General features: G+C 36.3%; 1 protein-coding gene across 4 annotated transcripts; it reads left to right on the forward strand.

The window, feature by feature from the left end:
* Nucleotides 1–25,888: 25,888 nt before the first annotated feature.
* jcada (junctional cadherin 5 associated a) lies at nucleotides 25,889–58,733 on the forward strand. Of its 4 annotated transcripts, XM_087276231.1 has the most exons (6): nucleotides 28,076–28,252; nucleotides 28,402–28,470; nucleotides 28,646–28,795; nucleotides 46,940–47,416; nucleotides 49,106–53,115; nucleotides 56,716–58,733. In XM_087276231.1, exons 4-6 carry the CDS (start codon nucleotides 47,064–47,066, stop codon nucleotides 56,748–56,750), a joined length of 4,398 nt encoding a protein of 1,465 aa, XP_087132357.1. In that variant the 5' UTR covers nucleotides 28,076–28,252; nucleotides 28,402–28,470; nucleotides 28,646–28,795; nucleotides 46,940–47,063; the 3' UTR covers nucleotides 56,751–58,733. The 4 variants fall into 4 exon arrangements, with proteins under 4 accessions (XP_087132356.1, XP_087132355.1, XP_087132357.1 ...); XM_087276230.1 differs by lacking the exons at nucleotides 28,076–28,252; nucleotides 28,402–28,470 and adding an exon at nucleotides 25,889–26,047; XM_087276229.1 differs by lacking the exons at nucleotides 28,076–28,252; nucleotides 28,402–28,470; nucleotides 28,646–28,795 and adding an exon at nucleotides 25,889–26,047.
* The last annotated feature ends 13,356 nt before the right edge of the window (nucleotides 58,734–72,089 follow it).

A 72,089-nucleotide genomic window follows, 5' to 3' on the forward strand; every position in this document is an offset into this window, starting at 1 on the left:
CTTATTTTTTTTCTTCGCCAGAATATGGTAGGATGTAGTGTGTTTGTGTATAAAAATAAAATGTAGATTTCTGTTCAAATATGCAGGTTATTAATGTACTTAAAATTATACATGTGATAAATAAATTATGTTTTAAATTTTGTTTGTTTACAAATAGCCAAATATAATTGCAAATTCTTTGGAATTTTCAATAATTTCTTTCGATCTTTGAATGAGGAAAAATGCTCTTTTATATGATCTTATGCCTTTAGGTCGACAGTATATGTAAAATACACACACACACACACACACACTACAGATGCCTCACATGTGGTGAGTGTGATGCAGGGAGTGTTTGGGTGTGGACTTGGAGAATTACGGTCATGTTATTTGGTAAGATCACTTCCAGGAAAAGAAAACAGTGGCTGCAGAAAGACCATTCCTGAAAAATTAAGCAAATGGCCAAATGAAGCCTCACTCAAAAAAAAAAAAAATGTGCAAACGTGTCATGCATCTTTAAACTGTCAGACCTCTGATGTCTGAATGTTTGATGTTCACTTGAGGATCTGCTTCTCTTTCTAGACCGAATTTTAACACCGTTTTCTCTGAAAGTTGAAGGGCTGTTTCTTGCTCCTCTTGTCTCTCTTCATTCGTTTAATGATGACAGAAGGAATGATGGCGATGTCTTGAGGTTCAAGGTTCAGTCCACCAGAGGAAAACCCATTTGTCACGGGTAACATACGCTTCAGTGCAAGAAAGCCACGGGGTTATTAGCGAGTCAAACTAGCATGTGTCATCAACCCTCCTGATGCTCTGCAATATTATCTCCAATATTCAACCCACAGCTGAGCTCTAGTCCTCCAGTTCATGCTTTTAACTTTTAAACGTAACATTCCCATTTTTTCACCGACATGGAATGCAGTGCTTTTTTTTCTGCACTTGTTTTGTTTAAATGAACATTGTTAGGGTCCAGATGGCTGTTATCTAAATGTCTGTTGGCTTCACAATACACTCCCTTTTTCGCCCTGTGTTGACTATCTGTCCTTTCTAACCTCCCTTTCTTTTCTCTATCCTGCTTTCTTTAAACCTGTGTGTAGGGAGAGATGGAACTGTGAGACATCACTAATGTTCAGCCTTGGTCAGTTTGACTGTACAGTAAACATTTACACTAGTACATTTATGCGCTTAACAGATACGGTCTTGACAAAAATGAAAGTCACAAAGTATGGCAGGCTGTTTTAACATTTTATCCATTAAATATATTAGTATATTTTTAGAGACATTTCTAGATACTGGTACTCTTTCCGTAGATACCACCTACATAGCAAAATATCTCTGGCCCAGGTCTGGCCCACACAATCAGCTTTTGCTTGGCCCACATGCTGCAGTGAATTACGTTACATGATTATACTAAGTATTGCTTTCATACAAGGGCCAAACATGGACCATATCTAGGCCAAGTCTCAGCCAAGTTAACGATCCATAACTATGCCTGAACTGGGCCAGATATTTTGGTGTGTCACGACTGCAATGAATTCGATAAAGCCATGAAGCATTTCCCTTTATGGCCATGCTTTTTCTCAAAGAGCCGATTGATAAAATTTTTTTTCTTTACTCAAAAATATTTTAAATGTATTTTAAAAGTGAGTCAAGATAGGCCAAACTTACGTGGCCCACATATTAATATCTGAGCCTAATACTACATTTGACATTTCCCTCTTCTGTGAAACCCGGGCCATGTTTGGCCCACATGCTGTATGCCAGTGCCGGATAAATGCCTGCTGTGCCAGCTTTATCAAATCTGGGCCAGAATTCATTGCTACTTGGGAACTTGATGCTGATTCATACATTGCTGTACTTAAACTATGATGCTGTTGAATGCTTGATTCTGATTTGCTGATACCTTGTTCCCACTGAGCAGCAGTGGCATAGCCAGACATTATGAACACCCAGGGCTTAGCCCAAATGTTGGTCACTACTGCCCCGTTTTACCCTTAAAGTATGGCATCATGCCATAAATGAACAGGCATGATGCCATAAATAAATAGATTTTTTGCATTTTTTTGCATAATGAATTAATAAAAAAAATTAAGTAGCATATATTAAACGTGCAGACATAAAGCTGAATGAATGAATCAATCAAAACAATTAGAACAGCCTGTGCGCATAGTATATCATTAAATCAAACAGAACTGTCAATAAAAATCTAAGATCTATCTTAAATGGAACAAAACAAGATCGCTTGACTTTTGTTGTGTGTTTTGTGTACAACAGCAACCCCAACGTTTTTCTCAGAATGTTCAACAAGCTTACATTAATAAGAATTTGAAGTCTGTAACAAACAAAAGCGAAGTACAATTATAGTGGGACAATGAGGCGAAAGCCACATTGAGTGATTGACATTGATGGATAGAGATAAAAAGATAGAGAAAGCCCAACTGATATTATTTTATCGATCCCGCTGGAAAGTAGTATTGAACCGTAATGTAAATATTTCTGCTCAATGTGCTGAAAAACTATTCTTTGACAACTTAACAAACTCAAAAGATTTGGGGCTTTTGCAAAACATTTGGGAAAGCAACCCCCCACTCCAACCCTGCAGAGCAGTATGGTACAGTACAGTATACAATTTGGTCATCCTACATTGGTTTACACAAGGTTTTCTGCATTTTGCGATTCACAAGTGTCATCAGTTTATTTCATTTATGGTTTTAAATTGCATTATGGGACCTTTATCTCTGCTCTGTCGACTTTCAATGTCGAAAATTTAACTCTACAGTATAACAAAGTGACTTTTATTGACATTTTAGTAGTTTAAAACAATATAATATACTGTATAAGAAAGAACATCTAGACAAATAAGTCATTTAAAATGACAGAAAATGCATTGGCAGTTTATTACATGGTTTTTTATTCTGTAATATACAACTCCAACCCAGACAATGTATCACTTTAAACAATTACAAATGTCAATGAAAGTCACTTTGTTTTTCAACTTTTAAAGGTTAAAAAGTGTTGGACGAAAGATTGAAGTCCCATAATGCAATTGAAAAGCAAAAATAATTGAGCAGAAAATAAAAAAATTAAAACATGAATCCCAAAATATGTAAAACTGCTAATTTATGTATTACGTATGCTAATTTACAGATTTTTTTTAAACAGTGTAGGCAAGATACTATCATTATTAGTTGTGGAACTCCAGTAAGGCTATTTTAGTTTCTTCAGCATATATGGAAAGATGATTTTCACTATACCAATGTATTTTTCAATAAATCTGCTACAGTATGTCAGCAATAAATAGCAATAGCATAGTGAAAACAACAGCATAAACCCTACTGGGTTTCTCTGCTCTTGTCTGTTTCTTAGTTTGAAACGTAGACTGTGGTCTGAATTGTTTAGCGCCCACTTCCCATTCCAAAAACTTGTTGGTTTTTGTGCCCCGCTTCAGTGCATAGTTGTCAAGTCCCAAGAGTTACTTAAGCACATTAGGTACGCTGGTATTTTCAGGTAGACAGACAGCTAAAATCCCATGCAGGTCTTGACCACATTACGGTTGTAAATCAATATGCCAATTGATTTCTGTCATTTCAGTCTATGACCAAAAGAAAAAAACAAAAACAAAACTAAAGGCTTTGAATGACATGGACAAAAAATTACCACACTCAAGAGCTGTTTGAGGAAAAAAACTGGTCTGATCTGATCAATGTATTTAAATGTGGTAACCACTGTGCATCATGGCCACATTACCACCTTCGCTATGCCTTTTTTTAAATAATTCAACAGCCCAGCCTCAGTTATTTCTTATCTATTTGTTAGATACTGATACTCATTTATTATATTCGAGGTCTATTTCGAATTCATGAAATGCTGGTACATATTAGATATTGATACTATTAATTAGATATAAAAAATATATTAGTAATTTTTTAGATGCTAGAACTTTTTAGGTGCCTTATATATTGAATAGAAGGACTTATTACATGCTCGTATATAAGATATGCATTAATTAGGCACAAAATATATTTGTTTTGAGTCTCTTTTTTGATACTTTGATACTTCTTAGATGATGTTACTCATCCATTGTTAGTTCTTTTTTCATTATGTAGTATAGTTATTGTTGTGGTTATCTTGAGAAGTACTGAGGCTGTCTTTTGACAGTTTTAATATAATTTGTAATTTAATAGATTAAAAAAAATCATAACTAATGCACACACTTTTTTTCTAATAATTGTGTTTTTCATTCTAACATTGTTATTTTAATTTCAAATAAAATAAAACTCATACACAAGTAATGTATTCACAATTAGAGGCCATAACACAAAAATGATAATATTTTAGGGTAATGACTTCATTAAATGTTATGATAAGCATTTATTCATTCCTTTATTAATCTGGGCTCGCAACAGCACAGTGAACCAACAACTTATCCAGAATATGTTTTATGCAGCAGGTGCCCTTCCAGCTGCAACCCGTCACTGGGAAACACCCATACATTTTCATTCACACTCATACACTACGAACAATTTAGCCTACCCAATTCATCTGTCCCGCATGTCTTTTGACTTGTGGGGGAAACTGGAGCGCCTGGAGGAAACCCACACATATGCGAGGAGAACATGCAAACTCCACACAGAAACGCTAACTAACCCAGCTGAGGCTCGAACCAGCGCCCTCTTGCTGTAAGGCAAGAGCGCTACCTACTGCGCCACCGCGTCACCCTGTTATGATAAACATCCAAAGCTGATTCTAACAACTCAATAAAAGCTTCAAATGTAAATATGGCATGATAAAACTGTAATTCAGTACAGTTGAAAATAATGAATGGTCAGACTGACCACCATGGGCATTAGTTATAGAATCCTGATAGTTCAAGTGTTAAAGATTAAATATTAAAATTGCTTTGCAAAAGTCTTGAGTTAGATTTTGTGTCTGATATAGCATTCTCTGCTGACAAGAGTCAAAGACACACACACACACACACACAAAAACACACACACAAATGTAGGGTTTTACGTTTGTATTTCACAGTCTGCTAACAGTCTCCAGATTTACTGTGTGAAAGTGTGTGTATGTGTTCACTTGTTAATAGGTTTTTGAGTTGAAAGAGGAGGTGAGTGTGTTTTAACAGTGCGGTGGTACTGAAGCTCAGACTGCCTTGTAAACATCATGCTTTTTTTCACCAATATGTCAAAGCACACAAACAAAGGCCATGAACCAGACAAACAAACACACACACACACACACACTGCACACTTGTTAAAATCTCATAAAATGGATGTGGCATGCATGTAAATGAAATTAAACCATGAAATGAAGCTGTTTTTCCATGACAATATATTTAGGGCATGTTCTGAGTTTTAACACAAAATCTCCTAAACCGTCATCAAATGGAATTGCAATCTGTTTACTTGAGCAAATCAACTGGACCACAACATGAGAAATGTAACATACTGTATGTATAGGATATAAAGGTTAAAATTTGAAGGTTTCCTTTTGTCCATTAAAAAATTAAATGTACAAAAATTATGTCTAAAGAAAGGATAATGAAGGGTGTGTTTCCCAAAAACATAGTTAGCCAACTATGGCAAATTCTTTTGTTACAAACATAGTTAGTTGATTTTGCGTTTTACAAATCCATCACTCCAACATAGCATGCACTAGGGGGGTTTGCTGCACAGTGTGATGCAGCTGGGATGAAAATCAGCACCTCCAAGTCTGAGGCCATGGTACTCCACCGGTAAAAGGTGGTTTGCCATTTCAATGTTGGAGGAAAATCCCTACCCCTGGTGTAGAAGTTCAAGTAGCTTGGGCTTTTGTTCTTGAGTGAGGGAAGGATGGGCCATGAGATTGACTAGTCCGTTGTGGTAAAGAAGGAGCCAAAAGCCAAAGCTCTTGATTTACAGTCTACGTTCCTACTCTGACCTATTGTCATGAGCTTTGGGCCATGACCGAAAGGACAAAATCAACTGGCCGAAATGAGTTTCCTTTGCAGGGTGGCAGGACGTACCCTTATAGACAGGTTGAGGAACTCTGTCACCCGGGAGGAGCTCGGAGTAGAGCCGCTGCTCTTCCACATTGAGAGAAGTCAGCTGAGGTGGCTTGCGCATCTGTTTTGGATGGGACGCCTACCTAGGGAGGTGTTCCAGGCATGTCCCTCTGGGAGGAGGCCTCGAGGAAGACCACTTTGAAAACAGTTATGCCATTTTGACCTCAGCTGTGGCTCATGATGAAAGCTATAGGTGACCTAATTTTTAAAACCGGAATTTACATTACATCTCCAAAGCTTGTGAAAACAAAAATATTTACCATCCGTTAATGCTTTTTATTTATAGTAGGTTATTTATTAAGAAATATATCGTAGCCTACTGTATATGACATGGACCTGCTGGTTAGAACATTTCTGCAGTGGTTTGAATGTCAAATTGTAAAAGTAGACTTTTCAAATAAATAAATAAATATACTATATCCTACTTAATTATTCTAATAAAATAATAAAAATTATTATTAATAATAATAATATTATTATCATTATTATTGTTATTATTATTATTATTATTATTACTTAATAAATAGTTTACTGTAAATTACAACCATTAACAATTTTTATGATTATTATGTATGAGATTAGTGTTAGCAAAGTGGCTTTTATGTTTTGGCAATATGGAATATTCTCAGTTTTATTTGGCCCTATATGTGCCATTTACATAGGCCTATATTTCAGTTAATATAGAAAAGGAGTGCATGTTTTTACCAAAACTAATATTGGATTTTTTAAAAGTGCGTGTGTGTGTAAACAATATAATTAGGTACAAAAAAAATTTGTTTGTTTTTTTCTCAAAAAAAAAAAAAAAAAAGTTGTTACCACCCTGTTTAGAGCATCATTATGGACGTTATAACTTACATGGATCTGCGACAGAGAAACTACGGTTTTGGGGAAACACTCATCACTTCATCATTCATTTCCCAAACAATGCATCGTCCTATGATAGTTCAGCCATGAGTGAAGTCGTTGTTTGGGAAACACACCTCAGATTGTCAAATAAAAATTTTCAAATAACCTTTGAGAAAATCTCAAAATTCAGTGTGACAACATCTGACCTGTACTTTTTTTTTAATAATTATGTAATACGTGATATAAAAATATGCAAAAGAATGGATGATCATACCTATTTTGTTTTTTCATTTCCCTATTAGTTACCATTAATTCGTATTTTGAGGCTGCACTTCTCAACATTAAATAATATTTTAATATTATCAACCAGTTCTCATGTAAATGAGTATACTAGTTTAATTTAATATATTTTATAAAAATTTTATTTTAGGTTTCTCATGAATTTTTTTTTTACTTGAAGTAAAAATAGCTTTGGGGAAATAATTATATTAATTATTTCTCCTTCCTCAGACTTAAAATGAAATCATCTGTGTTTTCCTAAACTTTTGATATCCGTGCATCCCTATAAAGAAGTCATTATTTTACCAGTTGTGTTGCAATGCAGAAAAGGCATGTTTTCACTTTGACTTTGTAAGCCTGTGTCTTATTATTACAAATTTGTCTGCAGTTATATTTCTGATATTTTTTTCTCTTGCACACATCCCGATACTCTAGTTTATGCTGCTTATTGAAGCCCAACAATAATTTAAGAAAACATTGCAAGTATTTTAGAATCCAAGGAGAAAACTCATAACATATATTCACTGGATTTTGTTTCTTTCTATCATAATTGTATTAGGGAACCTCCCTGTTTTATGGCTTTTACTGTAATATTATATAGTCTATTGGCAGGTGGAGTCTGTGTAAGTTATATTAACTGATCTGTGCTATCTGGTGGTCAGCCTGATAGCCATCTGTGCTTGCATCAGGCCTAACTGCTGTCAGATGATCAGCAATTCTTGCCTATAAAAACAGGAAGGATTTTGAAATCAGCCACTGACACGTGGCCAATGATCCAGTTCCAGACTTCCCGTTCACCATTGGGATGATTGTGTTTACGTTTTTTATACTAGGTTAGATTTAAGTTGCCAGCCTTTAAGGACAATGTTATTTTGACGTCCAATAACAACAACAAAAAAGTGACAAAAATCTTACATCAAGTCAACATCTTAAACCAATGTCATATTGATGTAAAATACTGACATTTATTCATCAGGTATGGCTACCAAAATCCAATGTCTGATAGATGTCATATTGGTAACGTCCAGCTGTATCATCATTAGACATTGATATTTGGTTGGTTTTAGGTTGCGTTGGAAAGTAACCAAAATGCAACATCTGTCCGACATTAGACATTGACGTCAGCCTGATGTTGGGTTCTGACGTCAACCCAATTTTTATTTCCAAACAGAATACACAATTAAGGCACAACATCAATCTGACGTCATGTTGACATCCTGTGCCTGCTGGGTACTGTTTAAAGACCTTTTTAAAAAATCATTAACCTTTTTTAAAAATGTTTCTGTATTAGAAGTTGTAACAAGTTATTTGTGACTCGAAACAGTATCACTATTATAGGACCAAAGGAGGACATTGACAGAAGAACTCTGCCTTGAGACAATTATAAAGCTCAGTTAAGTTTACATTAAAGACACCAATTGACAACAAGCGAGACACAACAGGCTGGAGGTCATTAGTTTCAAAAGGAGATTAGTACAGGAGCTTTGTGTATCCTGAGGAAAAAGTGAATATATGATCACTTTTTTTTCCAAATAAAGTCTCCCAAAATCATTTCATGTGTAATTTGAATTTAACATATGTTTGCACATGTGAAACTTATGAGATTCTTTTAATTTTTATTTATTTATTTATAGGTTTGTTTGTTTCTTTGTTTGTTTGTTTGTTCATTTTTTAATTTTTTAATTTATTTATTTTTTGTTAAGGAAGCTGTAGTCGTATGATTTTGCAGAAATTTTAAATCCAATTTGAGTTTCAGATATGTTGGAGTATTTGAACATTACTATCCAGCACAGATTGTCAAAAACTGAACATTTGACAGAATAATTATGCAGTGTTTTGATTTCAGTGAGTCTGTTTTACATATAAACATATAGCACATTTTCATACACATGATTTTGATGCTCAGTGCTCGTCTATGAAGGCCAGCGGTTGGGTTTTCATATTCCACGGTGAAATGGCAGTTATGTAATACCGTACACCGGCACAGAATTTCACGGTGGCAGATGACGGATCCCCGAGGACTTCGATCACTCTCTTAGCTCTCAGTTCAATGTGTCTGTGCTCTTAACAAGACATGACAAAGTGTGCTGAGGATCTAGGTCAGCTTTTTGACATTTTATACTGTTTTGCTCTCTCTGTGTGCATTAGACAGCCGAATCGAGGCTTAATTGGGGAAATAGATTCCACTGCTTTTTAATCTTGTAGAGATGGAAAATAATTATATAACTCTGATTACATCTAATTATTTGTAATTGATTATTGCAGTATTTTTGCACATAAAGTTGACACCTGACAACAATATAGGGATGTGTTTGTTATAGTGTGTCTGTGAATTTTTTTTTTTGGTAGGTACACATTTATATCTAAAGGGTCCAAAATGACTTGATAACTCTTTAGCTGCCCCACCAAGACATTTTTTTTGAGGTTGCATTTCGTAACTCCTATTGTTGCTAGTTACACTGAATGCATTTTTTTCAACACTTCCCATCATTTCTAAAATCTCAGCCTCTACCAAATGGTTGATATGTCAAATTATGATATAAGTACGAGTATATACTATGAAAATATATTGTAAATAAGTGTAAAACTGATTTATTTCAAAACATAACCAAATAAAACATTTTTGAATACTAAATCGCCTTTTTTTTTTAGATGACTTTAACAGTCATTATTTAATAATTTATATGGATAACCGTTTGGTAGAGCGTGCAGTTTAGGTACATACCTAAACATTACAATAATTTACCTTTTTTTAAATTATTAGGTGGAGATGCAGTGGCGCAGTAGGTAGTGCTGTCGCCTCACAGCAAGAAGGTTGCTGGTTCGAGCCTTGGCCGGGTCAGTTGGCGTTTCTATGTGGAGTTTGCATGTTCTCCCTGCGTTTGCGTGGGTTCCCTCCAGGTGCTCCAGTTTCCCCCACAGTCCAAAGACATGCGTAACAGGTGAATTGCGTAGGGTAAATTGTCCGTGGTGTGTGAGTGTGTATGGATGTTTCCCAGAGATGGGTTGCGGCTGGAAGGGCATCCGCTGCATAAAAAAACATATGCTGGATAAGTTGGCGGTTCATTCCACTGTGGCGACCCCAGATTATTAAAAAGACTAAGCCAAAAAGATAATGAATGAATGAATGAAAATTATTAGGCTCCGATGAGTAGCTTTAGGATACAAATGTGTACCGTCCAGTGACAGCATTTGTACTATAAGAGTCTATCTGTCACCTACCAATGCATATATAAAAGATTAATTAAAAAGTCTGCGTAGAGATGATTAGGATATGTATTCATTCGTTATAAACAGTTTATGAGTATTTGAAAATTTAATATGAAGGATAAATTTTAAGATTCTTTTTTTAGTTTATAAGGCACCACATAACCTGACACCTTCTTACATTTCTGACTGTTAATCAAGATAAAATCCAAGCCGTTTGCTATGCTCTTCTAGCACTGGACTTTAAAATTTCACTCTATAAATCTGATGCAATCTGGTGGCAGCTCTTTTAGTCACTATGCTCTAAAAATTTTGAATTGCCTCACAAACGAAGTGAAAGAATCCCCCAGCATTCATGTTTTTAAAAGCTTTTTAAAATTGCATGAATATAATGTGTGTGAATATAGTATGTAAAGTGTATGCATTTTATGTATACATGTATATTGTGTAGGTGTATGTACAGGGATTGCATGATCAGTTTGTGCATGTATATGCATATGTAAGGGCTATGTGTGTGTGATTGTGTAGATATATGCATACAACCCTGCTGTTTATTTTTTTCCCAATTTCTGTTTTACGGAGAGAAGATTTTTTCAACACATTTCTACACATAATAGTTTTAATAACTCATTTCTAATAACTGATGTATTTTATATTTGCCATGATGACAGTAAATAATATTTCACTAGATATGTTCCAAGACACTTCTGTACAGCTTAAAGTCACATTTAAAGGCCTTACTAGGTTAATTAGGCTATCTAGGTGGTTAGGGTAATTAGGCAAATTATTGTATAACGATGGTTTGTTCTGTAGACTATCAAAAAAAAGTATAGCTTAAAGGGGCTAATACTTTTGTCCTTAAAATGTTGATTAAAAAATTAAAAACTTTTATTTTAGCCGAAATACAACAAATAAGACTTTCTCCAGAAGAAAAAAATATTATCAGACATACTGTGGCATACAAATTTCCTTGCTCTGTTAAACTTCATTTGGGAAATGTTTAAAAAAAAATAAAAAATTCAAAGAGGGGCTAAAAATTCAGACTTCAACTGTATATGCGTGTAGATGTATGCTTTTATTTGAGTATTGTAAATATTTGTTTATTTTGCTTTATTTGTCCATACATTTGTTTATTTGGTTTATTTTACAATGCTTGTTTGTTTGTTGTTTGCGAAGTGCTTTAAGTTGCATGTGTTTACTGTAGAAAAAGTGTTATACAAATAAAATATATTATTATTATTATTATTATTATTATTATTATTATTATTATTATTATTATTATTATTATCTAATTACAAAATGCAGATTACAAGTAATCTATTACTTCTCAGTACTGCATGCATGTAAAATATATTTAAATATATATTTGAATATATTGAATATATATTTGGTTTTTATTTGTTATTTCTGATTACATCACACAGAATACATTACTCCCCAGCATGACATGTGTGTCAAAAATGTAAAAATTTGCAAGAATAATAAAGAGATGAATGTATTAATCAAAATCTGATTGTGAGTATATTCAATGCAGTATAATATGCAAGCACTTACTTTTTTTAGAATCTAATTAAATTACGCATATTACCTGTACTCAGTTAACACTGCATATGTCAAAAACATTGAACTGTGACAGAATAATTAGGAGATGAATTCATTAATTATAATCTGATTGAGTTTTTTAATTGCTTGATAATCTAATTACAAGTTCTCGGTTTTTAGAATCTGATTACATCACACAGATTACTGTACATGTCATTCATTTATATACAGCACTGCATATACGGCAAAAATGTATATATTGGCAGAATAATTTTGAGAGAAATATTCAGTCATTCATTTATATTATTTTTGGCTTAGTCCCTTTATTAGTCAGGGGTCAACTCATCCAGCATGTGTTTTACGCAGTGCATGCCCTTCCAGCTGCAACCCATCACTGGGAAACCCCTATACACTACCATTCAGACACATACTCTACGGACAATTCATCTTATTCAATTTACCTGTACCACTTGTCTTTGGACTTGTGGGGGAAACCGGAGCACCTGGAGAAAACCCACACGAACATGGGGAGAACATGCAAACTGCAACAGAAATGCCAACTGGCTGAGCCGAGGCTCGAACCAGCGATCTTCTAGCTGGAAGGTGACTGTTCTACCCACTGCACCACCATGACACGCAAAATATTCATTCATTAAAATCTTGTTGTGAGCATTTTAAATGTAGCATAATCTCACACTGAGTACGTGATTTTTGAAATCCTATTACATCATGCAGATTTTGTATAATCTGTTGCTACCAGCACTGAAAATACGGTGTGTGATATGCATCAAGTCACTGATGTGTTTCATTATGAACAGAAGTTCTCAGTATGAGATTGTGGGCTTGTGCTACATCAAAGTAGATCAGCATGAGTCCTAATATCAACAGCTGGCAGCTGTTCGCACGGGCAGTTCAGAGGTGAACGGCTTATACATGATCCTCATATGTTTAATGCAAGCCCTCTGCCACGCCAGTGGTCCGTCTTACCACATGATGTCCAGATGCCCCAGCTGAGGTGGAAATATAAACTATAGACCCAGCCTCTGGCCTCTGATCTAAAGCCCAGGCTCGCCCCCACTGCTTTTTTTGTGGCTGCAGTGATACTTCTATTCGTCTCTTCAGGCATATACTTATTGCTCTTTGTCAGCACAGGTGGGAGCAAAGGCATCAGTCATTTTCTAGATGGAGAATGATGAGGCGTTGCATGGGAGAAGGGTTAATTATGATGTCAAGATTAGTATACAGTATGCATGGCAGATGCTGGTGTTTATAGCTCAAAACTATTTTGATTATCTACTATTTGTGTGATAATTTGGTCATTCAGATTTGGTGTCTCTGGTTTTAATTTTTTTAATAAAACTTCACATTTACATATTTCAGTTTTAAAAATACAATATTGATAGTCTTTTTTTTTTCTTTTTTTTTCTTTCTTTTCATAGGACATTAACAAACATTCAGCCGGGCAAATGAGTATTAAACACGTCATGTTTTTTCCTGGGAATAATATTTCTAAAGGAGATGTTGACATGGAGGCGACGCAGTGGCGCAGTAGGTAGTGCTGTTGCCTCATAGCAAGAAGGTCGCTAGTTGAAACCTTGGCTCGCCTTGGCTTAGTTGGCATTTTTGTGTGGAGTTTGCATGTTCTCCCTCCGTTCACCTGGGTTTACTCCAGGTGCTCCGGTTTCCCCCACAGTCCAAAGTGAACAGGTGAATTGGGTAGGCTAAATTGTCTGTAGTGTATGAGTGTGTGTATGAATGAGTGTGTGGATGTTTCCCAGAGATGAATTGCAGCTGGAAGGTCATCCGTTGCGTAAAAATGTGCTGGATAAGTTGGCGGTTCATTCCACTGTGGCGACCCCGGATTAATAAAGGAACTAAGCCAACAAGAAAATGAATGAATGAATGAATGTTGACATGGAATGTCAAAAAAATCCAAACAACACAAACATAAAAATAAAACAAATAATAACAAAAAAAATCTGCAAAAAAGAGGTATGTGTAATAACAATGAAGTGACAGGAGGAGAAAGTACTGAACTACTGAAACATATTAATTCATATAAAAGGCTTGTTTGTGATATAAGCTTAAAGACGCCTCTCATATGGGAAATAAAGTCACATGAATTGCTCAGGTGTTTTACACAGACTTGAACAGAATGTAAGAATGTTGATGGTCCTGTGGGTCTCATCCATCAAATCTGATCTTTATTTAGTATTTTCTATTGGATTCAAGTCAGGTGATTGGCTGGGCAATTCTGCAGCTTGATTTTCTTTCTCTAAAGCCATTTGAGAGTTTCTTTTTCTGTGTTTTGGATCATTGTCTTACTGAAATGTCCACCCTGGTTTCATTTTCATCATTCTAGTAATGTAGACTGAAGCAGCAAATATTAATTTACAATGACAGGGGGCAGAGGGTTGTTGTAGATCTTCTGAGAGATTTAAGCTGTCTGGTCTTTCCCTGCCTTTCTACACCTCCCTTTCTTCATGTGTTCAATGGTTTTTCCCTGCTCCATTTCATTTTATTATGCATAACTTGATTTGTACACTAATTAGAATTATTTTCTTTGCATATATGTATTCTTTGGTTGTTACCAACAAATTTCAAGTTTCTGGCATCTTTAGAAATGTTTTTGGAGAAAAATTGCGACTTTTTTAAAACGTATTTTTCTAGTACATTTTTAAATTAGTTTTATATTTGTTTTATGGTGACAATTGATTCATTTTGTCATTTAAATTAATGAAAAATAATTAAATAATAATAATTAAATTAAATAAATAAAGCTGGATCTTATTGGATCTTTGACTTTGAACTTGGCTGCTGACTTGAAATTATTTCTCTTCTTTTTATGTGTTAAATGAATTAATAACAACATTTATTTAGGCTGTTGAACAAAATGTAAACATACATTATTATTATTATTATTATTATTATTATTATTATTAATAAAAACAACGACAAGGATACTACAAATAAAACTGATCTCCCGTAAAATCCTTCAAAAGTGAACCATGATTAACAGTGTATTTATTTATTCAATAGCTAGATATTTTTGTCATTTAAAATGGTTTACCCATGCTGTACAGTATATTCTGTATATTCGGTTTGTGTTGCCAAACAGTCTATTGTGCCATAAATCAAGGCCTTTTCTCATCCCACAAGCGTTTTTTTTTAACCTTAAGGAAAAATTGAGTACATGAGATAAAAATGGAAGCACCATAACAGATGTGTGGCGAACAATGTCTGTTCTTCAGACAGCAGCAGTATCCTGCTTCATTTAGATAAAGGACTTTCACATTTTCCACTGATGGACATTCAAGCTGCATATTCCAGCATAACAAGCTCCACTATTGCCGAATGCCTTTGAAAGTAATTAATCGCTGGCTGTTTTGTAAACACATTAACAGAAATGATTTAAATCTCCAATTCCAGTCAAATAGCAATGATTTCCATGTGTTTCTACGGTGTCACAGTTCTTTTAACAATAAGAGCTTTGCAGATTTCAATCATTGCTTAACTTTGTATGCAAATAGGCCTAAATATCCCAGAAATGTTCTCCATGGTTTCTCAATTTCCTTTTTAACAGACTTGCGTGTCAACAGCAATCAGTGTGGAGACAGTCAACCCGTTTCGGTCAAACAATTCTGAGGAATGGATAACTTCACGACCTGGTATTTGGCTGTGAGGTGGCATGAGTCCAGTCACCACAGGCCACTCTGCAATCCCCAAAATAGTCAGTCTAAATTATAGGTTCACTTTGGACCCAAAACGTGCAGACTCTGATTTCAGTGGAGGTTAGGAATATGTCTACGAACACTGGTGCTTATTCCAGAAGAACTGACTTTGGAAACTTTCTTTTATGCAATTAAACGAACCCCAGCAATGTTTTTCAACTCAAAGCCACAAGTCTGTATTTTGTTTTATTCAGTCTGCCAGAATAATAAGATATATATGGAGTAGACACAGTACTCTAAGCTATGTTAGTCTGCAAACTCCAGTGCCTCTTTTATGCTCTTTTGGATATTACATTTAATGAGGGGAGTATGAGTAGCTGTTAGTAAATGTAAGGTGAGTTAGCAGTTTGGTCTAACCAATAAAGAAAATAATACATCTTTAACATTGTCTCTTTTTTTTTTGGTCCAAACTATACAAAAATAAATAAACTAAAAAAAAAAAAAAAAAAAAAAACATCTTAATGACATACGCAAAATAACGTACCACACCTCTAAAACACTTTTGGGTGTTTGGTTAAATTCTGTTGTTTTTAAGAGTACATGTTTTTATTTTGGGTTTGTTTAGATGTCTTTGGTACATGTTGAGAACATATTTTAGTCAAATCTCTTTTAACATTTGTAACCGGTCAATTTTTTTTCATCATTCACTGTACTTTTTTGGGGGGGTGTGCTCCAAGGTTGGCAATTTTCACAATTATTCAAATGAATTGCACTAACATAGCATGCATGCCAGAATTCATTTAACTCAAACTAAATCTTTTAGGTGTGAACACACTCTAAAAAGCCAGCAAAGATTCAATAAATCTAAAAAACCTGCATGAAATGAGTTCCAGAATCCTTCCAGCCTTGCGTCACGAAACTGCATAAGGTTTATATACACTGTATATTATGCTAGTTTGCACAATTACAGCTTTTACTGAAGGCTGTCAATACAAACCAGCATGGAATGTCACTGTTGTGTTGTGTTGTTGGGTGCCAATATCAAGTATAGGCTCCAATTAGAAATTTTATTCCATACCGGCTACCAATAAAATGACAGTGGAAGTTAAAATAGATTGCAAACAAGTAGACTGCAAATAAACTATCATTAATGATTCTTGTATTAGCAGTATACACTTCATATAAGCTGAATCAAAGATTATGTTTTGCTATTATAAGGGGGCTTTCACTGTAGATGAACTTTTTACAGTTCCTAGAACTATTAGCAGAATAATCAGCTTTTTCCAGCACAACAGGAGGTCTTTGTTCTAATTGGCCAAATACAATTTAGTGGCATTTACCTTTGTCTGCAGGGTTGTTTTGTTTTTTCAGTCTCAAATATATTTAGCACTGATAAAAAACCCAAACTGCAAATTCATCCAGGAAAATGGCACTGAGAGAAAATATAGTTCTTAGAGAGTATAAGGGTGGTTAGTTCCTATGACGCAGGTGTGAAAAGACATTATGGATTATGGTTGGGTTACATTGCGAAATCAATTTCATGCATTATCACCTAAAAATATGTACTTTCTCATGTAATGCCGACTTTTTTAGCACTTAAATAAATGAAAAATGAAAATTTTGTTACTATTTACTTACTATTGACTTGCTCCATCCAAATTAGATTTTGCTTCCATGCATGAATACAAAAGGGGCGCAGTAAGTAGTGCTGTCGCCATACAGCAAGAAGGTCGCTGGGTCGCTGATTCGAGCCTCAGCTCAGTTGGCGTTTCTGTCTGGAGTTTGCATGTTCTCCCTGCGTTCGCGTGGGTTTCATCCGGGTGCTCCGGTTTCGACCCTGGGTTAATAAAGGGACTAAGCCAACAAGAAAATGAATGAATGAATGAATGAATGAATGAATAAATGAACACAAAGGAAGATATCATGAATAATATTGGAAAAAGATGTAACAATTGATTTCCATGTTTTTTTTTTTCTATTATGGATGTAAATAGTTACAGGTTCCAACATTCTTCAAAATAACTTCAAAAAAACTTAAACAACAAGTAAATAATAACAGATTTCTCATTTTTGCTTTAATTTTGGCTAACATTATTTATATAGCAAGACGTTTGGGTAACACTTCAATTAATAATTTATTAAGCTAGTAGTGTTAGTTAATGGTTTGTTAAAACTGTGAATTGTAACCTAAACTAAAGTGTTACCAAAGTTTGCTAACAGGTTGCTAATGACTATGCACTAAACTCAAAGTAAACTGTTTGTAAACCATCTCCCACTACACATTGCCCTATTGTTACTAAAACATACTAGAGATGTGTTCAGGGGAATTGCTCTTCCTTTAAGATTTTCCACACACAAAAACAATCACAATGGTGGCTTCCAAAGTTCCATACTCCCCTATATTGTACATGAAAACAGTATGTGAGCTAAGTAGTATGAACAGATGACATACTACCAGCGAGATTCTGTGTTGTAGTGTGAGTATTCTGGGTAGTGCATGACCAATTGACGCTACACTATCCCACTATGCCAGACAAGAGAATTCATAAATGAGAGTGAAGTGATGGTTGAGTCATGTGATGACAAATGGCAGATGTAGTATGTCTGAATTCCATTCAGACATCTCACATTCATAGGAAAATATACTTTTCTAATGGTCATTAATGGTAGTAAATTTAAATTCAAATGTAGAACCTACATGAGTAGTAGGTTATTTTGGATGCAACCATTTGGATGCAACCATGCAACCATCCATTGTGTTTACTAACACAATAAAGGATCTACAGACTTTGTTGACTGCCTTTTAGACTTTCGAAATGCAATTGTCATGTAAATGAATGGGCAAATAGCATAAGGCATTAAAAATGGTGCTGTCTGAATACGCTTTAAAGAAACAAGATCTAAGAATAGTATGACTGGGATGTAAACATATAGTTGGAGAGCTCCAAAACAAAATTATGAACCTCTAAACCTAGAATTGCACAAATAAATGTGCACAATGGAAAAGATGTGTCTTTTAAAAACATTTTACAATAAGGTTTAATTAGTTAATATATCTATTTAAATTACGTTATGCAGTTAAATAATTTGTAAGCATTCATTAAATAAAAAATAAAAGACAAAGGGCTGTTAAATTAGTACAAAGATGATGATTGTGGCCGATACACTTCGTATGTGTGTTATTTTGTAACTATAGTTAATTATTATGCTTGTATTATAAATTAGGAAAAGCTAAACTTGGAATTAGAGTCTATATTTGCTTTGGTATTCAGGTTAAATCAATTGTTTGCTGTAGATACTGTATGATCTTAAATACTGTAGATAATGTAATCTGGTCAAGCAGAAGTTTTCTTGCTTCATATGTATAAAGGCGCCCCCTTGATCTATTTACAGATTAACTGGAAGCCAATTAAATAATCTGTCTGACAGTTTCTAGTTGACAGGCTGTAAATGCCAAGTGAACCAGATCAGAGCTGAGCAGACAGTCCAAGGTGAAGCACATTGGCCAAGAGGCACTGAAACCTTGAGTGGTAGACAATCTCTCTGTTCGCCATGCCAAGTTGTGTATGTGTATGATTGAGCTAAAGGGGCTGGAGCTATGCTAGCTATCACAGCTGATTGATTGTCCTCCAAAGCCCATTACCTTGTGTTCTGTTTCGGGCTGCCAAACGTCTCCCCTTTGCTCCCGTTCACACAGGCTAAGGAAAACATTTCAACACATCAGCTGATATTAATTAGTGATCACTTAGCCTACATGTCAACGATAAATTCGTATAATACATTGAACATATTCTACACACATCCAGTTTTTAATATCGCTGATTGTGCTAATAATATGTCATTTTATAACAGCGCTCTGGTATGTTTCATAAAAGTTAAAAAATGCTATAATTTCACATTAACTCATTCACATTAGACTTAAAATATTGCCGATTTGTATTGAGATACTGTTTTTATTGGATTTCAAAAATGAAAAATCCTATTGTTTTTTATCATAACTCCTACTAAAATGGTTTCCAGGTGCACTGATGTTCATTAAATGTGATATAGATTTGATTTATTCAACTGGAGTAGGAGTTTGGAAGATTTTCTAAATGTGCACAATGGAAAAGATGTGTCTTTTGATAACAATTTACAATAAGGATTAATTACTTAATAATATTAGTTATTTACATTAGTTATGCAGTTAAAATAATTTTAAAGCATTCATTAAGCAAATAATAAGTGACTAAGGGCCATTTAATTATAACAAAGGTAATGCACACCTGAGATGGTGATTTGCAGTGTGGCCATTACACCTCAGATGTATATTATTTTATAAAAAAATCTCCGCAGTGTACTAAAGTCTACTGTACTGTAATTAATTATTGTCCTTATATTTTGGTTACCACACCTAAAGATACTGTTCAGATGTTGTAATTCCAGATATTTGTCAGATTTTGTCCTCAGACACATCTCATCCAAAGTTCTCTATTCTCGATTTTGTTCTCTAAATAGTTCTCTATTTTGTGTTTTGTGTTGTTGGGATTTAGTTGTTATGCAGCAACTGATGAAATAACTGAAATCATCTACCTATAGTGCGGTACACTTGCTTGGGACTTTAGATGTGTGGTTCTCTAAAAATCAATGAACAGCTTAGATTGTTTGTAAACCCCATAGTATAAAACCCATAGTATATTCTTAATTAAAAGGTTTTTATGTTTTAATTGCTAATTTGCTGCCAATTTTTGTATTGCCAGTTTTAATGACATCGTCTGTTGATGATGTCAAGTAGCTAATTAATTTAATTTTAATAAAATAGTACTGCAAGAGAATGTGGAAACTTATCCATATCACTATAATTTCCTATGCTTTCTTAACCGCTGTTTTCTCACCAGTCATTTTTGTTGTATTATATTTATTTTGTTACTGAGCAGAACATTTGCTGCACAAATTCATCTAAACCTCATTTTAAGCATTGAAGACATCGTTTGGATGTTGGTTATCATTGTATTGCACTCTGATGTATTCTGAAAAATATTTAATCTCTTGAACACTATGTGCACACATGTGAGCATGAGCAATAGGTGGCTGGATATAGTTCACTTAACGGCTTGTACTACATGTAAATTGTTAATCTCAAAATGTACTAGTATTTATTTTAATCAAAAAGTTTATATGTTCATATTTAATAGAACTGAACAAAAATTAACAGTTTGCTTCAATTTATAAAAAATACTCTGACAAATATATTCGAATATATTCATCAGTGTAAGTTAACACTTCAACTGAAGTTAAAGTCTCGATGAACTGGAATTATTTTTGAATGATGACATTTTCCAACAAAATCGTAACAAAGTCTTTTCATTGATCAAAGTAATTTTATTCGGTGGTCATATTCGGTGGGCTTCTCAGGCTTTATGTCTGAATGGGAAACATGAAATTCCCCAACTGTTTGCTAAGCTTATGATTACATTACATATTTGGAATCACCAATAAAAATAAACAACTACTGTCTCATTAGTTTTTTCTCAAGAAGTTTGTATCAAACAAAATCAGGATTTTTTCAGGTTGCCTGAGCTAGTGTGCATGCACACTCAAAAGAACGAGATCACAACACCAACCTTATTCATGGCCATGCTAATCATTATCATTCTCTGAATAATGCTTTGCCAGATTGGTCTGATCTTCAGAAATAATTCACAACTTGGTGAAGAACTTGGTCCAGAAATGACAGCGGCCGCTTTGTTTACAAGTTTGTGGGAATTCGTTCGCCATATTGTTATATTTTTCCCCATTCAAAACTAAATGAGTGACATGTCTTGTGTATTCTAGAGTCTTTGATTGTAATAAAGAAGGGTGGGTTTTTTGTTTTGTTTAGTTTTCACTCCTTCTCTCATCTTTTACTAGTTGGAGGGGTGTGGCGAAGCAGATTGTGACCAAGCCATCAAACTGACATCATAAGAGAAGGACTGCCATTCCAGAGCAGAGTGAAGTGATCAGATTTTGATTAAAATTACCAAAACAAACAGTTATTTTTTACTTGCTTAATTTTTTAACTTGCACAAAATAATTATTCACTTCAAGACTGACAATGTGTGCTAGAAAAATAAACATTTACTTCAATTATTAGGAAAACACCTTGGAATTCCTCCATATATTTTATGTTTTGTAAAATGGACACCGATTGACCGGACACTACCTCTTGTACAAGCTCTCGTACAACTTTCCTTAATACTGTTTATCTGAACTTTAGTGGAAGGGAAGCAGACTTAAACAATGGCTAGATTTACAGGAAGCAGATAAGCAGCAACTAGGTAATTTAAAGGCAGTTGGAGTTATCATAAACATTGAAGCGGGTTGCCCTTCAGAGTTTCTTCAGCAGATGTGTAAGTGTAGGGTGACCTCACAAAACAAACTTAATGATTTCACTGGAAACGCAAGTAAACCGCAGCTCAGATCAACTCTGGCGATTTCAATATGAGATGTAGAAAGGGAGCACGCAGCAACCCACTCCCATTCCAAAAACATTGTGTGGATTCTGTTATACGTAACATCTGTGTCAATATTATTAGATCCGTCAGCCTTTTTGTGCTTTTAAATTGCTCAAAGCGAATGGCTTTCCATCTGTGAATGGTCTGCCACGAAAACACTCAGGTGGGGGAGTGTGTTTGTGTGTGTGTGCACGCGTGTGTGTGTGCTACTGAACTACACGAAGCGTCCAAGGAAATATTTTAGCCCACACTTTCCTGGAACTTGACTTGAATTGTTGAAGGACAAACAACTAGTAATGCTTTGATTTCAAAGATTAGAACAAATGTTACTGGACAATGTTTTGCAATAAAATACTATTTCAGGCTTTCTGCTTTAGGAAACCTAGTTTACCGTGTTATATAGTGTCTCTTTGTAATCTTTAAGGAATTTACTAAAAGTTACTAGAAGTCAAAACAAAAGTTTTGTGGTCCATTTTTTAAATCAATGAATTGTGTTATCAATTAGAATAAATTTTGCCCAATAATGTTTTAAACTAAAAACTGAAAACCTTTGTTTGTATGACACTTGTATTTTGGGGGCCTGAAAATGCAAGGAATTGAAAACAAGTATCATAAAATATCATTTTGTCTCTGTGATTTTGTTAATACAGTGACATTATGTGCACCCATATAACATGTTCAGGACTACAAAGGTGTGGTGTATATTGTTTATGTATATATATATATATATATATATATATATATATATATATGGCACAATACAGCATTTATTTCTGACTATTTTGAAGACATTGTCAACTACACATGAAACTTTTCATCAAAGTGAATTGAAATATTTACATTTTATTGCATTGTTGTCGTGTAAATGTATTCTTAGAGTAAAACATAATAACTAAGTACACTAATAAATACAGTATTTACTGTACACTACATGACTACTGCATTATTGAACCTATAACCTTTTTAAAATCAAATTCGGAGGTGAATCTGCCAGCTTACATGCTTTTTTTTTATCACATGGGATGGCACTTACTTTATTTGATTGTCACCTCTTTGACCTCACTTGTTTATTGGCTCCTCTTTGGCAGTCTCTTGCTGTATTAAGGCAGTACAAATGCTTATGCAAACTTTTTACATTTCTGTAAACGTTGACAGAACTGCAATATAAACTCACTATGCTTGACTATATGGTTTTAGATGTCTTTTTGTGTTTTTTTTTTTTTCTGATATAAAAATAATAGATAAACAGCGTTTGTTTCATCAGGGGGAGTCAGATGTAATAAATCAAAAGAAACGTACCTTCTATATATTTTAAAGTATTTGAGATAATCTTTATGTGTTTTTATCTATATTTACATTTATTTATCTACTTCTTTTTTTCTTACAATTTATAGTAAAAAAAAAAAGTCTGAATTCTGAGATTGCTATTTGTAATAAATTGATATATTTATATATTTTTTCCACCCTGAATATTCAGATTCAACAAAATAAAAACTCAAAAAAATTTTATTATAAATTAAAACTAAATTCAGAATATTTCTCTCAGCTCTGAATTTGTCACAATTCTCTTGTGATTGGGAGTTAAAATATATTCTTGCAGTTTAAACTAGCAAGAGAAAGTCAGAGCTGTAAGAAATACAGTTATGTTTTTTTTTCATTGTCAACTACAAATTTAAATATATGACCCTGAACCACAAAATCAACCTTATGTTGCACAGATAGCAATAGCAAAAATACATTATATTGGTCAAAATTACAAAAACAAATGTATGCCATAAATCATGATGAAGATATGTGCAACTTCTCAGTTTTTACGTTTTTTTTTTTTTTTTTTTTACCCCAGATTCCAGATTTTCTAATACTTGCATATGAGCCATATATTGTCGTATCATAACAAATTTCTACATCAATTGAAAGCTGATTTCAGATAATGCATTCATCTCAAGTTCCATAAACTGTCCCATATGACTGTTTTTTTGGCCCACATATGAAAAAATGTATTTAAAAATGTGTATTTATGGCAGCACTGTGACACAGGGTAGCACAATTGCCTCACAGCAAGAAGGTCACTGGTTCGAGTCCTGACTGGGTCAGTTGGTGTTTTTGTGTGGAGTTTGCATGTTCTCCCCGTGTTTGCTTGGGTTTCCTCTGGATGCTCTGGTTTGCCCCTCAAGTCCAAAGGCATGCGCTATAGGTGAATTGGGTAAACTAAATTGTCTTTAGTGTAGTATATGTGTGTGAATGAGTGTGTGTGCATGTTTCCCAGTGATGGGTTGCAGCTGGAAGGGCATCTGCTGTGTAAATCCTATGCTGTATAAGTTGGCGGTTCATTCCGCTGTGGCAACCCCAGATTAATAAAGGGACTAAGCCGAAAAAAGAAAATGAATGAATGAATGATTGTGTATTTACTTAATTACGCACACTTTCTCAGTCAATCACATGACAGCAACTCAATGCATTTAGACATGGTCAAGACAATCTGCTGCAGTTTAAACCGAGCATCAGAATGGAGAATGTGATTTAAGTGACTTTGAACATGGCATGGTTGTTGGTTCCAGATAGTCCGGTCTGGTATTTCAGAAACTGCTGATCTACTGGGATTTTCATGCACAACCATCTCTAGGGTTTACAGAGACTAGTCAGAAAAAGAGAAAATATCCAGTGAGTGGCAATTTTGTGGGCGTAAATGCCTTGTTGAGGCCAGAGGTCAGAGGAGAATGGCTAGACTGGTTCAAGCTGATAGAAAGGCAACAGTAACTCAAATAACCACTCGTTACAACTGAGATATGCAGAAGAGCATCTCTGAATGAACAACACAATCAACCTTGAGGCAGATGGGCTACAGCTGCAGAAGACCACACCGGATGCCACTCCTGTCAGCTACGAAAGGGAAACTGAAGCTAAAATTTGCACAGGCTCACCAATATTGGACAATAGAAGATTGGAAACACATTGCCTGGTCTTATGAGTCTCGATTTCTGCTGCAACTTTCGGATGGTAGGGCCAGAATTTGGCGTCAACAACATGAAAGCATGGATCCATTCTGCCTTGTATCAACAAGGCTGGTGTGGGTAAAATGTCTTGGCACACTTCCATTAGTACCATTTGAGCATTGTGAAAAGCCACAGCCTACCTGAGTATTGTTGCTGCCCATGTCCACCCCTTTATGACCACAGTGTACCCATCTTCTGATGATTACTTCCAGCAGGATAACGTACCATGTTATAAAGCGAGGATCATCTCAGATTGGTTTCTTGAACATGACAATGAGTTTACTGTACTCAAATGGCCTCCACAGTCACCAGAACTCAATCCAATAGAGCACCTTTGGGATGTGGTGGAACGGGAGATTCACATCATGGACACGCAGCCAACAAATCTGCAGCAACTATGTGATGCTGTCATGTCAATATGGATGAAAATCTCAGAGGAATATTTTAAATACCTTGTTGAATCTCTGCAACGAAGGATTAAGGCATTTCTGGAGGCAAAAGTGGGTTCAACTCGGTATTAGTAAGGTGTACCTAATAAAGTGGCCGGTGAGTATATCAAACCAAAACCAAGGTTTCTGATTCCTGATTTCTGTTGGCTGGTTTCTGTCAGACTGGCAATCATGGGACAGTCCAAACCACCAAGCAACCTTAAAAGGACTTAATCTGTTTATAGGTGTAATTAGACATTTATGCATATTTTATCGTTAATCAACAGTTAGTCTTCAATGGTCACATGTCCAGCATGAATAGGTCTCAGTCTACGGGTTTTTGTGACAGTGGAATGGGATAGGATAGGGTGGGTGGGGTATGTTACAGTCTCAGTAAAAGTTTACCCACACGTTGGGAGGAACCATTCCCCTCGCCAGCCGAGCCGACCCACACAAGACACATTTGAGCTCAGTTCTCTCCCTCTCCTCTGCACAACCTTTCCCTCAGATATGCTCAGCTCAGAGCGGATTCAACACGCCACATCAGGAACTAAACACGGAGCCCGAAAAGAGCACATCTCAGGTACGTGCACGTTTACTCAAATATATTAACGTGAGGTGGGGAAATGCTCATTGACGAGGCTTTCTCCCGGAGCCAGCAGAATTAAACGCGGTTTCAGCTGCTGACGTTACTAACGCCGACCCGTTCAATAAACGCAGGGAACGGAGCGCCTCATAAGGGATGAACTTGCAAGATAACGGACTCGTCCCGTAGGCTAATGTCCCCGCATCTGTCATAGTATAAATGACCATGGGTGCCCCTGGAACGATTTTGTGGACCGAGATTAATCGCATTGATTGTTATCAGCTTATTTGTTGCTTTTTCCGCTGTGAGAGAAATACTCCAGAAGGCAGACAGCTCGCTGCTTGTGTGTGAATTGTGTGCTTAGGGGTCGGGCGCAGTGCGCAAGATGTGTGTGCTACATTAGCGAGGTAAAGGGTGAAGTGAGCAGATTGTGTAGAGGATGGATGAGCTTTACGTATTTTGCTATTGTAACTTTGATGTCAAGACAAGTTATGAGCTCAGGGATTCACTGGATTCCGTTTCAGAGGTGTTCATTCACAGCTAACAACATTCTTTTAAATGTATGCGCATGATATTTATTTGTTGTCACTTGCGCGCATCATAATAAAAGGTGTGAGGGTGTTGGCCAACCTCTCAATTAGCCTACATAGTTCGTTAAAATATAAACAGACTGTTTAATTGTGTTTTCAAACTTTTCAATAATCATACATTTGTTATAAATTAGCGAAATGTCTTATGGGGGTTTAAAACCTTCAAGTTTCATTGTTTTGTTTTTTAAGTTTCAAATTTGTATTGCATATGGAAAACTTTTAGTAATATATTTAAATGACATTTTAACCTAAAGGTTGGGTTTGTGCATATTTGACCCAAATTTGGGTTGAACAACCCATTTTAATTCTAGGCTATGCATTATTCATTTGGATCAGTTATAAAAATTCTAAGAATAAATTTAAAATATTTTATCATTTACATTTAATAATATATGTACACAAAACAGCTATAAATATATGTAAAATGTTTTTTTATGTCATTAAGACCATGTTTACACCTGGTATTAAGATTTTTGTTCATCCATATACAAGTGGATACAGGTGCTAAATACTGTGGCAACCGGGTTTAGGAAGTTTTGACCAAGCTAATTATTTTTGGCTCATAAAATGTTCTGGGAATGTTAGATTCTTGTTCCCTAAACATTCTCTGTTGGTTGGTCCAGAAGGTTTTTGAAGATTCTGTTTAAGTTGCTACAAAAAGAAACTCCCTTCAACATTCTGGGAGGTGCCATCTTTGGTGCCAAAAAATCTTTTATCAAGAGGGTTCCTAAAACATTCTTATTTAGTTCCCAAAAGTAATTAAATGAGAACTAAACTGCAACCATATACTAACTTTAATAAATAATCTGTGTTTGCAGGGAGGCTTGTCCAATTTGGACCAATTCTAAAAACAAAAGCATTTCATCATAATGTAGTCAAATTTGTACAGCTACTGAAGGCCAGCTACTCTTTGTGTACAACTCAAAATTGTAAACATTACAGGACGTGTTGTTGTAGTTCACTAACCAGACCGGATTATCTAAGATCAAAACTTTCTTTTGAAGTAAAAAACATTTTAAAACATGGTTCTCTATGAGTCCTGATCCAAACACAAACCCACATCATTTAATATAGATTTGTAGATATTTCAAAATATTAAATTGAAAGCCTTTAAAAAATCCGGAAAGTCAAAAGGGACATATTAAAACTCCAGGTGTACACAGGAATATGTGTTTCTCGTCAAGTTGTGATGCGATCAACAAAAACCCACCATAAAACCATGTGTTGACTAGGGGCAAAACAAAAGGTTTAGGTGGCAAAACATGGCATCCCAGAAAACAGTATTAGTCATCCATTGCCTAAATGTGAATGGTGATCAGGCAGCTTCTATTGGTTGTGTCAGCAGTTGTTGTTAAACTGTTCAGACAAACAGCCTCCTGTTGTGTTGACACCGGCTGGTTAGTGAATAACATCAAAGGGCATGTGTCTCACGTGCAGAGGAAGCGACCTGTGTCAGCTTGCGGGATGCGAACAGTGAGGTGCGAGGTCAACAACTCTGAGCCGGATAGTAACTCCACTCAATCGGGAAGCTACTGTACTGTTCAAAAGAAGCTTTTGGTGGTGCTACTTTTGACCTTGACTTGAGTAGATGCCAGCAGAGCAGAGGCGTCTGGTTAGAATGAGCCCTTATTTATTTGAAATGCTTTTGTTTTGAAATAAGTGTATAACAGTTGTATAACAGAACTTTTGATAACCAAGGGCCTGTTTAGAAGCAGTTGGAACGAAACTAATCAAGTAAATCTGTCCTCATGTGGTTTACAGATCTTTGTTTTCAAAAGCAAGGCTGCAGTGATTATGTAAAGCTGTGGACGTTGGAAGCTGTTGTAAAAGGTGAAGAAACAAAACAAATGGTCGCTCACGATGAAATCTAAACAGGTCAAGTTGAGGCCAAAATTATCAAAGGTGTATTATGAACAAAAGATTAGCAAAAGGAATGCATCAATATAAACAATATTGCACATTTAAAAAAAATTCTAATTGGTTGACCACTCACTTTTCTTTTCAGAGAATTGTATCTTCAAAGCCACACTACTTCAGTAGTAACATGAACGTTCAAGCGGTCTGCTTAACTATTCCTTAAGTCTAAAGGAAAGGGAGGGCAAAGGAAGGACAGCATGGGAAGAGAGCTGAATCTCACAGCATCACTTATCTAGTGGTACGTGGAGAAAAGGCTGAAGTCTGTTTCCTGGAAATGTGCTGATACTGCTGGTGTGTGCATTCTGTTGGTCACAGAAAGTGCATTTTTAATGAATGAAGTGATGAGGGCTGTTTTTTACTGAATGAACTGATGGCATTATTTTATCTTAGTTAAAAAAGCTTTGATTTATCCAAAAACTACTTTTCTTTATCCGATGAGAACTAAAAGTTTTAAATTTAGCTAAAGTGGAGGTAAACGTATGTCAGGCTTTTTCTGAAAATATAATTGTGAATACTGAATAGTGAAAGTGAATAGGGTTCAACTTATAGGCCAAAATCCATATTTAGGCAGCTTTACAGTCATTCACAACTTATAAATAAGGTTCTTTTCTAGACAGCTAGAAGAAATAAATAGAAAATGTCCTCCTTGGCCCATTCCTGCAATGCATGTTCACATGTGGCAGTGTCAACCTTGCTTGTTGACATAGACAGGTTGGGAAGGGCACATGTGACAGATCGTAAGTGACATGAGGAATGCGCAAAGACTTACTGTTTTTAATCATTCAGATGTATTAATCATTTCTGTGAAAATCTGCACCCATGTGTTTTTTTTTAATTTATAGTGAAAAAATACAGTTGAAGTCAGAATTATTAGCCCCCCTTTGAGTTTTTTTTTATTATTATTTCAAAAAATGGTGTCTAACAGAGCAAGGACATTTTCACAATATTTCTGATAATATTTTTTCTTTCAGAGAAAGTCTTATTTGTTTATTTTGGCTAGAATAAAAACAGTTTTTAATAAAAAAACATTTTAAGGTCAAAATTATTAACCCCTTTAAGCTATATTTTATTACAATAACTTGCCTAATTAACCTTTCCTGTCTAATTAACTTAATTAATGTAGGTAAGCCTTTAAATGTCACTTTAAGTTGTATAGAATTGTCTTGAAAAATATCTAGTAAAATATTATTTACTGTCATCATTGCAAAGATAAAATAAATGCAATTTTAGAAATGAGTTATTAAAACTATTATGTTCAGAAATGTGTTGAAAAAATCTCTCCATTAAACAGAAATTGGGGTAAAAAATAAACGGGGGGCTAATAATTCTGACTTCAACTGTATATATGCACATATACAAAAATGCATATTCAGAAGTCCCTAGTAATAGATATTAACCAAAAGAGTTTAATTCAGTCTCATTCAGAAAATAGAGAATGTTCTCTCTTTACAATAGGACTGGGCAAATCATTACAAGGGTTCTTGTACAGTGTAATCCTATTTATCTCATAGTAAATGTTTGGCCATTGCTCTTTCAAAGAATAAATAGCATTAAAATAAGTTTATTTTCAGTAATTGCCTACAGGATACTGAAAGACAAAAGAGAAAAAGAATAAGATACAGCATTGAAGTCCAAATAATGGTGTTTTATTAGAAAATATATCTTGAAAACAAAGTAAAAAATATTATGACAAAGCATTAATTCTTTAGAACTTTCCCAAAAAACAATATGACTTAAAAACGACATGACTTAACTACAACAGTTTGAGTTTGTGACTATCCGTTGTTTGTGATGCAGCAAGTCCAGAGACTGTTGTGTACATTGTGATTCACGACGTCACGACTTAACAAGCGGATAGATAGACATTAGACTTCATTATGATATGAAAAGAAAAACTTTCCAAGAGAAGTTCCTTATATATTTCATAGTTACGAAAGATGTTGGACTAACAATTTAACTGCTTTAAGATCAGACGTTTTTTGGTTGTGCTAAACATTTAACAAGCAAAGTGCAACCATCTGCAGATGAAACAGTGCAATGAAATAGCGGCCTAATGGTAATTAAAAAAGATGCAGGGTAACGGATTGCTATATAGCTCTTGCGTATGATGAAGTCATACATTAAAGGCCTTAAACTCATATGGAAAACAGATGGAACTCTGAACTTTCCTATATGCTCCTGTATGGATTCCACTGGTCAAATGCATTAGCTTGGGATGATTAAGCTCAAGGGAGGAATAGAAAACGATAAGGATCACTGGTCAGCTTTTTTTCTCTCTCTGATTATAACAGCAACCTTCTTCACTGTTCAAGGTTTTGAAGGGCATGAGCAGAAATAGCACTACATTAGGTGTTATATGCAGTTTTATGTGCTGTTACCTGGCCATGTATTTGTTTATACTATATTGTAGGCTTTTATTTTACCATTGTAGATTTATTAAGAGTCTATAATCAGCACGTTTGCCTGTCTGAGTTTTTTTTTTAACACAGTGGTGTTTGCTGAAAAGTCTCTAAGCTTCTTCCCCTTCATTTGAGATCATATTCTTTGGCAGGATAAGAGTGTAATTAGCAGAATGCTTATGTATGCCAGTCCTTTGATCAGAGTGTTTTAACTGATAAACCTTGTCACCGTCGTCTCTCTGTAAGTCAAGTCTCCTCACTCTAATTATGAACAGACATTCAGGTTAGTTCATTAGCAACCCTGTTGAGAACAAGTCATACTCTTCAATGTTATGTCAATGTTAAAGGGGTAGTTCACCCAAAAATCAAATATTGCTGTTAACGTACTCCGCCTCAGGCAATCCAAGATGTAGTAAGTGAATTTTGTCTTTATTAGAACATTCAAGAAGAATTTTAGTTGAAACTGAAACCGTGGTCCTTGGTAGTTAAAAAAAAAAACAACTGCTACCAATACTTTGAAAGACAAAAAAGACACATCCATCTTATGAAACATTTAAAATAAACATAGTAATGCAGCAAAATAATGTTCAGTTGGGTTTTACTTCATAAGACCTTATATACACTGACAAAAGTCTTGTCCTCAATCCCAGAAGAACTGCAGGAGACCTATTTTAACCGATATGGACCCAAGCTTCTCAAAGAAATCAGTCAAGTTTGGTGAAGGAAAAATCATGGTTTGGGGTTATATTCAGTATGGGGGTGTGTGAGAAATCTGCAGAGTGGATGGCAACATCAACAGCCTGAGGTATCAAAACATTTGTGCTGCCCTCTACATTAAAAACCACAGCAAGAGGGCAAATTCTTCAGCAGGATAGCGCTCCTTCTCATACTTCAGCCTCTAAATCAAAGTTTCTGAAAGCAAAGAAAGTCAAGGTGCTCCAGGATTGGCCAGCCCAGTCACCAGACTTAAACATTATTGAGCATGTCTGGGGTAAGATGAAGGAGGGGGCATTGAAGATGAATCCAAAGAATCTTGATTAACTCTGGGAGTATAATTAAATAATTATACCTAAATAATTAAAAATCAAGACATGATCATGTTTTATTTAGGTAAAGAAGCGTAATCTAGAGGCCTTTGCCTTTCATTTAAGCCACTTCTGATAGCAAATAATCAACTAGAAATTATTTGTTGCTCCTAAAACTTGGATGCCCAACAAGATTTTTTTCCAACAAGAGTATAAGGTTGTTTACACTAGTGCGTTTTCATTTTAAAACAGTGTTTTAGAATCAAACAGCTCCACGTACAGACTGTGCTTCAGAAAAATGGTCTCTGTTCTCTCTAAACAGCTAAGCACAATAATTAATGCTCACTCGCATGAACATATTTTGTTGCCATTATACGGTGTACTGGTTTTGTAATTGTTCCATGTGAAGGGCTTGACCAATCTGCAAAAGTTCAGAAGACCAAGCAGAGTGAATGTGAAGTGCACGTTGTTTTCAGAAGTTTGCATTTCAGTCCATCATCACTGAAACAGAACACCAGTTTTTGCTAGTTAAAATGTGGCTTTTCTGAAGGCTCTGTTTTAACAGATCCAACATGTCAAAGTAGTGTGAATGCCAGGTGTAACCATAACAAACCTACCTATATTGTTTTAAAACAATGATGCACTTATGTAAATGGCATCTACATGTATTTTCAGGAGTCACAGGTATTCAATTAGTTTCTTGTAGCCATTGACTTGACTTTAAATGTCCCATGAAATTAAAATAAAGTTTTTCAGATGTTAGCATCAGTATTGTTAGTATTTAAGATAGTGTGCTCCAAAACAGTGACGAAATTCGCCTTTAGTAGATATATAACTTAAATAAACATGCAAAGCTTGTAGTTTGTCACTTCTGCCTAAAAGAATTGATCATCATCTCATTTTTTAGTTTCTCATCAAATCATAACCATCATATGCTCTGTAATATCTGACGTTCCCCGCCCCCTTCAAGAGGCTTCTCATTTGCTTTTCACGTAATCTGCTTAATCTCAACCACTTTCACTGGCAGAGCGGTGTTAAAACAAAACTTTATTGGCTGTTTTAAAAATGGGGGAGGGGCTACACTATGTCCCTCCTTCTCTGCATGTTTCAGTTGAGATTCAATTCAGTTCAAGTTTATTTATATAGCGCTTTTACAATGTAGATTATGTCAAAGCAGCTTATCACAGAAGTTCTAGTAAATAGATTACATCAAACATCAAATAAGAATGCATATTTCAAAGCACTTTATGGGACCTTTAAAGTTTTCTAACTCACTGTAAATATCACAGTTTCAGCTAAAACATTATTTTAACCTTCCATTGAACGAAAAAAATCTACCTAAGATGACATGAGGGTGAGAATTTTTATTATTGTTCTTGTTTTTGGATTTTACTTTTAATAACACATTAGTAGACATCTTTAGTCAAATCTCTGGACCTACTATTTAACCTAGCATAGTGTTTTTCCGCTCATGTAAGTTGTTATATTGTATTTTTGTTGGATGTTGGATCATATTCCTCAAGGCCTTTGTGCTTCTTGTCATAAAAAGAAGACTGGCGTACAAATGTCTTAAATGACATTGAAAAATATCGCCCATTAGTGACAGACACAGGCATATACTTTAATAGATATATTAAATTCAGATTCATTTTTTATTGACCATTTGAGTCCTGACTATTCAGTTCAGTTTAAATGACCACATTACAAGCACAAGACACAGAGCAGCATTTGACCTTGAAAGTACTTGCGAGCACTGATACACAGACCCCATTTTAAGCCAGCATATTTCAGGATTCAGGATTAAATCTGCACCTTTTGCTTTTAAATGAGCAAATAAACCTACCCAACTTGGCTTGGGAATCTAATTCCTGTAGGAAACTGTTTTAAATCTTAAGGGAAGAAATATATAGTGTTGACATACAGATCTGGATCCTGCACTCTTTTGGTAAATTGTAAAAGTGGTATTTTTTTAAGCTTGTGGAACTGAATTGTACTGTATTTGGCATTGTGGTTGGTTCTAGTCTGGGAAAAAACATTTCTGCTTTGATGATCCTCTGTTCGTTCTGCCAATTGAGTTACCAGACTTTAAATACATTTCTTTAGTGCTGCCAGTGACACCATACTTGTAGGCTATTGTTTGAAAACCCACTTTTCAAAGACAGCAAAACGGTCATCACCATGGCCACAGCACAAGCAAAACAAGGGCTGGTTTATGTTTTTTTTTTTTCCTCGAAAGATGCAGCTTCGGGGTGTCATTTGTAAAAAGAGAGGCATGAATAATTTGATGGCAACAACTATGACATCATACACTTCAACATCTGAACCCAGAGCACTAAGAAATGCAAATCCCCAATTGAGGCTTTATTTAAAGTATGGCTTAATTTAAAGCTTGTGGATAATGTCTATGCGGGGCAGCACAGTGGCACAGTGTTTAGCATTGTTGTCTCAAAGCAAGAAGGTTGCTGGTTTGAGCCCCGGCTAGGCCAGTTGGCATTTCTGTGTTGAGTTTGCATGTTCTCACCATTTTGGCGTTGGTTTCCTCTGGGTGCTCCGGTTTCCCCCACAGTCCAAAGACATGCGCTATAGGTGAATTGACTGAACAAATGTGTATGAAGTGTATGTGTTAATGTGACAGTAAATGGGTCTTTCCCAGTACTGGGTTGCAGCTAGAAGGGCATCCGCTGCATAAAAACATGCACTGAAAAAAATGCAGGGTTCCACAAAATTCATTCATGTTGTCCCAACACAAATTGATTAGGTTAACTTAACACTTTTAACAAATTTTTTTTGATTGAACATAAAAAATTGTCTCAATGAAATCTCAAGAATTGTGTTGTTTCAGCTCATTTTAAAAAACTAGTTTGAACGAGCAAAAAAATATATATTTTTTTAAGTTTATGCCAGAATAATTGGTTAATAGGTTCATTTTGCTGTGACAACCCCTGATAAATAGGGGACTAAATATGAATAAATAAATGTCTATGCCTCTTAATATCTGTATTATAGTCTTATATGCCAAACTGAATATGTTTTTCCATGTTGTTAGACGGGCAGTGTGAATTTTGGGGTTGGTACGATTTTTTGTTTTAGGCTATTTTGACATGATGAAAAACAAATTATTTCAAATTATTTTCAAATAAAATGTTGTCAAGATTAACCCAATATATGAAAATGTATACAAGAATGCTGTATTTCACATTATGTGACAAAATTACTTTACGCCAAGAGAACAACATTATGATTTTAACTAAACTTGCACACTGAAACTATTATTTAAAAGTTTGCACTTTCAACCCCCTCAAAAGGTGATGTTATGTACGTAACATGAATGAAGTAAAAAGCTTTCTGTTATTAGGTGTCAGTTTTCTGTCTTCAGTGCATTAATTAATGATGTAATTATTTAGTAATTACATCATTAAAATTGTATTTAGATTACTTTTCTAATTACTATGTCTGAAAAGTAATTCAATTACTCAGTAAACTTAATCAACTGCTTATTGTACTACAGGAGTAAGAATGACTACATTTCATACAGGACTAACAGCACTATCTGTGCATTATGATAATCCTTTTATTTACTTTCCTTGGCAAGGCGGTGATGTAATGATAGTGTATTGATGACATTTATTTTTAGCTGCGTAAGACAAATAAAAATGGTGTTTTCGAATAAAGATAAGGTTTGATCAAAGATTTACGAGAACTGAAAGGGTACAGTGCTTGTGAACTTCCAACTACACAAAAGATGGATTGAATTACTTGTTGGCAAAAATTGATCACACTGGTTCAGTTTGTCGGGTGTGGTTGACCACGCATTGACCGTACGTTTGAAAATATCACCACTGTCAAAGACATTATTCTGAGCCAAGAAGACACACCCATCGCACTGTCCAACAGATTGCGCGGGAGTCTGGCAATTATTGACTCTAAAATGTAAACATTGCTTTATTTCTGTGCATGCTAATTTAGTTGGCAAGTGATAAATTTAAAGCATTCTGTCAATATTTGGGTTATCGTTGTTTAAAAAAGTAATGCAGTGATTTAAATCAGGTGAGGTAGAAATGTATACATATCATATCATTTCATCTATTTGCCATCTAATTACAAAATATTGAGTTGGGGTATTTTGATAAAATTTAGCTTGAATTTGTTTGAGATACAGTGCCGACACAGTCTCTCAGAAATTATAAGTATTTAAAATAGGCACTATCATTATAAATAAATTGCACTGTTGCAATCTAAACAACTACATTCTCACCTGAAAATGCCTCAAAATACATTATGTTGTCCAACAGCTGCAATATTTGTTAAACTGTAGAGTGTCCTCTGGGTGAAGGGTGAAGAGACTGGATAAATTTAATTATATTTTAATGTGTAAGCCGCTTGTACTTTCTATCTATTTAATGCACTTTTGCTGAATAAAAGTATAATTCTATTAAGATGTATTTATCCATTAATGTATCTCCAGCATTGTGCTAAATAAGTAAAGCATCTATTCAATTCTTAACTAGTAGGAACTAAGGATGGCTGACGTGAAACTGACGTTTCGACACAGTGTCGAGACCCCGAAGCGCAAGTGTTTCGAAACACTGCACCGAAGCATGATCCGAAACACCCAGGTCACGTGACTAAAGCGATTCAAAGCATTGATCATTTCAGAGGCGTTTCAAGACCCGGAGAATCTGCATTTGTCTGGCATGATCAATATTGTGTCTTGTATGGCTTAGTGGACCGTGAGTGTGTACAACAGTACTGTGTTACAAATTTGTTTTGGGTTCGAATCCCGACTAGTCCAAATACTACAAAATCATGATTTTATATATTTTAATCATGTTACTGTTTTATGGTGTAGTCTAGATAGGATACAGCTACGGATATGCCATCAATTTAGCATAATTTTTGTAACACTGTAAAACAATAATTCATATTTTTACAGTACTGTGATGGGTTTAGGTTTTGGATAGACGTTAATAAAATACAATGGGAAATTTAATTAATAATATAAATAATTATTGTTAACTTCTGGCCACAACTGTATCTGATCTAGCAACAACCCTGTTTTATGAACAAAACAATACAAATTTATTTACAAGGTGTTTATTCGTATGTCAGAGCAATGTTGAAACAAAACGATACAATAACAAAGCATTACCAACTGGTATTAAAGCATTTCAAAATAATTGTTTCAGTTTGGATTCGAACCCATCATTCCCGCATATTGGTCATGAACTCTAACCGCTCGTCTAAACAACTTGCAGATTTAAGGCTACAAAGTGGGGTTTCATACCCTAATTTGCTCAACTGTTCTTTGCTGAAGCTGTTTCAGTGAAATACAAATAAAATGACCACTAGGTGTCGCCGTAGAGTGGTGTTTCGAAACGTTTCGAAGCTTCGACACATTTGCTTCGATAGTTTCAGTGTTTTACTAAGCCTCGCTTTGCCCACCACTAGTAGGAACCAGCAGATTTTCCTCTGTTGATGTTTTTTTTTGAAGAAGAAGAAGAAGAAAACCAATTCATACAGTAGTTGTTCACTTGTCAAACTGTAGGTAGCCTGTCAACAAACTGCACATTGATAAAGGTGTATATCAAACAACTGTCTGAACACAATCTTATATATTGGTTTGATCTGTACCAGAGATCTGAAATGACCGAAATACATCTCACAGCCTGCAACAGGCCCTAAGAAGGATAAATGAACAAGTCAACCCGGGAATGGAGACAAACTGTGTAGATGTTTGCCAGCACATTATACTTGTTTAGAGCCAAACAAAGTCCAATTCTTTTAAGGGCCAGTGAGTTCAACGTGACAGAATGGAGATATTACAATCCTAAAACCCAGTTTGGAGAAGTGTCTCCATCTGTTTTGACTCTTTCCTCTCAGTATCAATGTCTGTCTGACAGACTTTTGCAACTCCTCCGCCCCTGTCCCTTGAAACATGGAAATCCTCAGGAAACAGAGGTCAACACTGATGATGTCACAGTGTTTACAATGAAGAACTTGTTGTTCAAGTGTGAACACGTGCCTGTTAAGGGACAGCGTAGGAGTTTTTAGTGGAACAATGCTGGGGTGAGGCTCTGGAAGAACTTTTTTATAGGACAGGGTTGATGTTGCTTTGGTTATTATTAAACCTTTGTATATTCACGGACATTCAGGATCCCTGTTTACATTCGACTCAGTGGATGAGATGATGCCGTGTCATGGTACAGTGGCTGTGCTTTCAGGCATAATACTGGTTCGGCCATTACGTGCATGTTTATAGCAGTTATTAGACAATCTGCGAGGAGACATTAGTTTATTGAGGTTGTTCATTATGAGCTTCATCATAGTTTGTTCGGTCACTCCAGAGACTCTATCAGGATGTAATCTAAATCAGCCTTATTTATTCTCTGATGCACATTCCTGGTTTATTGAGGATGATTCATTTGTTCAGATTATTGCAGAGAAAACAAAATGTTGACCTTTCTATCATATATCCATATATAACAACTTGCTTGTCTATCTTTTTTAGTTGAGATGCTAGTCTGTCTTAAACGGTGCTAAAAATGTTTTGAGACACATCTATCATTCTGTCACGATCATCAGCAATCTAGCCAATGCAGATCACTGGAGAACTACACATCTGCCACCACATGAACTACAACTACCAAGATGCTTTGCACCAAGCAGCACCTGCTTCAGCTGTAAACAATCTGGACTGATACACACACAGGTGAAGATCATTGTGACTGATTACTCTGATTATAAAACCCTCTCTCTCTATCTATATCTATCTCTCTCTCTCCCCCTCATTGCGAAGTCTTGTGTATCTGTGAAGTGTGCAATTCTGAGTGTTCTTGTTAGCCCTGCCCTGTTCATGTTGTGATCCTTTGAGTGATTTACTGTATATGATTGTTAGTCTGTAACACCACGAAGCGTTTCTTAGTGGTGGGCAAAACGAGGCTTCTTGAAACACTGAAACAGTAGAAGCAAATGTGTCAAAGCTTTGAAGCATTTCGAAATCCATCTCTACATACATTTTTACAGTATATATTGCTCTGGAACAGCTTCAGCAAAGAAACTGTTACGCAAATTAAGGTATTAAACCTCATGTTGTAGAGTTGAGGTTTCGAGTGATTTAGTGAAGCGGTGAGAGTTCCTGACGAGCATGCAGAGGTAATAGGTTCGAATCCAGGGAGTTGCAGCTGTAGATGTTAGTTTTTAAATGCTCTGTTCCTCTAAGTGTTTTGTTTTAACATTGGTCTGACATCCAAATGAAAACTTTGGGAATAAATATGTCTTGTTTTGATCATAAAATGAGGTTGTCAGTCAAACGTAGATTTGCCAGGTTTCAAAACTCTTATGAAATAACCGATGCTTTGAATCGCTTTAGTCATGTGACCTGGGCTGTTTCTCCGGTCTTGCCAGGTCACCTCAGAAGAATGAACTCGGGAGACCGCAAGAACAGAACGTGTGGTGAGAAATGAGATGCTGCATTCTTCCTGCTGGCCACATGACCTTCCCGCAATGTGAAAATAATTTAAACATTACAGCAATCATACAAGAATTAATCGTTTTTTCCATTTTTAATATATATAACATGCACAAAATACTTACAAATATACTTTGCACAATATAAATAAAACATTTTTTAATACCAATTTCAGTATATAAACACCCTTAATGTGGGTATGCCTTTATTAATCTTTTCAAGTTTACTTTTACCGTCTCATTCAGAGAAACTCCTGAGAAAAATAAGTTATATCTCTGAACTTTAATATAAAATCTTTATAAAATACTGCGCTTCCCACCTTCTTTATTCAGCTATTATGACTTCTGAGACTTCAAGAGCAAGTTTGTTGCTCAAGTCTGCATTGATGCATCCTCGATATCAAGAACACATCCGGGAACTTTCACGCTTCCTCTGTTCTTGCGGTCTTGAGTTTTGGAACTAAACTTTGCCGGTTGATGATAACGTTACAAGAGAACACGAGGAAACAAGATGGATGAGGAACGCATATTGAGAAACAGCCCTGGTGTTTCAAAACACTTTAGTCACATGACTTGGGTGTTTTGAATCACCTTAGTTTCGGATCATGCGGAATCTCGACATTGTGTCGAAACGCCAGTTTCAAGTCAGCCATTCCTAGCGTTTCTTTGTTTTTCCGTGTTTGATCCTTGTTTTGTTTTATCGTTTATGTTGATTCTTTGCCACCTGTATTAACCTCTTCGTCTTTGACTACGCTTCGGGAGTACACCTGTTATACTGCCTGTACCTGCTTGACCATACCTGTTACACATGCTCACCAAGGCTGCATTTATTTAATGTATAGTAAAACAGTATTTTGGAAGATATTTTTGTTATTTAAAAAAAAAAAAAGAATATATAATAAAAATAATAATGGGTAAACAAAAAGCTTTAGTTATAATTCAGCCCAATAATAATTAAGCATATTAAATGGCACTGAAATCTGGTCAGCTTTGTCCTTCACAAGATTAAAGTACATTTTACAATATTAAATTGTTCTTTTAAATTGTAACAACATATTTCACAATGGGCAGCGCGATGGCGCCTCGGTGGTTATAATTGTCACCTCACAGCAGGAAGGTCACTGGTTAGAGCCTCGGCTGGGTCATTTGGCATTTCTCTGTAGAGTTTGCATATTTCCTGCATTTGGTAAGCTACTGTAAATTGTCCATAGTGTATGTGTGTGAATGAGAGGGTATGGGTGTTTCCCATTGATGATTTGCTGGATAAGTTGAGGGTTCATTCCGCTGTGGTGACCCCTGATTAATAAAGGGACTGAATAAATGAATGAATATTTCACAATGTGAATGTTTTAAAGTTTTTTTTTTCTTGCCCAAAATATAGCCTTGGTGAGCTTAATATTCTCAATAAAACACATCATTAGTAGATGATGACACTTATAAAAACACTCATACCTTCTGTGTCTTCGTTTCATTGTCTAGTCAATTCATTGTCACATAACTTTAATCTTAATAACACTTTTTGCAAGCTAACTTGTATCAAAGTTAATTGAGTGTTTTTGTCTGAGGGTAAATGCTCTTTGTTTTATTAGGCTTTTACTTTTGGTCTTATTTTCTTTCACAAACATACCACAAATCTGACTAAGTCTAAGAATAAAGAGTTGACACCAAACTGTCATGGCGGCGGCTCTGGGCTCCGCGGGCCTGCTGGTAAAGGGGGATGGGGAGGGGGCAAGGCGGGCCAGATCTAAAAATGTGTGATTCATTTATGAGGGAAGGCAGCGCTGGCTCCACGGGCAAACCTTACAGTCTACAGAGGAAAAGAGTTCAGTCTCCTCTGAGGTTAGAGACACACACGTCCTTTGTGGGATTTATCTTAAACGTTTAGCTTCAAACGGGGGTTTTACAGGAAGCAAATGGTACATAGAGGTGGTCTTGAGTGTTTATTGATAAAAAAAAATCAAAGGTTTTCGATATCTGAGTGGAATCAAATGATTCACTGTTATTGTGGCGTTTTGGCTCAGATGCGCCTCATGACATCACTGGTCTGCCTGAGCTTTTGTTCATTTTTAGCTTGAGACATGTGTTAGCCATAAAAGCAGGTCATTAATAAAAAAAGCAAAGTAGTCTAGATCACGTATCTGCAATTTTATGATTTTACTCATGCTCTAAGAGGCAGTTTGTCATTGGTAAAATTTCAGCTGCGCTCTGAAGCAGCCAGACATTTCTGTGCCATTTAAAGTCTCGGAGGACCTGGCTTGAATTGTTTCCACTTTGTGCCCAAGTTTTAGCTTTTCAGTGTTATTGTGTTGCTATGGGATGAAGACATAATGTGGGGCCTAAGAGGGTATTTTAAAGTTTGTTTTTTTAAATGTTGTGTTTTTTTAAAATAATTTGTATAAAATGTGCCATAGAACTGAATTTGAGTTTTGCAAAAAATAAAATTGTGTGCTACTCTGTCCTGTATTTTGCTTCATTGCCTTGAATTTTGGTTCATGTAAAGTGATTTCAACCCAGGCTCATTAAAAAAAGTGTGCCTTAGCTTACATTTTTTCATTCATTCATTTTTCTTCAGCTTAGTTTCTTATTTATGAGGGGTCACCACAGCAGAATGAACCGCCAACTATTCTAGCATATTTTTTACGCAGCGGATGCCCTTCCAGCCACAACCCAGTACACAGGAAGCTTACATTTTAACAAAATGTAAATTATATTGGTCAGGGTATGTTTCGTTGCACTTTTCAGATGACAAATCCACTAGAAGGCACTGTCTACATTTTTGCGACTCTGAAATGCTTTCTTAGGCATGTGTTTCCCAACCATGTTCCTGAAAGCACACCAACAGTACACATTTTCAACCTAATCAAACAAACCTGAATCAACTTATCAGAACACAAGAAAAGACTCCAAAACCTGAAGTAAATGGGTCGGATAAGGGAGACCAAAGCATGTACTCTTGATGTGCCTCCAGCAAACATGGTTGGGAATGATTTAGGGTATGTTTTGTTATACGTGTGTAAGTACATTTGATCTGACCTAAACACTAAACATCCTAAACCCAACCAATAGTGTTTTCAAAATCAAATGTAAGAGAAAGTCTATCGCAGCCACATAGTTTTACCTCGATTTTGCAGTGCTTTCATCTTTTTTGTGGAACCATTCTTCAGTGGACTCAAACCCGAGTGCTCTGTTTGACTAGTACAAAACCATACAAAGTAAGCTACTGATCAAAGTGACCATGCTGGAAAAGTTGTTCATATGGAGATAGACAGGTGAGGCAAATGTATTTGATTAAATATAATAGAAACCATTAAGTTGTTAAGTGGTATTTATTTGATGTTGGGCAAATTACTGCACAAAAAAATCCTTTAATCCATTAATAATATGCCCCTGTAAATAGCATTAGTGTGAAAAGGAACAAAAGCTGTTGGCATCAATTTGCCTCGTAGTGTTCATTTGACCAAGAAACTGCCTTCAAACGTAAGCTGAAGTATATTTTTGTGGTTTCACAAAAATGTAGGATGAAGCACATTTTTTCCAATGAGCCTGTGTTGTGTTGGATGGTTATATCCCAGACGGTTTCACAGGAATTGACTGATTCTGAATTTTTCATATAACCAATTATCATTTTTGAGTTTTGGAAGTATTTTGCGATGAATGGGAGTTGTTGCACAATTTCAGTTTGCACAATTTAAAGGATAACAGAAATGCAGTTATCGTTTCACTGTATAAAAAGAAAAGAATGAGACCAAACAACAACAAACCACTGAAAACTACAGATGCTCACATTGACGATTGTCATTTGAGAGTGATTTAAATGAACATAAGCTTTTTTTTAAAACAAGTGCAAAGACTTTTTAACTCATAAACAGAAAAAGCCAATGGACAAGGATGATTCTTTCATTCAGTCAAACACCCAGCGAAGTGTGCTCCATTTGAAAGTGTGCATGAACACAGACGCTCGACACATGCACACTGTCAAAAGGAGAATACTTAGCTTGAAAGGCTGTGTGTTCGACTGTGAGCGGTTGCTAATGTATGCATATAAAAATAAAGTATTCTTTGGGCTTGACGGTTTGCTGGAGGGGAAAGAATCAATGTCTTGCTCTCAATTCAGTGTGTATTAACTGCACAAGTTTGCCTGAAACCCGATGATCATATTATCTAGTCTGATTAGACAATAACCCATAGGGCATATTCAGTGCTTTAGTGGAAGAGCAAATGATTTCACATGATCAATGTTGCAAGTGTTATGAAAATGAAATTATTTGACTAATGAGCAAGATAATAGTAAATAGCGCATCATGTATATTATATCATATGGAGATCAAATATGTATGTGCGTGTGTTTAGCAGGTGATTTTCCAAATGTCTCTGAAAGATGTGACTGGTGGTAATGGATGGCATTGATAAAAGTTGTATTAAGAGTTTTCCCTGTGGCAGTGGAGATGGAAACTATACCTCCCTCATTTTTTATTTGCATTGAATTTGCCTGTGTGTGTGTGCTGTGTGTATCTGCAAGAGGAGACATAAAGTTAAAGGGAAAAAAAAGGAAAGAAAGTTAGCATCGTTTTTGGGGCCTCTTTTGACCTCTGTGTGCTAGAAGATGCTGTGAGAGGCAGTGGTCTCTAAGGGCCTTTAATGGTGAATGTGGATCAGTCTGGAGTATCTGGGTTGGAAAGTGTGAAAATGTGAAAGTCATACCTCTGCTAACTGCATCCTTCTACTTCTGACAAACATCATTTAGATCAAAACAGACCTTTTCTTATGGAAAAAGTAGGATATAATGGGATGAAAATGTCTAATTGCTTTCCTATGTTCAGTGCCATTAGTTTAATTTCAGATCCTTGAAAGTTTTTTTAATGTTTACTGCAAGCCCTCATCTAATTTACCTATTTTCACATTTAAAACTCAATCATCTAGCTCTGTTGAATTTGAAAATTAAATTAATATTGTAGTTCTGGCATTCTGTGCAAGATAGAGCGAGATTCAGCATGACCTAATCTTTTACACACACCCTAATATTTAATCAATTTAATACAGAAATGCTTTGTATGTTTAGCTTTAAGTAGATTATGAAATTGGTCAGCATTCAAAACATTTAGGTAATGTGGAAGTCTAAGCTTCCATTTGGACTTCACCCTCTGCAGATCAAGGAAATAACTGTAATACTTATAATGGTGGGAAGATTGCTGGCAATTTTGTTTTCTCCTTCTGAGTGTGTCAGGGCAGGTTAGGTAATCTCTTTTTCCTTAGTCTTTCTCAGACTTAGTTCCACTTGTGACTTTTCCAAGGTTTTGTTTTGGTTGAATGTTGTTTGCACCTGTAGGTCTTCTGCGGTTTAATCTGTTGCATGTTCACATAAAGCTGAAATTAGGTTTCATTACCTTGTGAAATAACCTCATTTACAGTAAGTAGCTTTAGATGTAGCTGATATTTTCTGTTCTACTTAAACTCACACTAGCATTTTGTTTTTATTCATTAAACCTTGTTAGTTCATTTATTCATTTTCTTTTGGGCTTAGTCCCTTTAATCAGGGGTCGGCACAGTGGAATGAACCGCCAACTTATCCAGCATATGTTTTACACAGCAGATGCCTCTCCAGCTGCAACCCAACACTGGGAAACACCAAACCTTGTTAATCTTAATAGTAATTTTTTCTCTTTATTATTTGTTTGTTTCTTTTTTTCCTTTGGCTTAAATCTTGCCAAAAGGTATACAGTGCTCAGCATATATACGTACACCCCTCACAGATCTATCTTTTAAACTGATATTTTTAATAGGAAGCTATACAAGATTATATTTGTGCATATGCATAAGATTAGTCAGTACTGAAGCCAAATCTGGAGCTTATTTAATAAAATAACTTATGATAACGACAAAAAAACAGACAGTACAGACAATTTATGTTATAGAAAAATATTAAATACAAATTTAAAAAGAGGAAAAATCAAGAGAAGCAAAAAATTGTAAAAATTTTTTGAAATTTTGTTGGCTGTAATTTGTTTCGCAATATTTTGCTTGAATTTTGTTTTAACACACCAAAATACTTTGCCTATATTTACTGAGAAATGGATAAAAACATTAATTTTCAAAATGGCGTGCACTCAGTTATGCTGAGCACTGTATATATTCTGGGATTGTCATGTCCCACCTTAATTTTAAAAAATGACACTAGGGAATTTAGGGACATTTATGTCAAATTCCTACAGATTCAAATTTCCGAACAAACTGCTTTGGAGCCAAACTGTAAGTCAGTAAGATTACTAATTAGCACGGTGGCACAGTGGATAGCACAATCACCTCACAGCAAGAAGGTTGCTGGTTTGAGTTTGCATGTTCTCCCCGGGTTTTCTACAGGTGCTCTGGTTTCCCCAACAGTCCAAAAATATGTGCTATAGGTGAACTGTAAAAAGGCTGATTTCTATTTCTGCATCAAGTGCACGCATATGTTAAGGCGCAGCCTACGTGTGGTCGCTTAACCCTCGTTGGCTGTTGAAAAAAATTTAACTACACGTCGCAACGATGCGTTGTGCAAGCTCTGTGATTAGTCAGCTTGGTAGCGCTGATGAGTGTGGGTGGAGGTGTGAGTCACATGGGCCCAATGCAGCAAGTGTTTACAAGTGTTAAGTCCTGTAAAGGAGCTCCTATTGGAGACTGTTGTTTTGTGTTTACCTTATGATTAAAGTTGTTGCACGTCCGCTGATTCCAGCCTCGAAATGAGCGAGTTTGAGCCACTTGTATATTAAAGTAGCGTTCAGAAAAAACAAAACACCAGCAAAGAAACTTGGAGGAACATAAACACATACTGCCAGCTAATGTTTCTAAAGTGTTATTGCAGAGCAACACACACAGCGCACAGAAGTATAAATGCACGGATACATGTGTCATGTGGATTACCATGGGTCACGCCGATCACTTTACGCAGAAGTATAAACCAGGCTTAAGCTTTAGTGTATGTGTGAGTGTATGGGTGTTTTCCAGTGTTGGGTGAAGGGCATCCGCTGCATAAAACATTTGCTGGATAAGTTGTCGGTTCATTCCACTGGGGCAACCCCTGATTGATAAAGGGACTAAGCTGAAAAGAAAAAGATTAAAGATTACTAATTGCCATCTTTTAAAAATTGTTAACTGTCACAAATGGCCTCTTTTAAAAGTCAGGACTGTGTTTAACATTCCACACCTAGGTAATATGAAGTTTCCAAGCGTGTTGTAGTCAGTCATCTGGAGAGATTTTCCTCTCTGGATAAAGAACAGAGAAAAGAGGAGAAGAAAGGGGCAGATGGGAGAAGAGAAGCCTGGGTCAGTGGATAGACATACCGACAGCAATACGAGTCATTTCTCTCGTGGCAAGATAGAACCTTTTTGTTTTGGCTGTGAGCAGAAATCCTCTTATGAAAAAGACTGTGAGAGAGAATCATTTTAACTTCATCTGTGTGTGTCTCTCTCTCTCCTTTTCTCTCTCCCTCCCCTCTGTCCCGCTTTCTTTCACAGCGATGGCCTCTCCTGTGCAGCTGTTCACGAGCTTGCCTCATCTGGACTAGGACCGGAATTCATCTGACACTCACACGGACACGCACACACACACATCTCTAAAAGAAAAACACACCGCGTAGCCATGTACAGCGTGGAAGACCTTCTCATCTCTCATGGATACAAAGTCCCACAAAGGAACAGCAACAATGTCCCTGTTTCACACTCGTCTTCCCCCCAACCCGCAACCTATGAGAAATGTCTGCCGACACGAAGCGACAGCCGGTGTGAAATCGCTGAGAAGCGGAAAGGACACAGCGGCGTGAATGGCTACGAGGGGGACCATGTTTACAGCGGCGGAGGCATCAGACAAGCTCCTGCCAGGGGATTCCCCGGTGACGCTGAGAACAGGGTCAGGAAGCAGAGGACACAAGATGTGGACAACGGGAATCTAGGAGATGGACGTTTGCCAGAAGACAGCCTGACCACTGACAGCGGGTGAGTTGTGTTGATGAGTTGTTTTTGACCTCTTTGTCGTCTTCCCCACACTCTTGCATCGCTGCTGTCATTCCTTCTTTTTCAACTGTTCCTTTGATCTGAGGTTTAAGCTGTCTTGCATGATGAAGAGTGTTACATAAAGGTAGGAGCTGTCAAGGACTTCCCTTTCACATCAGGAGAGATCCCAGTTTTCCTTTTTTAAATGATCCCTCCTTGTCACCTTTCACTCTTCATTCTTATTTTTGGTTTGCACTTTCTTTCATCCTGTGAAATCCATATCTTTGTACTTCCTATATTTTCATGTACTCTGTTTCCTCAGTCTTACTCATTTCCCTGCACTCTTCCCTACCTCTCTCCCCCTGTAGCTGATGAATTCATTAACTATGTTTAGTAGATTTTGCAGTGCGGTTTTATTTCCTTCTCGTTTCACATGGGACTGTTGTGGAATAGACATCAATGTTGTCGGAAAGCTTGCAGCACCCCCTGCTGAGTGTGCTTAGTTCTGCAGGCAGAGCCAGCAGGAAACTACATGTCCCATGAGCCTTTTGTCAGATCAATATTCCATTCCTTATTACAATCTCTTATATAACACTTTTATTAATAAAACATGATGAATATAAATGTGCGCATCTGCATTCTACCAGCCATATTGTCGCAGGACGGCGTCAAAGATTATTATTATACTTTAAATAAAGATGCTTCACATGTTTTTTTTTCTTTACCAGGTAAGTTATAATTGTCCTGTGTTAGAGTCTCATTGAGAGATAGATAGATAGATAGATAGATAGATAGATAGATAGATAGATAGATAGATAGATAGATAGATAGATAGATAGATAGATAGATAGATAGATAGATAGATAGATAGATAGATAGATAGATAGATAGATAGGCAGGCAGGCAGGCAGGCAGGCAGGCAGACAGACAGACAGACAGATAGATAGATAGATAGATAGAAGCACATTTATTTGGACATTTATTGGCATACTATCAAGCATTAGTGCATTTTTGCACTTTCAAGTAATTGCTTGTCACATGATTTGAGACTCAGCAGTTTAGGGCAGGAGGCAGCTCCACTGCTGTGACTAGATTATCCTTTCATGAGTGCAGGTCAGGATTGTTTAACATGCAGATCATATGCTCTCGGCTGCCAAGATATTGGATGAGAGAACAAACCTTTAGTGCTGACTCAACGGTTTGCACCACACAAACTAGTCAAGTTGCTTCCTTAGAAAAAATGCTTATTTATCATTGTTTGTTTTCACTTTTAAAGCCTCCTTTGAGGTCTTCTGCTTGGTTGACAGCATTGTCAACGTGCACATTTTTCTTTAAGCTGGGTGTAAGTTTGATGTTTGCTTCTTGTTTAGCACTGTGTGTGTAGATTGTTATATGGTTTAGCTTGTTTTGCCAAGTTAACTGGTATATATTTTTTGTTATACTGTATGAAACTGTGCACAATTTGGATTGTGACCACCGGCTTCAAAAAAAACTGACATTTAGAGTCAGTAAGTAATTTTCATTTACTGACCTTTTAATAACTTGAAGTTAATAACATAATTAAAAAGTACATTAATATATTTTTAGTAGCAAGAAGTTTAAAATCCTATACACTGCCGGTTAATGTATGCCTTATCAAATATAAGCATTGACCTATATTTATTAACTTCCATCTATATGTGTTTGATGCAGGTTTTTTGAAGCCCACAGAGGAATACACTCTCAGCCTAGATCTGAGCAGGATGTGTCCTACTGGCGGAGAAGAGGTCAGGACTTTAGTGTGCTTTTGGATTATGCAGACTTCAGGGACCCACGTGGAAGTGGAGGAGGAGGGGTTGCAAACAAACCAGAGGGTATGCAGCGGAGACCCGAATCTGCCTTAAGCACAGAGGAGCATAACCGTGAAAGACAACGGCGGGCTGAGAGCGCACGTGCCAGAGAGAGAGAGATGGCCCTACACCAGTGGAGAATCGCTGCTGAAAGGAAGTACCAAAGTTTGGGAACAGAGGAGTGGCGTCCAATGACCAGCATGAGCCGCCAGCCATCTGAAAACGAGGTGGCACATGATCAACGCAGGCCAAGAACTGCAGAAGGAGCTGTTCCACCTAGAACCAAAAACAAGTCGCAGTCACTGCCCAGAATGCAATCTGAAAGCCTCCAATACTTCAGCATACCAACTGCTGGGCAAGATTCTTATGGGGGTTTTAAGTTAAATGGCCACCACATAAGAGACCCTCATGGACGACATATTGATGGAGAGAACAGGCAACGTTGGACTGACCGATCAGGTGCCCAGTCTGCACCATTATCAAAACCCAGATTCAGCAGACCACTCAGACCTCCTTCTTACGAAGCACACCAGCAGATGCGTGGGAGTGCAGAGATGCTCACAGGGGAGCTCGCCCCACGTGCGAGAGACAGAACTCCGCTCCCCTTCTCAAGGCAAGAATACTTTGTACAAGAACTAGGCGGCTCTGGCGCAGAGCCCCCTGGTTACATCCCCCCTCCATCCTACAGAAGGCAGCCTGTCATTAAAGGAGGGCACAGAACTTATCCTATCTCAATGGCTAACCATCAGTATAGAGGAGACCCATATATGCAGAGTTCTGCCATGACAGAAGTGCAGGAATGGTTTATCAGGCAGACCGGAATGGCTTGGCCAGACCATTACAGAGATGGAAGAAGAAGTATGCCCTGCAGGAGACAGGCATATCCAGGCTACAGCGAAGAACGGATGGGTAATGTTCAGTACATTCCCTTTGACGATCCTCGTGTCAGACACATTTCAGGAGCAGGGATAGATGGGAACTCTCTGACAGATGCAGACAAAATCAGAAACATCAGAAATGAGATTCCAGTCAACCTCATACCTGAGAAATCTAATGACAGTGCCTTGCCTTTCACAGAGAAACCCTTTGACCGCACAGATCCAAATAAAAGCAATATTAGTAATTCGATTAATGAGGACAGCATGCACAAAGAATCGTTGAAGGAGACAGAATGTTCAAACACAGTACCTGATCAAAACTGCAACAGGCATCCAGTTACTCATGGCAATATAGTTGCTCTTCAAATGACAACACAACAGAATTCAAGCCTGGGTTTGATTGAGACAGTGACACAAGTAAAGAAATTTGAGGCTAAGACTGTGGCCGAGAACAAGAAAAACTCAAAGAAAAAGCTCAAAGAGACAATGTTTTGCCTGGTGTCTGTCCCTATCAGTATGCAAGCAAACAGAAGTGTCTCTGACCCAAATAACAATCAAAAAGTGATTAGTTCACAAGAAAACACAGGGGTGCAGCAAGATAACCAAAACATGTTAAAAGCATCAAGCAAAGAGACACATATACAGTCCAACAGTTCCCCCTCCTTTAGAAATCCCCCTTTGAAGAAAGAAATCACAGATACCAGGTCACTAGATCCAAGCCAAGACAGTGAAGTTTTTTATGCAGGATCCTGGCCTGGAGATCAATACCGAAACCAGGAAACTCAGACAGGCTCCCCAGAAGTTTCAAGAAATACCCATTCATCAGCAAATGACCATCCCTCCCCTTTCACAATCACCAATAATGAAGGTGAAACCAACTGTAGTGCAAACTATGGATACCCCATGATAGGCCAAAAGGATCTTAACCACTCCAGCAACAGTGCATTCTCCAGAACTGTGAATGGAATTAGTGTAAGGAGCCCACATTTTCCTCGGTCCGTATCACTTCCATCATCCCCAGATCATCAACCTTTGTTGAGAAAGTCTAAACAATCATCAGAAAGTCAAGAGCTTTTTGGACAGTTTTTGCTAAAACCAGTCAACAGAAGAAAATGGGATGCTATTGGGGAGCTGGAATCTTTTAACAAAGAGATACAGGATCATACTGGGAAGTTTCCAAATGCTGAACAGAATACAAAGGAGCTTGATGAAGCATTGAACAGTGTTTTGGAGCTGAGTGATGCAAGCAACAATTCAAAACAAGAAACCCCCCCGCCTCACACGAATAAGGAAATTGACCAGCAACCACATGTTGTGCAGGTCCCAGATATGCAACTAAAAAGCAATAACTTAAATGTAACATCCCATTCAGGTAAAGGAGGCCACCCTGAATACAAAGGATTAAAAAGTTCCTTGTCCAAGACTAAGGTGAACTTTGACACCCACACACAACAAATCCCTGTCAGCAAGACTGACAATTATGTTAACTTTGACATTCTGCAAAGGGGGGACAATGATCCAGTGATGCATCGGCAAGATATCCCTGTTCCAAAGGAGTGCTTGCTTAAGGATGTTGGTTTAACAGTATACACTGCCATTCCAGACACTGTGACCTCTGGATCTCCCACATGCTTGAGTCCTGAGTCACCTATGCTAACCAGCCCTTCAGACAACTCAGAGATGTGTGAAACCCTGCAGATTACATCATCAGACAGTAGCGGAGATCTTAGCAGACACAGCCCTGAATTTTCTGAAGGTACTCAAAGCTTGAACAATAATAATGCATTTAACTCCAAAAAACTCAAGAAGGAAGCTGGGAGAGGAAGCACAGATGTTATCAAATCAGAAAGGTCATCGCGTATCCATGTGATCAAGAGTCTTCACTGTAGGTTTAAGGCTAATTTTGAGGATGATGATGATGAGCATTTTTATTCAGATTATCTGAGCTGGAGTAATGAAAAGACCTTGGCAGATGAACATCTTGAGACTCTTTTGAGTCAAGAGAAGGCCAACAATATGCAGACCGAAGACCTTAGTAACTTGTACCAAGTCCAGTGTGCCAAAGGCATTCCTGAAAATGAGTCTATTGAACAGCGTGCTGCCAGGATACTCGGCATTTCTGTGCCAGTTGAAGCCTTGGTTGTTGATCAAGTTGATGGCAAACCATTAGAAAGGGATTTTAAAAACACAGATGCTACAGTTTTGGAAACACAAACCAAAGAGATGAGCTTAAATGACGAGACACAGAATGTTTGCAGAGAGTTTGAGGAAGTGCCAAATAGGTCTATGGAAAGTCAAGGACATGCGTTAGAGGTAGAACTTGGAGAGGATCCAGAGTCTACAGAAGATTTATCTAGTGCTGAGAAGCACAGCCTAAGAGTCTCCACAATGTTGGAGCTGCCAGAGTTTCCTCCAAGTAACTTATGCTTGTCGCTTCCACTGACCGAGGATGAGGAATTGACTCTTAGTGTAAGTGGGGGAGACAGGAAGGAGACAGTTAATGCTGAGATAAAAGAAGCACCACAGGACCAGTTGCAGGCATGCTGCCTATCTTCTCTGTCCCCCTCATCCACAAATGACAAAGCATCCCTAGAGTACAATGTCTATGCAAAGGAAGAAAGCTGTCAGCCATTAGTGAGAACTGTAAACAGGATCACATTGGCCAAAGAGACAGACCAAGAAGAAGAAGAAGGGGAAGCACTTCAAGAATCTGCTCAAGAGGAGGAAACACTAGTGGAAGAGAAGCAATACAGTGAGAATGCAGTTGTCATGACCAGTTATATGCAAGAAGAGAATGAGGAAACAGCTCAGGAAGAAGTGTCAGCTGAGGTGCTTTTACTTGCAAGATCAAGGCAGTCACCAAAGACTATGGCACGTCCAATCCCACATCCCCGCAGTGGCATGGTAGCAAAGAGAGAGATCACACTGCCACAAGGGTTCAACTTGGATAATACAGTGTCTGCAATAGAAGATGATGACAAGTTATTTATTTCAGGTCTGTCATTTATGCCCTATTGCATGCTTTTACACATGTACATTATTTTTGATTATGTTTGCTTCCACAAGGCAATATATCTGAATGCTCCAAAACTTGTCACATGGAAGTATAGTCACTGGTCAGATTGCACTGGTTTGTTTTCTAAGATTTCATTTACATTAGTCATCAATGAAAATGGATAAACAAAATCTCCAAGACAATAGAGACAACATTGGACTTTTGTGGCTTTTTTGTAGCTGTCATTATATATTAATTTATTATTTTAGAGAAAGAATCATGATTTTGTCTGTATTTTATCTTTGTATTGTCTTGGACAGTTGTTTTGAATTATTTAGCTTTTGCATGCATATTTTTTCAAGTTCTAGTAAAACTTCAGCATGTGCTTTCAGATAGAACTGGATTTACTACACAGACTTGTAGTACACTGATAAACTATACAAAAATCAGTTTCAAAATATTCTTTTTGTGATAGCGACAGTTGTTGTGTAACTTCTTAATGAACTATGGCTCTGTGTTAATTTATAGTTAATGCTGCATGTAAAATTACAACACATGATAACACATTTTTGCTCAAACCTCACTTTATATCTTCAGTTTTAACTAAGTCTTTACTGTATGTGAGATTATTTCAAAGTAGTGTTGGAGTAGTTATGGATAATCAATGAAGGGGCTGCACAGTGGGTAGTGATAACAACTTACAGCAAGAAGTTCACTGGTTTGAGCACCAGCTAGGTCAGTTGGCATTTCTGTGTGGAGTTTGCATGTACTCCCTGTGTTCGCGTGGGTTTCCTCCAGGTGCTCTGGTTTCCCCCACAAGTCCGAAGACATGCACTATAGGTGAATTGGGTAAGCTAAATTGTCTGTAGTATATGTGTGTATGTCCTGGTCCTGAAGGTTGAGGGTTGAGCGTTGGGCTAACGGCCCACCTCGTAAAAATTAGATGTTACAAAACACCAACATGGTGTGGCTGATTTATACTTATGTGTCAAGCTCACTTGTATGCTCCCGCACAGCCTGATGTGGTAGCATAGCCCTTGCCGTGGCTGTCGCTGATGCGCACCTCTCAAAAAATGTTATTACGCGTCGCAACGACACATAGCGCAAGCTCTGTAATTGGTCGGCTTAGTAGCGCTGACGAGAGTGGGCGGGACCGAGAGCTGCGTGGACCCATTGAAGCTAGTGTTTACAAGTGTCGAGTCCTGTGAAGGCGTTCAAGGTGGAAAGTTTTGTTTTGGGTTTACCTTATGAATAAAGTTGTTGTACATTCACCGGTTCCCACCTTAAAATGAGCAAGTATGAGCCACTTGTACATTAAGGTAACATTTCCGAAAAAAACAAAACACCAGCTAAGAAACTCGACACAAGGGAACATAAAACCTCATTGCCAGCTAGCGTTTAGGAAGTGTTATAGCAGAGCAACACAAACAGCATGCAGAAGTATGTCAACTTCGATATAAACAACCCTGGGAGTATGCAAGTAATCAATGAATTCACTGAAAACTTCTGTTTATACAGAAAGTCATTGGGGATTTCCTGGGTTTCTTCATAGATTTTCACAGGAGCACCCTCTGCTCACATCATGTGATTATATGACCATGAAGACGTTTATGACAATTTGCAGCTTTGCATAATTGCATTTGCGATTTCATTTGATCAATCATCCAGCCCTACTCGATGTTAATAACTCATGGTAAATTTTAATAAAGTCTGATTGATGATCTGCTGAGCTTTGAACTGAGCTACAGGAGAAACGTTCTGAATCAAACTTCCCAAACAAGCCAGGTGTGAAAGCATCATTTCTCACATGCAACATTGATTAATAAAGATATTATTGATTTGTCTTTTAAATCAATGTAAAATGTATTATAAATGTGTATATACATCTTGATTTTCTCAGCCATGTCTCAACCAAAGCATTTTATACCACTGAAAATACCAGGGCTTTTCTAAAAATGAGAGTGTTTCTGTGGAGCAGTGGCTATTTTTTTAATTGATAGTAATATGCTTTGTTTGCAGTGAAACAGAACATCTCTGGCACTCAACCTATTATACAAATGTTTTGTATCCATTTGAAAGGTTGGCTCAATGCTGGATGCTGACATTAGGTGCGGTAGTGTTGTATTTGTCCCGCCTCTGCTTCACAGTGACTTGATGGCTGGTTCAAAAGGACAACGAGGAACTCTGTATAATACCAATGCAGTCTAAACAGTCTTACTATTTGTAACTGTAATTTCAACGGCAGAATAGATTTTATTACAAATTATATTGTACAAATTGAAGTATTAGATTTTTTAATTAGTTTCCTGTTGTATCAGGTTAATGTTACACATATTCAAATAATTCTTTATCCCACAGTCGCTGAAAAAAAAGAACAAAGGACCTCCTGCTTTTTTTCATGCAGTGCTCCTATAAAGTAAGAACTGAAAAAAGATGCTTGCCTCAGGGATAAAATGCTTTGATGGACATGTTCTAACATTTGTTGGTTCATTTGTAATTACCAAACACTTTACTTCACCACAATAATATAGAATATCCTCCAAAAGTCTAGCATTCCTATATATGCTAGTATAGTATGGTTGTTAGTATTTTGTGAAGTCTGATTATGTAAAGCCCGTTCCTAGGAGAGGTCACCTTCAGCATTATCTTGTATTGCATGGCATACAGTAGGTTAAATGCATTGGTGTGGTATACAAAAGAAAAAAAGACAATCAGCTTGCACTGGGAACAAAAAAATAGATTGTTTTTCCCTCCCGGCATATTCTGTAGCATTATGAGCTGCCAAGCCACAATAACAGTGCTTAATACTCAAGGGCAATGAGCAATGAGTTTTTTCACCACAAGAGGGAAGCGTGGTCTGATTTATCATACTGATTGCCATCACAAATCAGCAAGAAAAGTTAATGGAATATATATATATATATATATATATATATATATATATATATATATATATATATATATATATATATATATATATATATATATATATATATATATATATATATATATAAATAAATGGGGTATATGCACACTGGACTTTTAATCTCAGTCAGCCTGTCAGGGCTTCCGGTGAATTGTCATCCCATACAAAATCATCATGTTTAAGATCATCACTGCCTGGCTGAGGTAGGATAGAAAGTAGATATTAGAACAAACAAGAAACACTGCATTAAATTCTATTTTTCGGTGCCATGTCTTTAAAGTGTGGAAATTAATTTTACCCCAGTATTTTCAGTGGTGTTTCTGCGCTAGCCTGTTGTTAATGACGCTGTGTGTGTTTAAACGGTTATTCGTCTCTCTTTACGCTTTTACCAAATGGATGCTGAAGTCTATTTAACTGATTATATTTGAATTACATTACAACATCGATGCTGTAAATGAAACCTTATGAAATTGAAAAAAAGTCACATAAACCTTTCACCGGATGTTCATCATTGGATTAAAACCTCTAGCTGTGCATATATCCCATTCTTTTCTATACTTCGCTGTTTTGCAAAAAAACAAAGTGATTTTAACAATGTTCTGTTCTTATATATGTCGTGCTTAATGACACTATTTTGAATGAAAATCATTAATGTAATTTGCATTTGTTTTCAGATGCGTATGACCCCAGTCGTGTGGAGAGAGTCTGAACTTGGAGACTGTAAGAACAAACCCTGTGACCTTACTGGAAAACAAGATGTAGGCTAAAACCTTACACTTTACTAATATACAGTCACAGAAGTTCATAAGCAGGCGTCGTGCCGCACATTTAAGACTCATTTGGGGAACTTCTATGACCTGGAATAGCTATGGTGTCTATCTATGAGATTTGAATGTATAATGTATATCAAGTAAAGCTCAGATGTTACACAAATAGCTACAAATAGACTTAATAATTTTCTAAAGTTTCTCTGCACCAGCAAATGCTGGAGTTCTGTCGGACTTTCACAGAACACAGTGTCATTGTGCCAACAGCGACAAGACAGACACAAAAGCTTGCACTTCTCATTTTCGGCAGTATTACCAATGAGAGAAAGAAGAGAGGCCTTGATGTATCAAAGCAATGAATTGGACTGGCGAGGTACAGTAGCAGCAGAATCAGTGACATTACACTGTGCTTTTAATCACAGAGAAATATTTTTGTAAGGAAAGTGGGACCTGGGAGAAACTATGAATGTCACTGTGGTAAAACTGCAATATAAAATCATAAATATATATAAATACATATATATCTTTTTTTCTTCAAATTATGGATGAAGCTGCTTTTATGCGAATAGGGCAGCTAAAAAGAAAGTGAGGCAAAGATTTAAGGATATTTTTAGTCGAACCTTGGTCTCTTGGTTAAACTTAACTGTAGTGACTTCATTAGTTAGTTATTGCTTTAAAATGATTTCCTGCACTCAATCTCATATGCAGTTTCAGCTTTTCAAAGTAGCAATTCAATATCATCTCACCACAGAATGCAATGGGGGAAAAAATAAACTAAAAACGTATTTATTTTTTATCAAGCTATCAACAATCTGTACAGATGAAAATATATTCCACAAAGTATTTTTATTTTACCTCGTGAGTATGTTTGCTTGCTTACAATCATTATGGATATATCATGTATGAATATGTCTATTAGCTTCTATCATTCTGGCCGTGATCGTGCCACGTGGCGTGCTTTTTGGTGCAAAATTGTCAAAAAGTGTTACATGTATTTCTTTATGCACATATGAAGTGTTCAATCTCAATTCTGAAAGCGTATACTCATATTGTGAGTAAACCTAGTGCTTGTGAACTAGTTTGCGATTGCTTGGTTACTTTTCTTTTTGTTTTCAAAAGAGATGGACAAAGGTTTGTCAATGATTTTCTATCACACAACATTTATACAGTAAATGCAGTCCAAAGTGCACTAAAATTAAATTAAGTGTGAACAAAGTGATTAGCACATCTGGAAACTCGGATGAAAATAGCTTAAAAAAAGACATTGATTTCATTTGCTCTGAGTATGGTTAGCGTTATGGATAAAAAAGTGCTAATGCCATGATGTTTTAGTAATATTTTTCAAAATTTTGCATAGCTATAATACAGTTCATGCTGTTACATGTTCTGTTGTTAGCCAAACAATAAGGCATAGCATTCATCACACTTACTTTTTGTAAGTTGGCATCAAATTATTGTTGTAAATAGTCCTTGATTGTCTATACCATTTTGTACAATTTAGTTTTTTCAAAAACGGATGATTATATTGTTGCATATAACGTATATGGCATTTAATATCTTTTTCTATTTTCATACAGAAACTGTACATGATTATTTTGTATTGGGTTGGAGTTGATTTTCCTTCTCTGCATGAGATAAGAGATGTAAACTAGGGTCAGGAAAATGTTTTGCATACAAGTGCATTTGGTACTACATTAAATATATATTCACTATATTACATTGTGCACATTTTTATTCTGCTAAAAAAGGCTTTGGGCAATATTTAAATTCTAAACAAGCTATTTTTTGAATATTTTACTGAAAGGGAAGTGTTTACTGTGCACCTCAGTACTTGTGTTGTTGAAGTATTGGGTGAATGAAATGTTTGAGAGGAATATTGTTTGTACATTATAGCAGATTGCTCATTAATAAACTCCTTGCATGGACTATTGTTTTTATTTTCTTCTGTTGGTTCATTTTTATGTGTGACAGAAAGGAGAAGCAATCTAAGAGCTTGTTTGCTCTTTAACAGTTTTAAAATGTGGCAGACGTCAAAAACAAAAACAATTCTTGCATTCTCATGAAACAAATATGTTTCTCTCACACAATACATTCAATGTGTTAAAAAGAAAACAAATCTATAAATGATAATTAGTCACATTTGTTGTACAAATACTGAGAATAAAGAGAACCTTTTTTTCATTAACTGAAATTTGTTCTGAATGTTCACTCAGAAGTCTGAAGGTTTTACCATACTATGATTTACTTTAAAACTAAAGACTGTTTATACTTAATGATTTGAGAGCATACCGGGAAAGTCCACCCAGAAATGTAAATTCAGTTATTATTTACTGTCTTTCAGGTCATAAGAATGTTGACAACCAAACAGCCTTAGTTCCAGTGTAAATTAGGTGAAAAGTAACAAACTGTTTGGTCTTGCTTTGAAATGATAGAAGGGTGAGTTCATGATGACAGTACACTTTCTCTTTACGTAAAAATATTTCTATTTTCTCAATAGATTTGCCAAACGCTTTCGGCTTTTTAAAGTGGCTCTAAGTTTGTGTACTAAAACCTATAAAATGTGCATTTATGATCTTTCTGGGCACAAATTACATTTACATGTGTGTATTTGGCAGACGTTTTTTTTACCCAAAGCGAATAACATAGCATTGAAAGAATGCATTATTATCAGTTTGCTTTCCCTGAGAGTGGACTCACCACACTGGCAATTTAACAAAGGTTTGTGTGGAATTTATAACAAAAATAATAATACAGTTCTTTGCATTTTGCTCCCTATGCTACTGTATGTTGTTGCGGACTAGTCAGAAATCCTTGTTCACAGTCAAACAAGCCTACAATGGACGACAAGCATTGGAACTTGGACATTGGAGAAGGATAACAAATTTGCCTTAATTGTCCTAACATACACTACAGAATTGAGCTATATCACTAGAAATGGTTCTTTAGCATTTAATCATAGTGGAACCACGATTATGTAGCACTTTAGAGGTTTAGTTCCTACCAAAATGAAAATTGTCACCATTTACTCATCTTTTTGTTTCAAACTGATTAGAGTTTCTTATTCTTTTTTGTTGTTCTGTTAAATACAAAAGAAGATATATTGAAGAATTTTGAAATCCTGTAACCACTGAATACCATAGTATTTGTTTTTCCTATTATAGGTGTCAATGTTTACTGGTTTCCAACATTCTTTAAAATATCTTAGTTCGAGTTAATCAGAACAAAAGAAAACTCACAATGGTTGGAAACCACTCAAAGATGAATAAATGATAACAGAATTCTTTTTTTTTTGGGGGGGGGGGGGGGGGGGGGGGGGGGGCTAAACTATGCAATTTCTAGACTTGTAATGTATTCTATAAGAAAGAAAAATGCTAACTTTGGCTTTCACTACCACAGCAAATTCCATTTTTCTTTTTGATAGTTGTTTGCTTTGAGTCACGGAATGGAAATGGTGCTTTATTTTGCAAATATTTTTTACAGTTTGTCCCAAGGATGCTCCGATCAATCGGCAGGAGTTCCGTATCAGCTGATTATCACATTTTATGACTTGATCGGTACTCGCTAATCTGGCCGTTCCCATAAACTGATCGCAAGTGTGATTGTTTATGAGTTTACAATTACAGGAAAACGAACCTACTCACCCGGGTTATACATCAGCAGCACTGCAATCTTTTTAATGTGTTTTATTTATTGTTTACTGTACAGCTGTTTCTGACCATGACATGTCTAATCTAAATGGTTTTAAGAGACGTGTGTAAATGCAACATCTTTTATTTATTCTCTTAGATAAAGAGAAAACTCCACTTAAGTATCATACTTGGAGGGAAAATGTGCTTTATGCAATGGCACTGGTATATAAAGCTTGAAGCATCAGAACTTGTACTCAGCATTGGCTAATCACCATGACATGAATCGGTATTCTGCATCTGCAACAAGAATCCTGACCGGAGCATTCTTAATTTATACATTTGCATCTTTGGATAGTAAAAAAAAATCCATTACTTTACAGGGTATATTTTTCGGCAGCTGGGGTGCCAGAAAAAAATTACATAAAATAATAGCCATTAAATTACAGACATTTACCATAAAATAACGGACGTTAAACTACAGAAAATTCCTTAAATTTAAATTTCTGTAATTTACCATCTGTTATTTTACGGTAAATTTAATGGCCGTTATTTTATGCTTTTTCCGGCATCCCAGTCAAAAAAAATGGGGGAAATATTGGATTTTTTTCTTTTCTTTTTTTTTACAGATAGTGGTGTTAACTGGTCTCTTTCAGCAGGATAATGCATCCCATTCCATTGCACTTATTCTACAGAAAATTGAGATCAAGAAGAGTTCAAGGTACAGTATTAACCTAATCCAAGAATGAATCTATGGGATGTGCTGGACCAACAAGTTTAAGCAATGGCAAATCCACCTTAGAAACAACAAGGATCTGTCTCTAAAGTCATGTTGCTAGATACCAAAGGGAAGTCCATATCTCGGCACATTGGTGCTGTTTTGGCAGTAAACAAATTGGGCACATATAGTCACATATTCAATTCAAATCTTTATTGCAGTGTTTTTAAAATGTAGGTTGTGTATGAGTTTTGGTGCAATATGGTTGTATTTTGGCACTGGTAGGCGTACCTTAGTGTCCACCATCAGTGCTGACATATAGCCATATGGCACTACTCATGTGATATTGCTCATATATTAAATCATTAAGTAATCATCAATCAAATCATTAAATCTGGTAAGTGACATTCTAAGTCAATCTCTCTCTTTTGTATTTTGTAGTGGTGTATATATGTCACAGAAACTGGTAGTGTTTGCTTTGCTCTGGCTTTTTTGGGGTTAATTATTATGATATCCTTATTGCAACAGAGAAATACTGGGAAATCTCAAGCCTTATAATCCTAAAATGTTAACAAAATCACCTGTTTTGACATCACTTTAGACATTATGCTAGAGAATCATTTAAATACTTGTTCTAAAGTGACATTTGTGAATTGGCAATGGTTTCTGCTGTTCTGACCAGGGCCTTATGGCCAGGCCCATAAATTTAGAGGCCCCCTAGAGACATTATGATTCCCCCAACCACCCGGTCTTCATTTTCATCCGTGACACTTCGCTTGTCAAGAGGGCCTGTGGTGGCCTGCGACGCCCCTGGTTCTGACATCAGCTGCAGATGTGAATGAATGGCGGAAGAAAGTAGTTCCTGGTACAGAAGGATTTTTGAGACTCTTTTTATATATTTTGTTTTTTATATACACGATTATGCCATTGAACTATTGTATAAATGCAATATCACACTCGTAGCAGTGCAATGTGGCTGTATACTGTATATTGGCACCAAATTACACCTCCCACCAGTGCTGATATAAAGCCATATTGCACTGCTACTTGTGTGATATTGCTCATATATATATATATATATATATATATATATATATATATATATATATATATATATATATATATATATATATATATATATATATATATATATGTGTGTATGTATATATATATATATAAATATATATATATATATATATATATCGTAATGGGTGTTTGGGTCGTAATGTCCTTATAAAAAGGATAATTTACTAAAAATATGAAAACTTACACATCCACATATAGACAGAAGAGGACAAACTTTTTGAAGAAAGTTAAAAATCATAGGAAAAACAATTACTATGAAAGTCAATGATTATTGGTTTCCAGCTTTTCTAAAAATATCTTCTTTTGTGTTTGGAAGAAACTTAAACAAGTTTGTAAAAAGTCCAAGTGAGTTAATGATGAATTTTTACAATTATCTCTTTAAGCCATTTTGGATCTATTATCTACTTATGATTATCATATTGGTATGAGGCGCAAAGAGGATGTGACAGTGTGAAATGAAATGAGCAAATTAAGCCTTCAGCAAAAAGCAGTTTTGACATTGCCTCTAGTTTGCCTATGCACTTACATAGGTAACATGATGTGCAATTAGTCAAATTCCTCTGGAGATTACGGACAGAAAAACTAAACTAAATATTCATGTTTCTTCTCACCGCCGAGCGCCCAAAGTGGTTCATTGTAAATCTTTCAGCTCTCTCTCTCTGTCAGTCTGTCTGCCTTCTTCTCATGCCCCCTCTGTGTTATTTCAAAAGGTCAGGAACATAAATCGCCAGCCAAGTTCAATTACAGTCACAGGCGAAATTGTCAGTTGATGAGTGTTTGTGGGTCTGTGTTTGCGTCTCAAGTTACGGAAAGAAAAGGTTAGGCTAAAGAATTACCCTTCCTCTGACTGAACCAGAGCCAGTGGCCTTTTCCACGACTGACCCTTAGTTGAGCATTCAGCTGGCAGCGAGCGCCCATGAGCTCATTCCAATTAAAGCGTCATAGTAAAAAGCCTCTTATTGTCTGTGTGTAGCTAATGCATTTGATCTCACCACCTAACTGACCTTTCAGAGCAATCTCAGATCATTCACTCACCACTGGCAATTGAGGAACTACTTATTGTCAGTACTTCAGTCCAGATCTTGATAGTAATGCAACAGAATCCTCGCTATCCAACCCAGTAAGTTTAGTGTAATTTAGTTCAATTCTCTGCTTAAATGCTTTTAATGTTGTATTATGGCTTGGTTTCTTGTCTAAAAGCTCTGGATTAAGTTTAAAGGGATTGTTCTTGGGACAAGGCTGGATGGTTTACTCTTGCCAGAGTCTAGCTGGTAGCCTGGTAGCCTGGTTTAAAAATAACAATCAAACTGTGTGATGCTTAGTTTACATGTCTTTGGACTGTGGGATTGTTCAATTCTTAGGCCCCGTTTACACTACTACGTTTTAGTTTTAAAGCGCATAAGTTTTGCTACGGTAACACCTTCCCTCCACACTACCTTAGAGTTTTTGAATAGACCATTTTTGTTTTAAAACACTCTGTGTTAGTGTGAATGGAGGAAAACAGACATCTGAAAACGGAGGCGTGGCTGTAGTTATTCGCCAATCTGATTGGGGCTTTTTCCTCAATAACAAGTACACAAAGTTCTTGCATCCTTTCCTTGTAAGTTCAGAGTTCACAAGTTTAATATGGAAAACAAACTCCCAAGGACATGTCGAGTAAATCTTCAAAGGGAACGGTGTACTTTATAACAGCATTCACATCACCCTGGACACATTGTTTCACTCATCTTAACAATAAAATGAAGACACGATATAAGTAATTGCCTGTTTTTATTTTGGATATTAACAACTTAATAGACACCAAAAATGTTGAGGCATTGTGTAGCTAAATATTTATGACTGTCATCTTCACTGTATGCACAGAGCGTATAACATAACTGCCTCCTTTAATTTTCATTGAAAAATACGAATTGAATCTCTTTTGCTGAATATCAGTTTTAATAATCAGCAATACAATTAGTTCATGCAATATAGGAAATATAGGCAAGCAATCAGTCAAATGTGCAGAATCAGTGTACATGGTATATACTGTATATATTAACTATATTATATTAACTCATCTTTGCGCTCAGCCAAAACACGAGAAATACAATTAGATTCAAAAGATCCTTGATAACAATAATGTGCGCTGCTATCATCTGGGGAGTTGCACTCAAAGCACTCGCTTACTGCCTAGGGCTCAGATGTCAGCATACACTGCAGCGCATGATAGAGTGTTTGTGTGGTCACATGATATGCATTTTCAGTGGTGTAGTGTGGATAGAGAGCTTTTCAAAAATGCTTGGAAAAACGCCAGTGTGGACATGAATCCTTTTCATTCTAAAAGCTGTTTTAAAACCAAAACATAGCGTATAAACGGGGCCTTAATCTGCCTCACGAAGGTCAGTGGGCTTGACAAACCACCTGTAGGACACACTCTTTTCCTCTTCATACACTCTCAGAAATAAAGGTACGCGAGCTGTCACTGGGGTGGTGCCTTTTCAAAAGGTACACATTTGTACTTGAAGGGTCCATATTGGTACTTCAAAAGTATATATTAGTATCTACAAATTTTAAGAGGAACACTTTTGTACTTTTTAGGTACTAATATGTACCCTTGAGGTATTAAAATGGACCTTTCAGGTACAAATGTGTTTTAGGTACAAAGGGTACCTTTTGAAAAGGTACCACCGCAATGACAGCTTGCGTACCTTTATTTCTGAGAGTGTATGCAATAGACACCTTATAAACACCACATTCTTCTTAGAAAAAGCTCAGGTGAGTTAGCTTGACAAACCACCTGTGGCACATATAATAGTAAGTTACATTTGTCATAGAAATGAAGTTTATTTAAAAACTAATTTCGAGAGGATCATGTGATTATGATTGAACACCGCTGGTTCTGCATTAACTATGTATGATCCACCAATCAGACGATTCGAAACCCACTATTAAGGTTTCTCACTACAGTCATCTTCGATTTAAAGAATCCCTGCTTCCACCCCTACTCCTCCACCTTTCCCTTCACAGGGCGGCACGGTGGCCCAGTGGTTAGCACTGTTGCCTCACTGCACTGTTGGTTTCTGTGTGGAGTTTGCATGTTCTTCCTGTGATCGCGTGGGTTTCCCCTAGGTTGTCTGATTCCCTCCCACATTTCAAAAACATGACTACAAGTGAACTGATCAATCTAAATTTAGCACTACTGTCAAACTCTCATCCAGCAGCATATCTCTTTATAGCAATCATTTTTAATAATCAGCTCTTATAAAAAAAGGGGAGTTGTCGAAATCTACCTGAGCTCAAAGCTCCCCTCTCGCTCTGCAAATGAGAGGGACCCAGGACTCAAGGACCTTTTGAACTCAGGGTTCTCTCCCAGGACAGCATGCCAAACTTGCTTATTATCAATCATCAGCTAAGTGTGAACTCTTGAATTGAAATACTGCTGCTCTCTGATTATTCTAAGTGTTTCTTTTATCCTTGCTTGTAATTCACAGATTCAGAAAGTCACAGTTAATGGTTTATTAATAACAAGAACTGTACAATATAGTGTTACCAAATTAGCTACAGTACTAATATGCAAAGGCATCAGTTTTCAGGTAACAGTTAATTTCTTTTAATCCATCAGCAGAAAGTTGAACTATTTCAAACTAGACAGAGAATCCCTCATCCCACACTCGTTCACACTGTTATTTGGCCTATTTGTCAGTTTCTCTCTCTCCTCCTCCTGTAATATTTCTGTTTATATGAGTGAGTGGGTGGATATCTTTAAATTATTTAGCGAGAGTAACCGGAGGCCACATACAGGATGAGATCTTTCTGTATTCATCCTCTCAATGGGCTCGACTGAATAATGCATATCTGAGAGTCATAGGAAAGTAGAAAGTGGATGAGACTGTTTGACATAAACACAATACAGCCACGGGGATGTTACAGTTGAGCAATAATGTTATTATGATGTCAAACTCAAAGGGTGGGGGAGGGTGCTCAAATTGAGGCCTTTGTATCTTTTCTTTGCTTTCTTTTAGGTTTGCACAGGCTTTGTCTCAGCAGGAGCTAGAGATATCTGACTCTTCTCAGCATGAGAGTAAAACATATTTACACATACAATTATTCTCAATTTGTGTTGTTGTAAAGATCATGTAACATGTTTCATTACAAATTTAGATATTTTTGTCATCTGAGACATTGGTTTTGGCCATGTACAATATTGCTTTTACAGTATGTTATGTCTACGCACCCCATTTCACAGATTTTCTGCTGTTTCTATGCTGTTATTTTTTTTCTTTTGTTTTAGCCCTAACTTTCCTTGTGAACAAGTATGCATGCTTAATAGCATTAAAGGGAAAGTTCACCCAAAACTGACCACTCTGTCATCATTTAATCAACTCTCACCTGTCAAAAACTTGCTTGAGTTATAAGATATTTTAAAGTAAGTAAGAAAACCAGTAACCTTTCACTTTTATAGTATCTATTTTAGTACTATGGAAGTCAGAGGTTACCGGTTTAAAAATATATTTTTTGTGTATTCAATGGTAAAAAGAAAAATAAAGGTTTGGAACTACTTGAGGGTGGGTAAATAGTGTGTACATTTTATTTTTTGGTGAACTATCTCTTAGAATATGTACTTTGGTTGTGCATTGTAAAGCATAAAAAAAGTGATTTTACTCATCTTGTTGTATAATGTGTTTACTATTAACAAATAATGCACTTTTTCATTAAACTTAACTACACACATAGCAATATTTATCTGGCTCAGATCTGGCCCACACAATCAGCTTTTGCTTGGCCCACATGCCGCAGTGAATTACAGTACATGATTTGACCAAGTCTGGCGTCCATACAAGGGCCAAGCATGTTCCATATTTGGGCCAAATCTCAGCCAAGTAATTAACCCATAAATGGGTTAATAAATAAAAAATATCTATTATATATATCTATTACAGGGGTCACCAACATGGTGCCGACGGGCACCAGGTAGCCTGCGAGGACCACTTGAGTTGCCCGTGGGCCTGTTATAAAATTAGCTAACCATAGCTCCACATACCAGTAAGCTGCAACAAATATTTTTTGTAGCTATTCTTTTTAAATTACACTTGCATTGATTGATATTTATCTGTTTCCAATCATTGTTGACAACTATTGTGAGAAATTAACATGATCAGTGTCTTCAAATAGATGAATATGATTAATTATTAATAACATTCATTCATTCATTTTCTTGTCGGCTTAGTCCCTTTATTAATCCGGGGTTGCCATAGCGGAATGAACCGCCAACTTATCCAGCAAGTTTTTTACACAGCGGATGTCCTTCCAGCCGCAACCCATCTGGGAAACATTCACACACACACTCATACACTACGGACAATTTAGCTTACCCAATTCACCTGTACCACATGTCTTTGGACTGTGGGGAAAACCGGAGCACCCGGAGGAAACCCACGCGAAGGCAGAAAACATGCAAACTCCACACAGAAACGCCAACTGAGCCCAGCGACCTTCTTGCTGTGAGGCGAACGTGCTACCCACTGCGCCACTGCCTCGCTAATAACATTTCATTAAAAGTAAATTAAGCAAATTTGTTATTAGGAAGTGTGTATCAAACTGGTAGCCCTTCACATTAAACGATACCCAAGAAGTAGCTCTCAGTTTCCAAAAGGTTGGTGACCCCTGATCTATTATATATTAAAAAATTTAAATCTATTATAGTTTCTCAAAATAGCAAAGCGCCTGCAATGTGCCTCAACACGCCTTCCTTTTTAGACCAGAATGCCTATAGGCGTACATATGAGTGCAAATGCATTTGCTATTTAAACAGCGTGTCGCAAAACGTCAAAACAACTCTTGCGCCAAGCTGAAACTAGCAAACAACAATTGCGTTGCGCCTTGCGGCACATTGCGCCGGGTGTATGACAGGGCCCTTTATTTCAAAGACATTACAAGTAGTTATAAAAGTAAATTATTTACAGTTCCATTGAAAGTCCTAAATGCATTTAATGTAAATTTAAACTAGAATACATTTGAATAGGAGCAATACATATGGTTCAGTGGTTAACAGTGGTTAGTCGTCTCACAACAAGAAGGTCACTGGTTTGAGTTCTGACTGGGTCAGTTGACATTTCTGTGTAGAGTTTGCATGTTCTCCCCATGTTGGCGTGGGTGCTCCGGTTTCCCCCAAAGTCCACAGACATGCAGTATACAGTAGGTGAATTGAATAAAATATGTGTGTGAATGAGTGTGTATGGGTGTTTGCCAGTATACTGGGTTGCTGTAAGGACATCCGTTGTGTAAAATATATTCCTGATAAGTTGGTGGTTCATGCCGCTGTGGCACCCCTGTTGAATAAAAGGGCTAAGCCGAATAAATACAATTAAAATTATATACAATTACAATTAACATGCATTTATGATTACAAAAGCTGTTAAGTGATATTAAAGTATAATTTAGTGCACATTGTTAGTTTGTTTGTAAATAAAGCAGTATTCTTATCAATTTTAAAAGTCAATAGAAGCATTTCTAAAAGTATAAAGACGTGGTAAAGTCCAAAAGATCACCTAAGTTTAACTGCATTTGTCATAATTTTTAAGTTTTCATTAAGGTGTTTGAAAACATTACATTTGACATTTGTGTTCCTGTAAACTAAATTATTTTCATGAGTACACTTTATAAAAGAATACAAAAACAACTGCACATCTTTTTCACTGAGGCTCTTTCATAGCTCTTCAAGCTGAAGGTTAAGCTTAGTTTGAAGCGTTGGACAAAGGAGATTTAATTTAATGCCCAATTTAAAGTTTCTGATCTCATTTTCTCTAAAAAAAAAAAAAAAAACGAAGCAAGACAACCAAAGCCTTTGTTGCCGTGTGAGATTAATGGATCATAAGTTGGAGACGAGTGTGCATGCAAACAGCCAAGGACAATCGGTCAACAAGAAACACTCCATCAAGTTTACAATTCTCCGGTCAACTTCAAAACCTACGATTTATGTTTTTTTGGCTCTCAAAAGACACATTTTCCCTATTATTTGGATACTGCAGTATGGTGTCCATTGGCTTTTTTATGAGCCCTTTTTTCTTCACACTTCCAAGTTATGTCTGATCTAATAGCATCTAGCTCCCATAAATCTGGAGCACATCGAGATTCATTGTTGTAGGCAAAATAGACCTCCTATCGCTCACAGCCCAAATGGCTCTCGCCTCAAACCCAGAGACTCATCAGTACCAACCTATGTAATAAGTTGTGTTGCCGTCCGTCTCATTTCACTCTCCAGATGAGTTTTTTTCATTCCTTTTGGTTTAGATCCGTTCCTCCTCGTCCCTTGTGGACCATCCATCCTTTGGTGTCAGTCTCACATGCAGCCTCTGAAGGAAGAGAAACAAGGCTATCAGAGCAGGCCTGTGCAGAGTGTTATGTTCAGGTCATTATCACAGTGCATACAGCTGTTAAATTATTTATATTTGTCATGTTTATTCGTGTTTATTCTGTATGTAGCTCCCAATCGACAGCATTCTTATACTGTTATCACCACTTTCTACCAATTGTTTTTTTCTACCAATCTGTACAACCTCTTCTTTTCTTTGCTTATTTGCTTGATAAAATCATTTTCACGTGATATTTACCAGCACAAAGACATTTTTAATTCACTGTATTTCCTATTATATTTTTTTATGGAGTAAGTTTTATTTCTTATAAAAAACAGCAACGTGCAATTACCTGCCAAAGGAACCCAGTTAAGCATTTTATTGCTTTTTAAGCTGAATACTACACTACCTGACAAAAGTCTTGTCATGAATCCCAGTTGAAAAAGCAACAAATAATAACTTGACTTCTAGTTGATCGTTTTGGAAAAGTGGCAGAAGGTAGATTTCTCCAACGAATCATCTGTTGAACTGCATCCCAAACATCACAAAGACATTTTGGTACCCTTATGGACCCAAGATTTTCACAAATTTCAGTCAAGCTTGGTGAAGGAACAATCATGGTTTGGGATTACATTCAATATAGGGGAGTGTGAGAGATCTGCAGAGTAACATCAACAGCCTGAGGTATCAAGACATTTGTGCTGCCCAGTACATTACAAACCACAGAAGAGGGCAAATTCTTCAGCAGGATAGTGCTCCTTCTCATACTTCAGCCTCCAAATCAAAGTTCCTGAAAGCAAAGAAGGTCAAGGTGCTTTAGTATTGGCCAGCTCAGTCACCAGACTCAAACATTATTGAGCATGTCTGGGGTAGGATGAAGTATGAGGCATGGAAGATGAATCCAAAGAATCTTGATAAACTCTGGGAGTCCTGCAAGAACGCTTGCTTTGCCATTCCATATGACTATATTTTATAAGTTATTTTAGTCATTGCAGAGATGTATGGATGTCATACACAATATGAATTCTTTTTCCACTGCACCATGACTTTATATTTAATACTGTACTTTATTTCTGTTAAGTGACTAGAGTTTGTCTAAGCAAAGTCAGACCTTACTGTATTAATTAAATAATTAAAAATCAAGGCATGATCATATTTTATTTTGGTACAATAAGTGCAATCTAGAGGCCTTTGCCTTTCATACAAGCCATGTTTGAGCAATGTGACATTGGCGCTATATGACATTCATAAAAAGATTTAAAAATTAAAAAAATTTAATTGTCTGAGTTAATCCTTAAAGTCTTCTGAGACATGAATACTTTATATGATGAAGCTTTTTTTTGACAGTTGTGGAACTTTGTTGAATAGTGAACATAGATAGTAGCTCAACCATTAGTGCTTCCATGATCAAATCTGAATAGTGTAAACATTGCTTTCTGAATTGCTGAATTATATATATATATATATATATATATATATATATATATATATATATATATATATAAATATATATATATATATATATATATATATATATATATATCCACATACAATTTCAAAACAGAATAAACTACTATCTCCTCATACAATTTCACAACTGAAATAGTCTTCAAATCCACAAAGGCCAGGATAAAGCTTGTATAATTAACACAGCTGACCCTGTTTGATAGCGTCCTCCTCTTCATAACATATGCGTGTCATAATCCGACCTGTAATTTTCTTTCAAGACTCAACTGCTGAAAACTAAAACCATAATGATTTAGTGAACTTGTGTTCTGTGTGCTGTAAAATGACAAATGATTCGACCAAATGTTATGCTGTAATAATGGTTGGTATTTTTGATTAAGATTATTCGTGGCTTGTTTGTCCTTGCTCCTCTACTTCATTCATTTGCCTCTTTATCAAACACTGAGGATATGAAAGTCAGCTGTAAACAATGAACAGAACATCTTTGATTGCTATGGTACACTGGTGGCTTCACAACAGCCTGAGTCAAATGAGCATTGTTGATCAGTCCTAGTCTGAAAAACAACAACTGCCCCAACACATCCTTATTTTTTATATTATTTTTTTCCCCAACGTTATTGCTTTAATTTAACGTTCAATTTTCTCTTTTGAACTCAATTCTTTACCATCACAAGAAGTGTATTATTGATATACTGTATTAATAATATTATACATTAGCTTTAAATAAATCTGTATTGTAATTTTTTTAGTTTTCATTTTAACATGCGTAAACTGTAAGTTTTTTTAATTTATCTTTATTTTTAAATATTTTTATCTTTATTGTTATTTCTTATTTCAGATAGATGTAAATGCACAATTTCATTTTTTAATTAATATTATTTAGATAAATGTTTTGCTTTCAAACACATTTATAAATACATTTCAGCATAAACCAAAAATTGTATAAAAGTATAAAGATTTTTTTTTAATGTTTTAAATAAAAAAAATATCAACCACTTTTTACTGTTTCAAATAAAGTAAAATAAAATCAACAACTACGTTTTATCCATT

This window comes from Danio rerio, chromosome 12 (assembly GCF_052040795.2).
Source record: "Danio rerio strain M-AB ecotype USA chromosome 12, GRCz13ab, whole genome shotgun sequence".
Lineage (NCBI taxonomy): Eukaryota > Metazoa > Chordata > Actinopteri > Cypriniformes > Danionidae > Danio > Danio rerio.

Bases quoted from the DNA above. Each gene is read 5' to 3' on its own strand.
- jcada (XM_087276230.1), top strand. From the start codon at position 47,064: ATGTACAGCGTGGAAGACCTTCTCATCTCTCATGGATACAAAGTCCCA. The intron at 47,417-49,105 runs GTGAGTTGTGTT...TGTTTGATGCAG, and splicing joins AGCCTGACCACTGACAGCGG to GTTTTTTGAAGCCCACAGAG. The intron at 53,116-56,715 runs GTCTGTCATTTA...ATTTGTTTTCAG, and splicing joins TGACAAGTTATTTATTTCAG to ATGCGTATGACCCCAGTCGT.